A 54,328-nucleotide genomic window follows, 5' to 3' on the forward strand; every position below is an offset into this window, starting at 1 on the left:
GAGGTAATTTCTATTAATTATAATGGTTTAACTGGAGAAATACCAGCTTCTTTTGGGAACATTTCCTCCATCAGAAGTATCTCTTTGAGTTATAATGAACTGCAAGGGAGCATTCCAGAAACCTTGGGTCAGCTAACAAACTTATTCTTTCTAGCACTTGTTCTAAACAAGTTATCTGGTATGTTTCCTCTCTCACTATACAATCTCTCATCTCTTGAAAAAATTGGCCTTACACAAAACCAACTACATGGGAGCCTTCCACGAGACATAGGCCTCACTCTTCCAAATCTCATAGAACTAGATATTGGAGCGAACTTTTTCTCAGGGAGAATTCCAAATTCCATCTCCAATATTTCAACACTTGAAACAATTGATCTCGGTGAAAATAGTTTTGTTGGACCCGTCCCTAACAACTTAGCAAATCTTCAAAACCTTCAATGGTTCAGCATTGAAGAAAATCAATGTGGAACAGGGGAAGCTGATGATTTAGATTTTGTATATTCTTTGGTCAATTGTACAAATCTAATGATGTTACAATTAGACATCAATGGTTTTAAGGGTCCCCTTCCCAACTTTAAAGCCAATCTCTCAACACAACTCTCAATACTTTATTTGGGAAAGAATGAAATATCTGGAACCATTCCTGTTGGGATTGAGAATCTTGTCAACTTGACCTTTTTGGGTTTGGAGGGGAACTTTCTCGAAGGTAATATTCCGTCTGTCATAGGAATGCTTCCAAAACTTCAAAGATTATTCTTGGGTGGAAATAGACTTTCAGGACAGATACCTTCCTCTATAGGCAATCTCACTCTTTTGTATGAACTCCATTTAGAAGGAAACAACTTGAATGGAAGCATCCCTTCCAGCATTGGAAATTGTCACCAGTTACAGCATCTTACCATTGGTAATAATAGCCTCCAAGGCCCAATACCTAAACAACTCTTCCTTATTTCCTCCTTATCATTATCTCTCAACTTGTCTTATAATTCTCTGATCGGTTCCCTTCCAATTGAAATCGGTAACTTGAAAAGTCTTTCTACAATAGATATCTCTAAAAACAGATTGTCTGGAGAAATACCCTCCTCCATTGGTGATTGCAATAGTTTGGAATATCTTTATATGGGGGGTAATTTCTTTGAAGGAACCATTCCTCAATCTCTAACTCGTTTGAAGGGGCTTCAAGATTTAGATCTCTCACACAACAACGTTTCAGGGCAAATCCCGAAAGATCTAGAAAAGCTTTCAGCATTGCAGAGTTTGAATTTATCCTTCAATAATCTTGAAGGGGAGGTACCAACAAAAGGAATCTTCGGAAATGCAAGTGCAATTTTCGTGAATGGAAATGGTAAGCTTTGTGGCGGAATTGTGGAGTTACATCTGCCTGCATGTACAAACCATGGATCTACGAAACAAGAAAAGTCCAATGCTCTTAGAATAGTTTTGGCGATAATCGGTGTGGTTCTTGGTTTTATTTTGATATATTCCTTTCTTATTCTCTATTGGAGAAGAAGATCAAAAAGTAAACCTCCATCCACCCTATTAATCGATGAACGTTTCTTAAAACTCTCTTACAAAGATCTGTTCCAAGCTACTGGAGGATTTTCTTCAGCTAATTTCATAGGTTCCGGTAGTTTTGGCTCTGTATACAAAGGTATTATCGACCAAGATGAAACAATTGTTGCAGTCAAGGTATTCAACCTTCAAATTCCAAGAGTCTACAAGAGTTTTATGGCTGAATGTAGAGCATTAAGAAAAATTCGGCATCGAAATCTTGTCAAGATTTTAACTTCTTGTTCAAGTATTGATTCAAAAGGAAAAGATTTCAAAGCCCTTGTTTATGAGTTCATGCCCAATGGGAGTCTAGATGATTGGTTGCACTTGCCGATGGAGGCACATAATCATTCAAGAAATTTAAACTTTCTTCAAAGATTAAACATCGCAATTGATGTGGCTTCTGCTTTGGATTACCTTCATCATAATTGTCATGTGCCAATTGTTCATTGTGACTTGAAGCCAAGCAATGTTCTACTTGACATAGATATGATTGCACATGTCAGTGATTTTGGTTTGGCGAGGCTACTTTTGGAACCTGATGACAATTCATCCGAGACTCAAACTAGCACCATTGGGATAAAAGGATCTATTGGCTATGCTGCTCCAGGTAACAAATAAACAATACAATTTTATTTTAAGTTATCAATCAATACATTAAATTTGTATTCCATTTATTCTATCTATTCTAATCATAATCTTTATGTATGCTATTAAACATGACCCAAATAATGGTTTAGAAAAATGGTCTAGATCTAAAGATCATGTTTATTAGGTTAATACTTCAATCCAACTAGTATTGGATATTCATATCTTGTTCTTAATAGTTGATTGAGTAAATCAACACACTTTTCTATCTTAATTAGGATGGATCATGGTTTTCTTCATGTTATTTTATTATTATGGTTTTTTATTCATGTTCATTTCAATTAGGAATTCATTATAGTAAGAACAAATTGGATTCTGGTATCTAATTTGACCGAATTTAGATTGGATTCTTTTTAACATTATCAAAAGAATCATGGTTTTCAAATTGAAGAAATGACAATGTAACTTGCTAATTTTGAATAATATGTTCACAGTTTTCATATCTCAGACCGTAATTTCTATTGTATAAAAAAAAAATGCAAATCTCTTATTGATATACTAACGTGAAGTTTCTAAATTTCAGAATATGGAATATGTGGAAGTGCAACTATACAAGGGGACGTGTTTAGCTATGGGATCCTTTTATTGGAGATGTTCACAGGAAAAAGGCCAACAGATCAGATGTTTACGGATGACTTAAATCTCCATAATTTTGCAAAAACAGCTTTACCCGTACATGTGATGCAAATTTTAGATCCAACATTCCTACCCAGGGAAGAAAAAAGTGAAGAAATTGAAGAGATTGCTACCAATAAGATTAAAGGTCCTAGTCATAGGATAGATCAATTGCAAGATTGCATAACGTCAATAATTGAAATTGCAGTCCAGTGCTCCATGGAATCTCCAAGAGAACGTATGGGCATGAATGATGTCGTGAGGAGACTACATTTAATCAAAGGGAAATTTTCTTGAAGCAAGAATCTATCAATCAATCAGAGCAACTATGCCTAATTGGAAGGTGATTCTGAATTTATTATCTTTGTATTTATTGTATTGTCTTTGCTGCTTAATGCTCATGAAAAACTGGGGAAAAGAAAGTTCTTGATCATGCAGAAGAAGTAGGTTGATCTAGGGTTAATCACACTAGGGTTTTAAAAAAAAAAAAAAAAAAAACTGAATTGATACCGATATGGATACCGATCAGGGTCTGAATTTAGGAGGGGAAGGGTGTCGCGCCCATTCGATGTCCTGTGTTTCTCGATCCCTCCTTTGCCTTCTCTATCAATCTCTCTCTCTCTCTCTCTCTCTCTCTCTCTTTCATCATCCCCATCCATCCATTGTCTTTCTGCCCCCTTCCTCTTTCTGATTGATTTAACCCTTCATAGATTGAGATAATCAGAGACTTTTTAATGCAGCAGATCGAAGACAATACTCGGACATGAAGACTTGGTGTTCAACAATGTTCAAGCCTAGCTTGTTCTAAGGAATATTGAGCCCTAAAGAGCTAGGAGAGAACCAGTAATTAATGGTCCGGAGAAAGTAAGAATATTGGAATGAAATCCCCAAGCTTCAATTTGTGTACTCTCTGGCATGACAATTTGAAGTTCTTAATTGGACTCAGCATGGAAGACTTACTCCAGTTTTTTCTTTTCTATTTTGAGAAGAAGTGTACGTGTGGTTGAAGGATTATAGAAGAAATAAATAATATTTTAGCAAAAATTGCTTCATTAATTTTGGTAGGAACTTATCTTCTCACTCCCCTCCTCCCACAACCAAAGCTACCCAAGCATATGTGGGGAGAGGGCCGGAGCATCTATCAAATTGAGCTTCAATATAATGGAAATGTGGTTTGTAAACCAGTAGGGGATTCTTTAATTTGGTGTGTTTTTTGTGTTTTTTTTTAACAGATCATTCATATATGGGGTTAAATGGATGAGTTGTGGGAAATCTGGGTTTTGAGATCATCGATCTCTTCTGCATGCCAATTATGCTTCAAAAAGCGTTCATTATCATTATTGAGATACGGGCAAGATGGCTAAGATAATATTATCTGCTATGTATGTATCTATTTGGAATGAAGGCAGCCTGGAAAGGAGAAATAAAAAGAGGCAACCTAGAAGGCCTTTGAGGCAGTTTTAGTTAGTAACTTGGCAATGATCTTATAAATAACATTACACAGGTTTATAGCTAGGCCTAAAGTAAGATACTCAGGATGCCACATCTTTTTTAGGAATCAAGCAGATGAGAGTATGATTGCACGCAGGGGGAGGGAGAGAGAAGCAAAAAAGAAATCCTAAACACAAAATTACAGAAATCTGAGCCATAATGTCCTAGAACTTGTAGTAAAAGCAGGCCTGGAAACCATCAGGTCCTACGTACTCCAATAGAGAAATTTGCATGTTTAATTTCATCATAATTAGGTATAGATGAAATGGTTCAAAGCAATATTAGAGAAGGATCACTGAACCTATCAAAAAGACACTCAACAAAATTAGGGTCCAAAGGACAGGAAGATATGAAAATGTTGAAGGAAACACGCAATAAGGTACGTAATATATATCCTTTAAATAAGTTATAATTTTCTCTTAAAGACATTAACAGAGTAGCTAACTTAGTGCTCCACTCAATAGTCAATACGATATAGGAGTGGCGCACTAAGTTCCACAAAGATAGTCAGTCTCGTTTGAAATTATTCAAATCTTGAAACTAGAAAATTAAGGCCCAAAGATTTAAACAAACTTGATTGGTCAATGACTGAGGTGGAGAAGGCACTACCACGTACTGCTCCTTTACACTTACAAAATCCCCTGGGGTCTTCAATGGGAAGTTTGGAAGAGAAAAATTAAAGTTATGGTGAAGAAAACACGCAATCTCAAGGATTTAAAAATCAGTCTCTGGCTGATCTGATTCTGATCCAAATCTGCCGAGGCTGTTGCCGATTCTGATTGATTTTGATTGATTCTAATCGATTCAGCTCGATCGGGTCGAATCAATTTGAAAACTATATATATATATATATATATATATATATATATATATATATATATATATATATATATAAGGTTAAGATCAGGTTTATCCCAATTGTTTCGATTCTATTTTATCCTAATTAAACATCCTTGCCTTTCCATGGGGGTGGGATGGTCATTTCATATCTTGAATAATCTTTTAATTCTCTGACTGGTTCCCTACCAATTGAAATCAATAACTTGAAGAGTCTTTCTACAATAGGTATCTCCAAAAATAGATTGTCTGAAGAATTCCCTTACTCCATTAGTGATTGTAATAGTTTGAAATATCTTTATATGGGGGTAATTTTTTTTAAGGAACCATTCCTCAATCTCTAACTCGTTTGAAGGGGCTTCAAGATTTAGATCTCTCAATCAACAACTTATCAGGTCAAATCCCAAAAGATCTAGAAAAGCTTTCAGCATTGCAGAGTTTGAATTTGTCCTTCAATAATCTTGAAGGGGAGGTACAAACAAAAGGAATCTTTGCAAATGCAAGTGCAATTTTTATGAATGGAAATGATATGCTTTGTGGTGGAATTTCTGAGTTACATCTGCCTGCATGCATAAACCCTGTATCTATGAAACGAGAAAAGTCCAATGCTTTTAGGATAGTTTTAGCGATAATCGGTTTGGTGCTTGGTTTTCTTTTGATAGCTTCCTTTCTAATTCTTTATTGGAGAAGAAGATCAAAAAGTAAACCTCCATCCACACCATTAATAGGTGAACGGTTCTTAAGGCCTTCTTATAGAGATCTCTTCCAAGCTATTGGAGGATTTTCTTCAGCTAATTTCATAGGTTCTGGTAGTTTTGGCTCTGTATATATACAAAGGAATCATCGACCAAGATGAAACTATTGTTGCAATCAAGGTACTCAACCTTCAAAATCCAAGAGTCTAAAAGAGCTTTATGGCTGAATGCAAAGCATTAAGAAACATTCGGCATCGAAATCTTGTGAAGATTTTGACTTCATGTTCAAGTATTGATTCAAAAGGCAATGATTTCAAAGCCCTTGTTTATGAGTTCATGCCCAATGGGAGTCGAGATGATTGGTTGCATCTGCCGGTGGAGGAACATAATCATTTAAGAAATTTAACCTTCTTCAAAGATTAAACATCGCAATTGATGTGGCTTCTGCTTTGGATTACCTTCATTGTAAAAGTTTTGCGGCAATTGTTCATTGTGACTTGAAGCCAAGCAATGTTCTACTTGACAGAGATATGACTGTACATGTCAATGATTTTGGTTTGGCGAGGCTGCTTTTAGAACCTAATGACAATTCATCCCAGACTCAAACTAGTACTATTGGGATAAAAGGATCTATTGGCTATGCTGCTCCAGGTAACAAATAAACAATACAATTTTATTTTGAGTTATCAATCAATTCATTTAATTTGTATTCCATTGTTTCTATCTATTCTAATTAAAATCGTTTTGTAGGCTGTTAAACATGATCCAAATAATGATTTAGAAAAATGGTCCAAATCTAAAGATCATGTTTGTTAGGTTAATACTTCAATCCAACTAGTATTGGCTATTCAAATTTTGTTCTTAATAGTTGATTGAATATATAACACACTTTTCTATCTTAATTAGGGTGCATCATGATCTTATTCTAGTTTTTTTTTTTTTTTTTTTTTTAATTTATTATTATTATGGTTTTATTCATGTTCATTTCTATTTGGAATTCATTATACTACGAACACATTGGACCTTGGTATCTAATTAGATCGAATTTAGATTGGATACTTTTTAACATTATCAAAAGAATCATGGTTTCCAAATTGAAGAAACGACAATGTAACTTGCTACTTTGGAATAAAGTGTTCACAATTTTCATATCTCATACCATAATTTCTATTGTATAAAAAAAAATGCAAATATCTTATTATTGTACTAACAACGAGAGGTTCTAAATTTCAGAATATGGAATGGGTGGAAAGGCAACTATACAAGGGGATGTGTTTAGCTATGGGATCCTTATATTGGAGATGTTCACTAGAAAAATACCAACAGATTAGATGTTTACAGATAACTTAAATCTCCATAATTTTGCAAAAACAGCTTTACCCGTACACGTGATGCAAATTTTAGATCCAAGATTCCTACCCAAGGAAGAACAAAGTGAAGAAATTGAAGTGGTTGCTACCAATAAGATTGAAGGTCCTAGTCATAGGACAGATCAATTGCAAGATTGCATAACGTCAATAATTGAAATTGCAGTCCAATGCTCCATGGAATCACCAAGAGAATGTATGAACATGAATGATGTTGTGAGGGGACTACATTTAATCAAAGGGAAATTTTCTTGAAGCAAGAATCCATCAAATAGAGCAACTATGCCTAATTAGAATGTGATTTTGAATTTATTATGTTGTCCTGACCGTTTAATGCTCATGAAAAACTGGAGAAAAGAAAATTCTGGATTGTGCAGCGGTAGTAGGCTGATCTAGGAATAATCACACCATGGTTATAAAAAACGGTATCGATACCGATATGGATACGGATCAGGGTCGGGCAGGTCACGGCCAATACCGGGTATGGATCGGCTGATAGGCTTGATTTGATACCATTTTAAAACCACGATTCATATGTGTCAGTAATTAATTTGGCAATTGCTTAAGACTTAATTTCAGCCTTACTTGAGCCCAATCTCTATCAAGGTTGTATCACTTTTAGACAAGTAATTATATCCAATTCCAACTTTTTTTTATGGGGCTTGTGAAGGCAAAAATTCAAAATGGAGGCTTGGCCCTAAAATTAGGTTGGAGAATCCTCCACAAAGTGCCACTCTCTCTGGATCCAAAGGATCTTAAAGAAAAACACTTTCCAATTTCAATTTTTTTTCGCTAAAGGTCAGCAAAATTGTATTAATGAGAAACCGAAATATGTACAAAGAAAGGTTGAAAAGGAACTAAGAGAAGACAACAATCCAAAGGATCCTGGCAATCTTACAAGCTAGAAGATTATTTAAATCTATAATTTGGCTGCCCAAGAGCTTCCCAGTTAACAACATTTGTGATTAGACTAGGAGCAGTCATCCAAGAAGTTGTAGTTTTTCTCTTAGCTGCCAAGCTTGCAAGAGCATCAGCTAGAGAGTTAGCCTCTCTGTAGCAGTGTATGACTTGCCATTGAATGGATTCTAAGAAAGGCTTTACTGCCCACCATTCTTGCATAAGAAACCAGGGAAAATTGCCAGTGAGAATGGTCGCCACTGTAGCTTGAGAGTTTCAATCCATAGCTTTTCCGGCATTAAAGTGTTGGCGAGCCTTATGCATGTAAGGAGAGCGCCCAACTCAACCCTTTAGTTTGAGCCCATCCCAAGGTAGGCTGCGAAGCACTGCATGACAGCTCCATTATGGTCCCTAAAGATGCCACCTACTCCAATTGAGCCTGGGTTTCCTAAAGAGGACCCATCAATGTTCAGTTTCCACCAGCCTAAAGGGGGGGGGGGGTTTCCATCTAACTTCAACAATGGCCTTAGGCTGGGTCTTGGCAATCACAACATTCATAGCTCGTGCCAAGGTAAGGTCTTGGACAGAGCGAACAATGGCACCATTATTTTTTGTGCAATCTGACATCTCAGTGAAGCAAGCTTTGACTACTTGAGAGGGAGTTCTCTGTCGGTTCTCAAAACGCCTTCTGTTCCTCTCCCACCATATATGCTTGCAGCCAATAATGAGCAAGAGATGCCAAGCTTGCGGTAAAGGGACCACCTTTATTTTCCTTCGCCACCAAGAGAAGAACCTTTCAATGGAGGGAAAGCCGCCCCAAGTTTGGTTGAAACTGTACATAATCTCTCTCCACAAGTGAGAAGAAAATACACAATCCACGAAAATATGATGACTGGAATCACAGGCTGCATAACAGAGATCACAACGAGAGGCTAAGGGCACTGCTTTGCAACTCACTTTGTAGTCCATTGGGAGGGCATCATGCATTAAACGCCAACCAAAGATAGAGGTTTTAGGGAGGTGATCATGATCCCAAACTGTTAAAGCCCAGCCCGGCGCTACTGTTTTAACTCTAATGGCTTCCCAGGCAGATTTGACAGTGAAAATACTAGAGCTAGTATGAGACCAAAACAACTTGTCATCTCTGTTGGAAGTAGAGATGCCACTATCAAGAATCTTGCTATAAACCTATTGAAGGTGTGGATGCTGGTCCAAAGGAAAAGCCCACCTATCACCTTCAATGAAATCAGCCACCGTAGCACTGAGATTACTAGGGATATGATAAGAAAGGAAAAGATCCTTAACACTATCATTTCCAATCCATTTATCATACCAGAACTTAACTGTATTCTCATCTCCAACCACCCATCTCTCTGCTGATTGCACAAAATTCCATACTTTTCTAAGTCCAGGGAGGATGGTGGAAGACCCAATCGAATTTTTTAAATTCCCATCTTGCTTCATGAATCTGCATCTCAAAAAGGCAGCAAAGGGGGTGTCATCCGCCTTGATAGTCCAAGCTAGCTTAGAGATTAAAGCCAAATTTAGATCACGCAGCCTGCGAACACCGATTCCCCCCTCTGTTTTGGGCTTGCACAAAAGATCCCATTTGACTGTGATGGCTTTATGCATGTCAGCTTCCCCCGTCCAAATGAAATTACGGACCCACCTCTCCATAATTTTCATTGCAGCTACAGGCCAGAGATGAATGGAAAAATTGTGGACAGGAATGCTACTCATCACAGATCTAACCAGTTCGATACGGCCAGCCATAGAAAGGAGGTGACCCTTCCAAGAATTCAGCCTTTGCTTGAACTTGTCAATGAGAGGTTGAATAGCATCATTCTTGACTCTGCCCTTCATCAAAGCGACTCCCAAATATCTAGTGGGAAAATTACAAGCCGAGATATTAAGGGTGGCAACGATCCTTTGTCTTCTACTTACCGTGACATGACCCAAAAAAATCTTGCTTTTAGAGTAATTAATTCTCTGGCCTGAAGCAACTCCATAGGCTTCCAGAAACCTTTTAACTCGCTTGAGGTCACGTATCTCTGCTTTCATGAAGATGAACAGATCATCAGCATAAAGAAAGTGGGAAGGAGTGTTTACCAGCCGAGGACCATTGAGGGCTTTGATCCACCCCCTGTTACGCACATCACTAAGACCCCTGCATAGAACTTCTTCAGAGAGGATGAAGAGCAAGGGGGATAGGGGATCCCCTTGGCGAAGGCCCCTCTCCATCCCAAAGAAACCCACCGGTCCACCATTGACCATTATAGAGATCCGGGTCGATTCAAGAATTTGGTGAACCCAATGCACCCAAGTCTGTGAGAAACCAAAAGCAAGCATCACATCAAATAAAAATTCCCATTCAAGAGTATCAAAATCTTTTTGGATGTCTAGTTTTAAGACAATTCCTCAACCCCTGCATTTCACCTTCATCATGTTAGTCAATTTAGAGGCAACCCCTATATTTTCAAAAATAACCTTCCCTTTTTGAAAGGCACCCTACTCTGTAGAGATCACTTTGTGTAAGATGGAAGACATTCTGGTAGCCATAATATTGGGAATGATTTTGAAGAAAAAATTTCCCAAACAGAGGTGGCGGAACTGACCAACCTTGGTGGCATTTTCTACCTTGGAAATAATGCAAAGAAAATTGCAATTAACTCCCTTAGTCACAATGCCTTCTCTGAAAAAGCTTTGAATGCCACGACAGATATCTCTGCCAACAATATGCCAACAAACTCTGAAAAAGGTTCCTAGAAATGCGTCCGGGCCAGGGGCACTAGAGGGGTCCAGATCAAACACTGCAGACTTTATTTCCACTTGAGATGGGACTCTTGTGAGCATTGCATTATTTTCTTGAGAAATCGGGGCAGGGATAACAGACATTAAATCTCCATTTTTGGTATAGTCCCCTCTTTTGAAAAAAATTTCAAAGCGCATCACCAAGTGATCTCCAATTTGCTTTGTATCTGTGATGACAGTACCATCATCCCTGACAATCTCTCTAATGAGACTCCTAGCCTGCCGCATCTTAACTGATTGGTGGAAATACTTGGTGCATTTATCTCCATATTTAACCCATTTATCTCTAGCTTTTTCCTTCCATAGCTTTCCTTGCAGCTCAATGGCTTTCTCATAGTCTCCTCGAGCTTGCATCTCTCTATCAAATAGATCTTCAGAGAACCCTTCAGCCTCAATCAAGCTCTACACAAAATCCAAGCATTGCTTGGTGCGACTAACTTCAAAGTCTATATGGGGGAAAGCCTTTTTAGCCCAATCCCTAAGATGGCCTTTGAGCCTCTTAAGTTTGTAGTGTACCACAAAAATTGGAGAGCCCTAAATAGCTTCAGCCCATGATCGATCAACCACCTTACAGAAGTCTTCATGTTCTGTCCAGAACTGTTGCATGCGGTATGGAACATTGATGGGGCGAGGCACAATCTCGCAGAAAATAAGCAGGGGAGAGTGGTCCGAGGAGCCGTGAACTAGAACCTGCTGCACGCTCCCGCTAAAGATTTGATTCCAACTTTCATTACAGAAACTGCGATCCAAGGTGGCTTGGATGTTACCCAATCTGCAATGGTTGGACCAGGTGAACTTGGAGCCTATAGAGTGCAGCAGAATGAGCTTGGCAGTATCAATCATGGTGGCAAAATCCTCCGCAGACCCCACATTGAAGCGCCCCGGCCCGGACTTATCACTAGATTCTAAGGCTAGATTCTATTCTAATGCCTCTTGGCCGCTATAAAGGATTTGCTTCATGTGAAAGCGAGGTCATCTTTTATTTGGAACTTCATATTCCCCCTAAGATTTGGATATTTTGATAGGAATCTGTTAGAATTATTGTTATGATGTATCTTGACAGGCTTTCAAGTATGATGATAATGGCTAATCATGGTCTTGGCATTTGCTACTCTTGCTAGAAATTCCTATAGCATGTTGAGTGAACATAAAAATATGCTCTCTTACTCTTTCTTTGATTTCAAAAGTATTCTTTGTTACTCATATATCATCTCAACTCTATAAATTTAAAAAATCTAAGATTTGAAACATGCTTAGTTATGCTGCAATTAGATGTTATTAAGTATAGAGGGTTAGGAATAGTGTTTGTTGCTAGTGAAATATATTTTTCATCCTTAGAACATTATAAGCAACAGATCTTATAATATCAGCCCATGGGAGCCTCAAAACAGGCTGATTTAAGCTAAACTTCGAAGGGACTTTTGAAGTATTTTGACAAACTAAGGCTGTGTTTGAAATGCATTCTCGGAATAGATTCCGGGTCTAAAACACATTTTAAATATTCCGAGAATGTATACTAAACACAGCCTAAGGCATCATAAACTGAATCACAAGAATTTACTTGAGTTGCTTTGTGGTTGTGTAATATGTGTATTTTAATGTGCAGGTTCAAGATCAGTTGTAATAATGGGAATTAGGGCTCTTTAACAAGGATTGCAACAAGCCAAAAACATGAAAATTGAAGAGAAGCTGGGGGAGTGATACAAAAAAGACCGAGACCAATTTTGTTTGATGGAAAACAGTTATACAGACTAGCCATGCCTCTACTTCAACCTCGTCACTTAGATGTTATTGATCTTTTTATCGTCTTTTAGTTTTATTTTCGCATATAATATGGGTAACTCACTTGTAAGCTACCCTATTTTTTTTTTTTGTTGGTAAATACATGTTAGTTACCTTATGTAATAGGGATAGCATATCTCATGTTTCTTATATTGTGGATTTGTTTGTCAAGTTTTTTGGTGTGTTATTTCATAATATGAGTGCTTCCATATATGAGCTCTTGATTGTTGTTATCATAATGAAAATCATTATCTTTCACATGAATAGAAAGGGAGAAAATAGAGCTTGAATTTTCTCCAGGGTTAACTTCCACTTTTTTGGATCCAGGGTTAGAAATATCCAACTAAATTAATGCTAACCCTTGGAACCAGTTTCAACTAATAATTTAATGGTTTGATACCAATTCCTAATCGATCACAACTCTCATTCTGTGATTTGAGAGAGAGAGACAGAGAGACAGAGAGAGACAGAGAGAGAGAGCATTCTCTTCTTTTGTGAGTAATCTTTTCTGCTTCAGCGTACAACTCATGCAGGAGTGTTTGATAGATCCAAATTGAACTGTTGACAAGTTAAATTCTTTGAACCTACGATCCTTATATTGAATACACAATAATTTTTTCGATTTCCTTTTGTTGTCGTTTGTGCAACCACATTAAGTGAAAGGCGAATAAATTATTATGGTAGCTAGCAAAGGTCTGTTATTTTTCAAATATCACAAGGTATGTATTCTGTCACGTGGACAGATGATACATATGTCCAATTCGACCATTGGATAGGTCCTCTTTTTGTATTGGCACACATCCTGTGTATGTCCATGCATGTGTACTAGTACTCTAGACTTTATTGTGCATCCCCGAACTCTGAGTGAGAACAGACAGTTTAAATCCATTAAAAAGAATGTAAAGATGGATGGCTCGTTTTTATCTTGTGATTTTCGGAAACATCATCTTCCATTGTTATGGGAAACAGGCAGAGGAGTTGTTTTTGTAAATTTTATTGTCATCCTAGAGCAAATCGTAATAATGAAACTATATATGTTATGCATGTCCAGCACTCTTTCTAGAAATAGACTTGGCCAACCCAGATTTGGGGAAGAACTACAAATAAGAAAAGGGGCCTGCTTGTGCCCTTGTAGCCTTTCTCCCTATTCCTCCACCAACATCTATTGGTGAGGGATTACAGCAATACTTGGGGCAAGTGTGGATAAACTAGAGGATTTTGAATCTGTGAAGTCTCAAGAGGAAATTCTTCTATCTTTTTTCCTGTTGTTGTTCAAATCTACCAAAATGGGGTTCAAAATTGTAATCTCTCAAAGATAAAGTGTAGGAGGAGGAGAGAGACAGGAGGTTTTTACTAGCATACCCTATCCCCGTCCTCAGGTTCACTATTTATACAGTGGAAACCTTAATCTGCTAAAGGGGTCACATGCTAAGTGGTTAGATCCTATTGGGTAAAACAATTAAGGTTTCCTTATATGAGTCAGATTCAACATATATAAATAAAAATAAGGGAGAGGGTTGACCATGCCAGTACCTTTCAGTTAGCTAGAGGCATATACCAATCACAGGGCGGGGCATGAGAGGGCAAGGGGTCTTTTCCAAAGGGGAGGGGAGAGCTAAAGAAGACACATGTTGGACACCCTGGCGGCGTTCCCAACTTTTTCCCTAATAAAATTAATTACTTAAAAATTTCACTTTTAATTAGTTATAAAATTATTTATCAATAAATATACCCCTAAATGTTAATAACGAAAACCCTATTAAGTGACAAAAATAATTACGTCAAAGTCCTCCACTTGACATTATTGCATAATGAGCTTACGGGTTTGGAATATGAATTACAACTTTTGAAAACCACTTTGCTCAATTGAGTTTTGATTCACCATACTCCACTTTTACCATTGGCCATCTCCTATATGGTCATTGCTAAATTTTTCGATCAATTCAACACCCTGGGCATCTGGTTATTATTGATTGGGGCTAAAACACATTCAAGAATGAAGAACAGCTTGAGTCCCATCATGATGAATTCAACACCCCCATCTTAATTTGTTTGCCACCGAAAGCTGTGTCTTTGTTTTCCACATGAAGAACATTTTATTTAATGGTTTATTTCTTTTGCTCTTTTTTTCAAAAGATCATGATAAAATTGCTTTCATGATTATTTTGGACCAGTGGTGCACTACTTTGGCTATTCTATGTGGACCATGACTTCGTAGGCTGAGTGAAAACACATTTAGCTTTCTTTTGCCGATTAGTGTTCTTATAAGGACCGAGTTTCCCTTCAACCATGGTGAATGGGATTTCATTCACCATGGGTTAAAGGATAGGCGAGAGAAGGTGTCACAAGGGTATTTGTGAACTTATATTAAAACCCTATCTATAGGGGTTTGTGAACCCAAGAATGGGTTGGTGAACCTTCACCTTGCGGTGATGATGGAAAACTTTGTTCTTATTATTTACTTTACCTTTTTTATGTCACTATTTATTATTATTATTTTTTTTTTTGTAGACACTATTTACTTTTTGACATCTTAGTGAAATCAGTATTATTGATCTTAAATTTTGACTCTCATCTTGTTGATGACTGGAAAATTTGTGTTTTTCTTGAGTCTCTAGACTCTGGCCTGAATCCCCACCTAATATGCTAGAATGTCTTGGTTTTCTTTTTAATCCAAGTGAAGACAAGTTGTTTATTTTTTTTAAGATTAAAACATCTAAATTAGATAATGGAGCAATTACAATTATGTTTATAGTTGAAACATGTAAACTTAAGGTGTCAATGATCATAATTAAACATGTAGACTAATGGATCCTCCCTCTACTTGGACTAAGTTTTCCTCCACCACCCGGTGAATGGTCAAGCCACCATCCTAGGGTTTACAAACCCCTCTTAAGTTTTAGTATCTTCCCAAAATACTCTCTTGATGCTTATTCCCACTCTCTCCCACGCCGCATTGAATGGGAACCCATTCACCACGGCTGAAGAGAAAATCGGTCCAATTTTTTTTATTTTTGAAACAGTTTATTTTATGGGTGTTTATTCTCTTTTATGTTAGGGTAAAAAAACTGTCCTGGAGTTAGTTCAGATTAACAAAACAAAAAAACACAAAAAAACAAAAACAAAAAGGAATAATGCTTCAAAAAGGGAAGAGGAAAAACCATTCAACAACCTTAGAAATTAAAAGGAAAGAGAGAAGGAAGACAAACAAAATGAGTCCTTGTAGACAATATTAATAATTTCTACCGCAAATTGCACGGGTTCTATATTTCCAACCATTTTTAACTCAAAAGAGTGGCGATTTCCAACATCTTTCATCAACCACTAATTTTTCTTTTTAACATTTTAAAAGTAAAGTAATGTTTGGTAGATTTCCAAACCCACCATTGTCCATACTTTTGTTTTCTTTTTAATAATTAAAAAGACATATTAGTCCTACTACACCTTTCTTATTGGGTTCCACTGGTCCTGCCTTTCTTCAACGATCCAATCTAAGGGATCATTTGTGATAGAAATACTGTCTGCATCAAGAGTCAAAATAAATTATCGAAATAATAAATCACCTGGACATTAGGTTAGGTGGCTACAGATTGCATTCAATGCAATTTGAATGCAACTCTCTCTCTCTCCCTAGTCTTTTGCATCGGCAAATTGGAATTCAAAGAAATCGAGAAGAGTTGAGAAATAACAGAAACCAAGAACGGGATATCTCATTGGGTATAGTGAATTATATTACTCTCTTTAATTGTTTCTTTTGATGAGACTGTGAGGATGATACCAAGAGTGTGAGATTTCTTGTTGAGTGGGTCCTATATACAGTGTTGTGGGTTAGGGGTGTGTTGTAATTTTCCTTGTATTATTGAAGTGAGTTCCGTGTGATTAATCCGTGAACGTAGGTCACCGTGTCGAACTACGTAAATCTTGAGTCTTTGCATCCGTTACTTTTCCGTGTGTCTTATTTACACATTTCTATTTTTTACGTGTCGATTAGTGCGAGACAAATTTAAGCCACACCATTTTCCCCAAAAGAAGCAATAGACCACATCTGATCCTTTTCGTTGATTGAGTAAAGAAGAATCAGTCTGGCTGATCTGATTCAGATACAAATCTGTCGTGGCCGATACTGAGGCCGATGCCGATTCTGATTGATTCTAACCAATTCAGCTCGATCAGGCCGATTCTATTTGAAAACTATATAGGGTTAAGATCAGGTTTATCCGGATCGTTCCGATTCTAAGCTATCCTAATTAAACCGTAACTAACTAACTAATGGTCTAATAAGTAATAAGAGATGAAAGACTTGGTTTTAAGGTCAATTAAGCTTCTTTTGGTTCTTTAAATATATGATACTTCTCTCAGCAAAGACAATAACACATAGTAGCTATCTTAATTGCATAGTTTCTGCATTTGCATCCCAAAATTTGATTCTGATGATGATGGCTGCACTGTTTCAGCTTCTTCTAGTTTTCAATATTCTCCTCCTCTTTGGGAGCAGCTCTCTGATGATGATCGTAGTAGGCAACAATGAGACAGATCAATTTGCTTTGTTGGAGTTGAAGAAACAAATTTACGATGATCTGTATGGAGCACTAAGTTCTTGGAATGATTCCATCCATTTTTGCAACTAGTTTGGGATCACATGTGGTCATCGTCATCGACAACGGGTTATCAACTTGGATATACAAGGGAAGGGCTTGGGAGGTGTTGCGTGTGGAAATCTCCGACGCTTGGTTCGTTCACGGATGAGCCTGCAAGGACCAAGTGATGAGCACAAGAGAGCCGGTGTGGCTCCGGTCTAGGACTCTCCGATGCTCAAGTTAGATCACCAAAGCAACAGCGTAACTGCGTAATGAAAAGCAAGATGAGGAATGGTGCTCCATACCTGGGTATTTATAGAGTGAGGATGAGATGAGACGGTTGGGAGAGTCCTAGTATGGTAAGAGTCCTTCTTTCGGAAGGCTCTCTCGTGTAGAGCGGAGTGGAGAGCTATTTTCGGGGTCGGGCTCTTATTAAGGTAAGAGTCCATGTAGAGTGTGACTTCGTATTGCGCTGGGATCGTGACTCGATTCTTATCCCGTGATTCTCGGGATGCGCTGACGTGGCCCCGAGATCCCCGGTGGGGCGCTATGGTAGCTTCCGTGGAGGAGGGCTCGGCCTAGGAGGTCGGCTTAGGAGGTCGGCCTGGTCGGTCGGCCTTGGCAGTCACCTCGGCCTGGGAGGTCTGCCCGAGAGGTTGGTCTCGGCAGTCAGCTCGGCCAGGAGTTTATGGCTGACCCGTGTGAGCTTGGCTCAGAGCTCGGCCTCAGCCCCCGGTTAACTTGTGTGAGATCGGCTCTGTCAGGTGACCTATCGAAGATCGGGTCGGCCCTGTTTCCTGCTAAGCTCAGTTCGGTTCTCGGACTGAGGTCAGGTCGGCCACGTGGTAGCCTCTGATTGGTGGGGTGTTTTATGCCTCATCAGGAGGTAACATATCTCCTTCCATAGGCAATCTCACTTTTCTTCATTCCCTCGACGTGGGAAACAATAGCTTCCATGGAAAAATCCCCCAAGAGATCGGAAATCTGTTTCGACTACAGTTCATTGCTTTTGAAAACAACCCTCTTCAAGGAGAACTTCCTATCAGCTTGGCCAACTGCACTCGTCTAAGAAGAATTTACTTCGCCAATAACAATCTTGTCGGGAAGATTCCGGTTGAATTATTTGCATCTCTGTCAAAGCTAGAGGAAATTTCCATCCTTTCTAATGGTTTTACAGGAGAAATACCATCTTCATTTGGGAACATTTCTTCAATCTAATCTATCGTTTTACAAAAAAATGGACTGCAGGGGAGCATCCCAGAATCCTTTGGTCAGCTAACAAACTTACACAGTCTAGCACTTGGTCTAAACAAGTTATCGGGTATGGTCCCTCTCTCACTATACAATCTTTCATCTCTTCGAGTTATTATCCTTACAATAAACCAGCTGCATGGGATCCTTCCACGAGACATAGGCCTCACTCTTCCAAATCTCAAAGTACTACTAATTGGAGCAAACCTTTTCTCAGGGAGAATTCCAAATTCCATCTCCAATATTTCAACACTCGAAATGATTGATCTCAGTATAAACAATTTTGTTGGAACTGTCCCGAACAACTTAGGAAATCTTCAAAACCTTCAATCGTTTGGTAATAGTGGAAATCAATCTGGAACAGGGGAAGCTGATGATTTAGATTTTGTAAACTCTTTGGTGAATTGTACAAATCTAAAGATTTTGAAACTACGAACCAATGGTTTTAAGGGTCAACTTCCCAATTTTAAATCCAATCTCTCAACACAACTCTCAATTTTTCGTTTGGGAGAAAATCAAATATCTGGAACCATTCCTGATGGGATTGAAAATCTCTTCAACTTGACCGATTTGGGCTTGGAGGGAAACTTTTTCGAAGGTAATTTTCCGTCTATTGTAGGAAAGCTACAGAATCTTCATAGATTATTGTTAAATAAAAATAGACTTTCAGGACAGATACCTTCCTCCATAGGCAATCTAACTCTTTTGTATGAACTCCATTTAGAAGAAAACAGCTTGAATGGAAGTATTCCTTCCAGCATTAGAAATTGTCAATAGTTACAACACCTAACCATTGATAATAATAGCCTCCAAGGCCCAATACCTAAACAACTCTTCCTTATTTCCTCCTTATCAATATCTCTCAACTTATCTTTTAATTCTCTGGTCGGTTCTCTACCAATTGAAATCTGTAACTTGAAGAGTCTTTCTACAATAGATATCTCCAAAAACAGATTGTCTGGAGAAATCCCCTCTTCCATTGGTGATTGTAATAGTTTGGAACATCTTTATATGGGGGATAATTTCTTTGAAGGAATCATTCCTCAAACTCTAACCCTTTTGAAGGGGCTTCAAGATTTAGATCTCTCACACAACAACTTATCAGGGCACATCCTAAAAGATCTAGAAAAACTTTCAGCATTGCAGAGTTTGAATTTATCCTTCAATAATCTTGAAGGGGAGGTACCAACAAAAGGAATCTTTGGAAAGAATAGTGCAATTTTGCTCAATGGAAATGATAAGCTTTGTGGTGGCATTGTGGAGTTACATTTGCCTGCGTGCACAAACCATGGATCTACGAAACGAGAAAAGTCCAATGCTTTTAGAATGGGTTTGCTGATAATTGGTGTGGTTCTTGGTTTTATATTGATATCTTCCTTTCTTACTCTCTATTGGAGAAGAAGATCAAAAAGTAAACCGCCATCCACACCATTAATCGGTGAACGGTTCTTAAGGCTTTCTTACAGAGATCTCTTCCAAGCTACTGGAGGATTTTCTTCAGCTAATTCCATAGGTTCCGGTAGTTTTGGCTCTGTATACAAAGGGATCATCGACCAAGATGAAACTATTGTTGCAATCAAGGTACTCAACCTTCAAAATCCAAGAGTCTACAAGAGCTTTATGGCTGAATGCAAAGCATTAAGAAACATTTGGCATCGAAATCTTGTCAAGATTTTAACTTCATGTTCAAGTATTGATTCAAAAGGCAATGATTTCAAAGCCCCTGTTTATGAGTTCATGCCCAATGGGAGTCTAGATGATTGGTTGCATCTACCAGTGGAGGAACATAATCATTCAAGAATTTAAACCTTCTTCAAAGATTAAACATCGCAATTGATGTGGCTTCTGCTTTGGATTACCTTCATTGTAACAGTTTTATGGCAATTGTTCATTGTGACTTGAAGCCAATCAATTTTCTACTTAACAGAGATATGACTGCACATGTCAGTGATTTTGGTTTGGCGAGCTGCTTTTAGAACCTGATGACAATTCATCCCAAACTCAAACTAGTACCATTAGGATAAAAGGATCTATTGGCTATGCTGCTCCAGGTAACAAATAAACAATACAATTTTATTTTCACTTATCAATATCATTTAATTTGTATTCCATTGTTTCTATCTATTATAATTAAAATCGTTTTGTAGGCTGTTAAACATGACCCAAATAATGATTTAGAAAAATGGTCCAAATCTAAAGATCATGTTTGTTAGGTGAATAATTCAATCCAACTTGTATTGGATATTCAGATATTGTTCTTAATAGTTGATTGAATATATAAACACACTTTTCTATCTTAATTAGGGTGGATCATGATCTTATTCTAGTTTTTTTTTTTTTTAATTATTATTATGGTTTCATTCATGTTCATTTCTATTAGGAATTCATTATACTATAAACACATTGGACCTTGGTATCTAATTAGATCGAATTTAGATTGGATACTTTTTAACATTATCAAAAGAACCATGATTTCCAAATTGAAGAAATGACAATGTAACTTGCTACTTTTGAATAAAGTGTTCACAGTTTTCACATCTCATACCATAATTCTATTGTGTGAAAAAATATATATGCTAATCGTCTTATAATTATTGTACTAACAACTTCTAAATTTCAGAATATGCAATGGGTGGAAAGGCAACTATACAAGGGGATGTGTTTAGCTATGGGATCCTTTTATTGGAGATGTTCACTGGAAAAAGACCAACAGATCAGATGTTTACAGATAACTTAAATCTCCATAATTTTGCAAAAGCAGCTTTACCCGTACACGCGATGTAAGTTTTAGATCCAAAACTCTTACCCAAGGAAGAACAAAGTGAAGAAATTGAAGTGGTTGCTACCAATAGGATTGAAGGTCGTAGTCATAGGATAAATCAATTGCAAGATTGCATAACGTCAATAATTGAAATTGCAGTCCAATGCTCCATGGAATCGCCAAGAGAACGTATGAACATGAATGATGTTGTAAGGGGACTACATTTAATCAATGGGAAATTTTCTTGAAGCAAGAATCCATCAAATAGAGCAACTCTGCCTGATTAGAAGGTGATTTTGAGTTTATTATCTTTTTCTTATTTTATTATGTTGTCCTGACCGTTTAATGCTCATAAAAATCTGGAGAAAAGAAAATTCTAGATCATGCAGCGGAAGTGGGCTGATCTAGGGATAATCACACCATGGTTTTAAAAAACGATATCGATATCGATATGGATACCGATCAGGGTCTGGCAAGTCCACGACCAATACCGGTATGGATCGGCTAATAGGCTTGATTCGATACCATTTTAAAACCACGATTCACATATGATAGTAATTAATTTGGCAATTGTTTTTTTTTTTTTTTTTTTTTTTTTTGATGAAAGTGTAATCACACAAACCACACACCAATCCCAAAAGGTTAACCGACTTTTAGGACCGTGGAATGGCAGATATACACAACACACACACACACTCACACACCCGATGTGGGTCTAAACAATTTGGCAATTGTTTAAGACTCAATTTCAACCTTACTTGAGCCCAATTTTTATCAAGGTTGAATCACTTTTAGACAAGTAATTATATCCAATTCCAACTTTTTTTTATGGGGCTTATGAAGGCAAAACTTCAAAATGGAGGCATGGCCCTAAAATTAGGTTGGAGACTCCTCCACAAAGTGCCACTCTCTCTGGATCCAAAGGATCTTAAAGAAAAACACTTTCCAATTTGAAATCTCTAAGGCTAGATTCTCTTCTAATGCCTCTTGGCCACTATAAAGGATTTGCTTCAAGTGAAAGCGAGGTCATCTCTTATTTGGAACTACATTTTCCTCCTAAGATGTAGATATTTTGATAGGAATCTATTAGAATTATTGTTATCATGTATCTTGACAGGCTTTCAAGTATTGATGATAATGGCTAATAATGGTCTTGGCATTTGCTACTCTTGCGAGAAACTCCTATAGCATGTTGAGTGAATATAAAATATGCGCACTTACTCTTTCTCTGATTTCAAAACTATTCTTTGTTACTCATATATTATCATCAACTCTATAAATTTGAAAAACCTATGATTTGAAACTTGCTTAGTTATGCTGCAATTAGAAGTTATTAAATATGAAGGGTTAGGAATAGTGTTGGTTGCTAGAGAAACATATTTTCATCCTTAGAGCAGTATAAGCGACAAGTCTTATAATATCAGCCCATGGGAGCCTCAAAACAGGCTGATTTAAGCAAAATTTCAAAGGGACTTTTGAAGTATTTTGACAAACTAAGGCTGTGTTTGATATGCATTCTCGGAATAGATTCCAGGTCTAAAACACATTTTAAATATTCTGAGAATGCATACCAAACACAGCCTACGGCATCATAAACTGAATCACAAGAATTTACTTAAGTTGCTTTGTGGTTGTGTCATATGTGGATTTTAATGTGCAGATTCAAGATCAGTTGTAATAATGGGAATTAGGACTCTCTTTTTATCGTCTTTTAGTTTTATTTTCGCATATAACATGGGTAACTCACTTGTAAGCTACCCTTTTTTTTTTTTTGGGTGGTAAATACATGTTAGTTACCTTATGTAATAGGGATAGCATATCTCATGTTTCTTATATTGTGGATTTGTTTGCCAAGTTTTTTGGTGTTATTTCATAATATGAGTGCTTCCATATAAAGTGAGAAAATAGAGTTTGAATTTTCTCCAGGATTAACTTCCACTTTTTTGGATCCAGGGTTAGAAATGTCCAACTTAATTAATGGTAACCCTTGGAACCAGTATCAACTAATAATTTAATGGTTTGATACCAATTCCTAATCGAACACAGCTCTTAATTTGTTCCAAGACCAAATCTTGCTATTCATCTTCCATTGTTATGGGAAACAGGCAGAGGAGTTTTTTTTGTAAATTTTATTGTCGTCCTAGAGCAAATCGTAATAATGAAACTATGGTATGCATGTCTAGCACTCTTTCTGAAAATAGACTAAATCGTTATCCTCTCCTGTAACTGCACGGTACTTGCAGTACTACATCGTGCAGCGCAACAGAAGCCATGTGGCATAGCGGGCCTCACATGATGCACATGGCCTCTATAGCCGCCTCACGATGCAGTACTGCACCGTGCAGTAACTGCATAGAATAAAAATTCAAATAGACTTGGCCAACCCAGATTTGGAGAAGAACTACAAATAAGAAAAGAGGCCTGCCTGTGCCCTTGTAGCCTTTCTCCCTATTCCTCCATCAACATCTATTGGTGAGGGGTTACAGCAGTACTTGGTGCAAGTGTGGATAAACTAGAGGATTTTGCATCTGTGAAATCTCAAGAGGTAATTCTTCTATCCTTTTTCCTATATATTGTTGTTCAAATCCACCAAAATGGGGTTCAGAATTGTAATATCTCAAAGGTTAAAAGTGTAGAAGGAGGAGAGAGAAAGGAGGCTTTTACTAACATACCCTATCCCGCTCCCCAAGTTTACTATTTGTAAAGTGGGAACCATAATCTACCAAAGGAACCACATGCCAAGTGGTTGGATCCTATTGGGTGAAACAATTAAGGTCTCTTTATATGAGTCAGATTCAACATATGTAAATAAAAATAAGGGAGAGGATTGACCATGCCAGTACCTTTCAGATAACTAGAGACATACACCAATCACAGGGTAGGGCATGGGAAGGCAAGGGATCTTTTCCAAAGATTCTTCAATTCATTCCATTATATACTTCATCGGTTCATGGCTTGTCAAGCTTCTCTTAGAGAAAGGTTATACTGTTAGAGGAACGGTGAGAAGCCCAGGTGAGAGTCGTTCTCACTTCCCTCTTTCTCTTTCTACTATTCCTACTTTGTCCCCTCTTTACTCACTCCATATTTATTTTCCTCTTGCAGAAGACCCTAAGAATTCTTATTTAAAGGAGCTCATGAGTGGGGCTAAAGAACGACTAATTCTCTTCAAGGCAGATGTTCTTGATTATGAGACCCTTCCCAATGTCATGAAGGCATCGGATGTCATGGTGTATTCCACAGTACTGCTTGTCCTCTAACTAACAACCTAGTATGTTGCCGTACACAAACCTCTCTCTCTCTCTCTCTCTCTCTCTCTCGGTTTGACAAGGTTATATATATATATATATCACCCCCTGGTTCTACCATAATCTTGTCTCTCATACCACTTGTTGGGGATTTGGGTAAAATTCATAATTAAAAGTCAGTCCTTAAGAATAGGGTGCCCAAGTACCCATAAGTCTCCATGTCGGACGTGATGTGAGATTTGAATTCCTGACAAAATGAACATCCTTCAAACGCTTCATGAGGATTAAGTTGCTTACTTTTAGGTTAATACATCCATGTTTTGACAGGATTAATGTTGTGTGTGTTTGTGTTTCATTTAAAATTCAAGGAACAAGTGTTTGATCGATCCAGCAGTGACTGGAACAATAAATGTAGTGAATGCTGCAGTAGAAGCCAAGGTTGGCCGCTTGGTTTTGACATCTTCAATTGGAGCAGTTCACATGAACCCCAACCCCAACAGGGACTTTGAAGTTGTGGATGAGACATGCTGGAGTGACCTTGAGTTTTGCAAGAACACTCAGGTTGGTTGGTTATCATATTTGGATCATTAGCCTCGTATGTCATATCTATTCTATGTTACAATAATTGAAAATAGGGGTGCAAGTTTGGCCCTATTGACCAAAACCCGCCCTGAGCTCGAGCAGAGCCTGGGCTAAGATACCCTAACCCTAAGGGCGGGTCATGGCTGCAAATTTCTCGGCCTGAGTCTGGGCTGGGCCAGACCAGGGTTGAGGTCATAGACTGATCTCGATCCGTCTTGGCCCTATGTTCTTCTTCTTCCTCTTCCAGTTATTTCTTCTTCTTCTTCTCCCCGGCTTGGCCTGGCCTGGCCTGGCCCATCCCCTTCACCTCCATTCCTCTCCCTCATGATTAGGGTCAATCAGCGTCAGTCTTGGCAGGCCTTGAAGGCAGGTTAGGATTGAAATTTTAAACCCCTGAGTCAGGGCCGGGACGGGCCTGGCCCAACTAAGGGGACTCAAGGTTGGGCTAAGGTCTTAAAAGGCCTGGTCCAACCTGACTCTATTGCAGCCCTAACTGAAAATAACCTTAGATACTGAGAAAGACCCGCTGGGTTCTAAAATGATGAAATTTAAATACACTTGTGTGTGCAGAACTGGTACTGTTACGCAAAGACAGTAGGAGAGAAGGCTGCATGGAAAGAGGCAACAGATAAGGGTCTGGACCTGGTGGTTGTGATTCCGTCAGTGGTTTTAGGTCCATCACTTCAGCCCACTCTCAATGCTAGTGCTATTCACATACTCAAAATGGTTAATGGGACTCATAGAACCTACCTCAACACAGTACAAGGCTAAGTGTATGGAACTCTAAGTGGCTAACCCAACACTTCCTGGAAAATAATCCTCTCCAATTCCTACTATGTAGAGATGTCGACACCTAGTAGTTCGGACATCCAATGGTTCAAGCTCATTGACGTTCACCGATGGATGTCCGAGCTGCAAGGTGTCAACATCTCCATCTAGTACTACCGCATTTCACATTTTTTAGGAATTGGAGATGATTAAAATCCCCTTTGTATTGCGTGCTTGTCTTTCATATGATTAAATTAGGAGAATTTATCAAATGATTTTTTTTTCTTTTCTATATATAGAAAAGTAAGGTTGCAAATTTTTTACGTAAGAGCAAAAAATAGAAATTTCACACTACTTACCTCGGAGAGGGTTAGCACGGTGGTTCTACCCTCTCGTATATATTAATATGGGAAAAAGTTATTTACTTGGTCTTTCTAAAAGTTAGAAATATCATTTAATATAGTTTATATGTGAAATGAAAGAATTCATTCTTGCCTTAAATAACTTTTGGAATAAGATGAGGCCAAAAAGATTAAGGTAATTAACTTCTTAGTTCACCTTCTTGGTGAAATTAAGCAAATAAATGACATGTTTGATTGTTTTAGAGCCTTCACCCTCTAACCCAAACTCATGTCCTATTCAATGGAAAAATATCACTTCAATTTGCCTGCCCGTCAATTTTTTCAATTCCCTCTAATAGAGGGAGGTGGACCCCACTCCGGGCAGTGTGTTTGGGCAGGGGATAGGGTGGTTATTTCCACCCCCTATTAGATGGAATTGAGAAAATTGAGGAGCAGGAAAATTGAGGGGATAAAGATCCCTATTCAATGCCTAAAGCAAAAGGGACTATTTTTATTATTTTGTTTTTTATAATTGTCTAATTGGGAATAATACGATATGATGTATTATACATATTGGTAAATATTTATAAAACTGGAAATTCTTACTTACCTTAGAGGGCAATGGTTTTATTTTGACTAGAAGGCAAAGGCAAGGCCATTACTTGACCTTATTGTACCTACCAGTTTATAGTTAAAAAGACGATCAGCAATTGATTAGCAATTATGCTAATGAATACGAAATTAATCGAAAGAAGAGGATTCTCTGAGCAAGCGCCATAGGAGGGCACACCAATGCAGAGTAACAAAAACAATTCCCTACATATGGAGGTAGAGTGTTCATCTCATGTGACGAGGAAAGAGAGAGAGAGAGAGAGACAAAGAGACAGAGACAGAGAGGGGGGTGCCAGAGTGTACCCTTTTTGTGATCAGTTTAGAGAACCTTTTCCGTAAATTATTTAGAAAACAGAAATTGACATACTTGTTTTTATTTTATTTTATTTTTATAAGAAAAAAGACATATTCCACGTGGACCCTTTAACTATTAGGTCATGATCACCGTTAAATTGGCATAATAGTTGACTAGGGTTGGGTCAAATGAGAAAATATTGCATAAGTATAGATTTTAATTTTACCAAAAAAAAAAATATCAAAATTTTAATAACAAATCCATTCTTATAACCACCAGTCCAGCAAACCATACAATTAATTATATATATAGATTTAATTAAGCATTAATATGATAAAACCTACCTTCTCCTTGAAAGGATAAGAGCATGAAGTGGATTCTTCATATTAACCGTTAAGCTTATCTTCTCTGATAAATCAATATCATCATCATCATCTCCATCTCTAGCCTTCCATTCAAATTCCCTAACCAAATTAGCCAGAAAATACTCCATATGAAGCATTCCTAAACCAAAACCAGGGCAAATCCTTCTCCCTGCACCAAATGGTATCATTTTAATCTCTTTCTTCCCTGTTATTATATCAATCACTTCTTCTTCCCCTGCTTCATCAACACCATCACTGATCATCAAAAACCTCTCTGGCCTGAACTCCATTGGATCCTCCCAAGCATATGGATCCCTACCAATCTCTGCTGCTGAAAAATTCACAGTTGTAGCATTCTTGGGTATGAGATAACCACTCAATGTTGTATCCTCCGTGACTGCATGTCTTAACAAGAAATGCGCCGGCGAGTGTCGCCGCAGACCCTCGAGCACCACCGCCTTTAGATACGGCATCTTCTGCAAATCCTCCTCATTGATTTCCTCTCTTTCCCCCCCACTACTCCCTCAATTTCTTTAACCAGCTTTGACTGTATATGTTGGTGCTTCACTAAATTGGCCAATAACCACTGCAATGCAGTGGCTGTTGTGTCTGTGCCTGCAGTAACAAACTCTGAACATAAACTCACCATTTCAGTTTCACTCAGCTTTCTTCCATCATCTGGGAGCTTCAGATCCAGCAATGTATCAACGTAGGAGTTGATCACAAAATCTTCTTCCTCTTCCTCTTCCTCTTCTAGGTTTGAATTTGAATTTGGGTTGTTTCGTCTTTCTTCACGAGCTCTGATGAGAGGGATGAAAAGATTTTGTTGTTTAAGTAGGATCTCTTGGAGTTCATTCCACAGATTCCGGAACAAAATCCTTGACAACCAAGGAAAGAAGAAATTGAGAACATTGAATCTAACTGGATTTCCAAATAGGGTGTTTTGGACGGCTTTCATCTCTCTAACTTCCTTCTCTTCAAGTTTTTTACCAAAGCACATGAACACTAGTAGGTAGAACATTGCATAATGGATGTGTTTCATCACAGGAACAGCCTCTCCGATTCTGATTCGGCTTTGAGCTTTTTGGTTAGTACCTGTTATGTCATAAGGGTACATGTCAATTTAGTATCAAAACCAAAAATCGAAATTGAAATCGAACCAAAACAAATTGGTTCAGTTTGGTGCGTTATGGTCCAAACCAATTAGGTTTATTTTTTTTATAAAGATCTAAAAGTTTACCCAAACACAAAAAATAGGGTTCAAAGCGGGTCAAAACTGAATAATGAACCATATAAGGGATGGTGAATAACAGTTCTGTCACCCACCAGACTTCTTTTTTTTGGTTTTGGAATTGAGAGCTTTATATATATTATGTATAGAGGGGGGAGATCGAACCGGGGAGGGGATAAGATACCAGCCAAGAGACTCGAAATCGAGACCTCCTGGTGAGCATGGGCATGAAGCGCACCACGGCTCACCAACTGAGCTAGGCAGTTGTTGGTCACCCACCTGACTTCTATTTCTTTTATGGAAGAGTGTTTGCTGTGGGGGAGTGTGGCCCTAGCGTGATCGGCCCAAGATCATTATCGGCTCCATTTCTCTGGCAGCTCCATTTCCCCAAGTTCCTCAAATAGGAGAGGGGGTGGAAATGACAACCCTACCCCTCCCCAACCACACTACCTGTGTGGGGTTCACCCCCCCCCCCACTATTAGAGGCACTTGAGGAAATGGAGCAGATAATTTTCCCTCGGCCCAATGGGAGCATACACAAGCTGTCATTTCTGTCGTTCATGGACAATAGGGCAGTCATTTTGCCCCCTGTGAAGGATCCGGATCCTCTACTTCCGCCTGCCCGGTATTGCCGTGTGCCCCCCACACACAGCAGGGTTGAAAATACCGCCTTACCCTCGCTTGGGCAAGGCACTCGGGCAGGGGTAAGGTGGTATTTTTTGTCACCCTGCTGTGTTTGGGGCGCACATGATAGTACGGGCAGACGAAAGTAGACGATCTCGATTTCCCTGTGTATGGGTATGGGTGGCATGGTTTGAGGTATCGGTATCGTATCGCCCGTATCGAGTGATACGTTTCGATTTTCCTAGTCACAAATCACAACCGTATTGGTAACATAGTTGACAGTATGGCCAAGGGGTAAAATAGTAAAAAATCCTATTTCTTTAAGGAAAATCAGGGGCAAGTCTTTCCGATACAATTAAACCATTTCGATACCGTATCTGTACAATTTAAATCCTCTACGGCGCGCTGCCCCAATGGCCCCGTGTTGCTCAAACACAAGGCTATGTGTAATGACCGCAATACCCCCACCCGAGCAAGGCACTCGGGCAGGGGTAAGGCAGTCATTACTCTTGGCCCTGTGTCTACGCAGCACAATCGTTGGAGCAGCCCGCGTCGTAGAAGATCTGCATCCGTATCTATTTCATATCGATTTTACAAGTGACCGATACCCGATCCGATACCATGCACTAAAACCAAGGTGGGTGGTGCAGTCCCCCCGCGGGAAACATTTTTCCTTAGTTCAGGAAGACACTCTCATCAACTAGCACTATTATGATGTGAATCCTTAAGAGATATTCATCAAATTGATTAGATATAAAATAAGGAGAAAAGTTCATTGGGAGGGAATGTATCCTCCACGCCAACACATTGACGGGATGAAATGACCATCCCACCCCCATGATATACACCAATACGTATGCTCTCAACGCTGACCCATAAAATAAATAACAAAAGTCTCTTTGAAAAGTACAAAAATCAACAATACCTGCATAACCCATTTTCGGGCATGAGAATAAGACTTCAAACGAGAAGGGTGGAACATCTCCGTTGTAAGGTTGCGGCGGAGAAGCCTCCATAATGGGCCATATGTGGATGAGTTGTTGTTGAATCGATGTATAAGGCGATCTACATCGTTGACTGGAGGTCGAGCAGCAAAGATAGCTCCATTCTTGACGAGGGCTTCATGGGCAAGAGCATATGTTCTTATGAAGATGAGTCTTTGGGAACCAATATGAAGACTAACAATTGGGCCGTATTTAGCATGGAATTCTCTTAGGATTGACTCAAGATCAGAGAAGGATTTACGCAACCAAAACAAGTTTCCTATTATGGGAAAGGTAGAGGGTCCAGGTGGGAGTGGGAGTTTGTGTTCTCCTCTTTTGTTGTATGTCTTTTGTAGAATGAGATTGAGAAGCAACTTGAGCACAAAGCAGATGCAGAGGGAGAGAAATATGAACCAGAACTCCATTAGCTAGAGAGCTACCAGATAATAGATAGATAGACAGATAAAACTTAGGAGATATATATATATATATATATATATATATATATATACTAGTAAAAACGCACGTGCAAATGCACATGTAAGCATTTGTTACGTGTTTGGCGATCAAATTATTTTGGTCCAAAAAAAATAATTTAAAACTTAACTCTCTAATGAATAATTAACAACCCAAAATAACTCTTTCTCTCTCTTGATATTCCTCCCCCTATATATATCTCACCGTCTCTCTCCCTCTTCCACTCTCTCATGATGTCTCTCTCTCCGTCTCTCCTAGTCTTTCGTGTCTTCTTATCTCTCTTGGTTTTAATTTAAAAAGACTTAAAAAGAAATTAAAAAGACTTGTATAGCAGATATATATGACAATAAAACTAAATTACTTTTTAAATGTCCACGTAACTACCATCTAAACTAATTCTCGAACGGATACTAGCAACTGAAAAAAGTCAAGCCTTCTCTTCAAACAGTGACGTCTCTTCTTCCTATTTTCTATTTTCCTCACGTAACTATTATTTAAACTTTTGGGAAAGTACAACTCAAAAAAAAAATATATATATATATATTTTAAACTTACTCTCCAACAATTAATTAGCAACCGAAAATAACTCTTTCTCTCTCTCTCTCTCTATACCTCTCCCTATATAGTAGATATATATGACAATAAAACTAAATTATTTTTTAAATGTCCACGTAACTACCATATAAAATAATTTTGCAACGGATAATGATAAAATCACACATTCTACTATTATTTCTTAGTAAACAAATTCAATTAATAAAAACTATTCCATGATAATTTACACTAATATCTGTTAATACTGGTAATAATAAAATAACTTTTCCCAAAAAAAGAAGGTGATAATAAAATAATCATAACTGCTTTAGTTGAAATATGTTGGTTTTTTTTGGTAATAGTTCAAACTGAAATTTGTTGGTTATAACCTGTGGAAAAAAATTAAGATATACAAAAATTTTAAAAACAATTATATTACGTTTTATTTATTATCATTCTGAGTTTTACCAGTCACAACAAGATTTCATAGTATAACTCCCAAAAAAAAAAATTTGAAATATTCAGAAAATTTTAAAACAATGTTGCAATTCGAATGGATATTAGATTTTATATTAATTTATTTGAACTATCAGTATATAGTGTTTCAAATATCTTCTTTTTTGATATCTTTCTTTTGTCCTTATCTCTCTTGGTAACTCTCTCTCTGTTTGTCTCACACAATATTCCTCACCCTCTTTTTCTCTAGATATACATCTCACCGTCTCTATCTCTCTCTGTCCCCCTCTCACGATCTCTCTCTCTCTTTCCCTCTCTCCTACTCTTTTGTGTCTCCCTGTCTCTCTTGGTTTTAATTTTTTTTAACACTAATTTATCCAGTCAAGATTTCTGATCACAACTAAGATTTCATAGTATAACTCAAAAAAAAAAAAAAAGAATTAAAATATACAGAAATTTTTAAGACAATGTTGCAATTCGAATGGATATTAGATTTTATATTAAATTCACAACTTACATAAAAAAGGGAATAAAAATTTCAAAAAGGATGAAAGGCTACGAACTCTAAAATTAGTTTCCATATTTCTATTTTTTGGGTAAGAAACACATGAAATTAAATAAGTTGCAAAGAAAAGTACCAAGTCGTATGACAGGACTTCAATTTGGAGGATACCTTGCACTTTTAGTAACTGAATTTGAAAGCCCAAAAAATTGGAATGCAAGAAAGTACCAAGGAGTATGACAGGACTTCAATTTGGAGGATACCTTGCACTTTTAGTAACTGAATTTGAAAGCCCAAAAAATTGGAATGCAAGAATTTTGAAGAAGCAATAACCAAATATAAAACTCCAAAAGGAAGATGTTTCTATATAACTCGTTGCTATTTTTATTATTTTTTGAAGAATGGAAAAGTCTACTGAAGGCTATTTTTTTGGGAGAGAATGAGGGAGTGGATAACAGAGTCGTTTGTATGTTTTATTTTAAGAATGGAAAAGTCTTAGGAAAATAAGATTGGTACAGAGCATGGCAATGTATATACACGGGTTTCTATGTTTTTTTTTTTGGAAGAATAAAAAAGTCTTTTTTTTTTTTAACTTATTAAATAATTTAATTATACTTACCTAAAAACAAGGGAAAAGTCTTTTATTTTCTCAATTTATGAATCCTATATTTTTGGGAGAGCGAGATGTACAGGCAATGTACATAGACTTGTTTCTTTTTTTTCTTTTTTTTGAAGAATGAAAAAATCTTAGGAAATGAACATAAGATTGCTACAAAGCATGGCAATTTAAATACACACGTTTCTATTTTTTTTATAATTTAAATATACTTACCTAAAAACAAGGAAAAAATCTTTTATTTTCTCAATTTATGAACCCTATTTTTTTGGAAAGTGAGATGTACAGCATGGCAATGTACATAGACTCCTTTCTTCCTTTTTTTTTTTTTTTTTGTGAAGAATGGAAAAATCTTAGGAAATGAAGATAAGATTGGTATAAAGCATGGCAATTTACATAGAAGCGAGTTTCTAATTTATTTTTTTTTTAAACAATGGGAAAGTTTTTTTTTTTTTTTTTTTTTAATAATGGAAAAGTCTTAGGAAATGAAGATTGGTACAAAGCATGGTAATGTACATACACGAGTTTCTATGTTTTTTTTTTTTTGGAAGAATGGGAAAGCTTTTTTTTTAACTTCTTAAATAATTTAAATATACTTACCTAAAAACAAGGGAAATTTCAATATAAACTACTCAAGATTAATGAATGCTATTTTTTAGGAGAGAATGAAGGACAATTTTTTCAAGTTTATTGATATTGTTGAAAGGCATTTTTGGTATGAAAAGATTTGCCATGACTTTTGAGTTCCTACTTTTATAATATAATAATAATAATATGATATGATATATATGAAGGGTTTTCTTTTTCTTTTTTCTATTAATAGATAATAACTTTGGTAGAGATCTCCATGAAATGATTTTTTTTCTTACCAAAAAAAGAAGTGAAATGATTAGAGCGCTCACTGCTCTGATGATGAGACTGACTTTTTTTTTTTTTTTGGTTGAATTGATGAGACTGACTTACTTCTGTGGTGGACTTGATAACTCATCCATTTCCTTCTCCCTCTCCATCGCCTGTTATGCGTGGAGGCCCAGAAGCTCTCTCTTCCTGAGCATAACCTGATTTTAGGCAGAGAGTAAAGCCGTGAAGGAAACTCTTTAGCATCAATTTGCAAACACCGACACCAGTTTGCTGTCTACTGTCTTGAAAAAACTTGTCTTTAACTCTTCAAGACTTGAAATTGCGTAGCTAGGTTGAGTGTGACTGTGTGATATATTCACAAACCCTAATGAGCGGAGCTTACTATGGCCGGAGGGTTTTCCCTCTCTTTTAGCCGAAATCTCGGTTCCATCGCCTAAATCTATGGTCTCCGTCTTGGTATCTCTTCCTTGTTTCCTCTGAATCATTACTGATGCTTTCGTCTACTGGTTTTCTTCTCTTCTAATCAATTATATTTGCTACAAGCTGACCAAGAGCATGGTGCATCTGAGGTTTGCCTTTTATTTAACCTATCAACGGTGAGCTTGATGACTTCATTACGGTTGTGATTTCTTACCGTTGCTCGTTCTTATCTTCGTTGGCCTTCCTTCTGTGATTGATTTACTGCATGATGGTTTTGCAACTTGCTCTTCTCTCTGATTTATGCTGCCTTAGCCTATTGTTGTGTATCGGTTTCTGTTTTTATCATGATTTACTCTTAGCATCTATATGTTATGATTATGGCTATGGCTCTCTGCTTAACTTGTTGAGTGGGAGTAATTGGTACTCTTTCGACGACGAGATCTGGTATTTAAAGGGTGCTGGTGAAGGTTGGATTGAATCCTCGATTATAGAGGGGAGAGGGAAGACACATGTTGGGCATCCTGATGGCGTTCCTAACCTTTTCCCTAATAAAATTAAGGAAGAAAGTTCTCTGTCCGGGAGTGTTGGCCTAAGCCAGCACTCCCATGAGTCTATCTCTCTCCTCCCCAAATGAAAAGACACCTTTGGCCCCTTGTTTTGAGGAGGAGAGAGATAGACTCATGAGAATGTTGGCATAGGCCACACTCTCGGACAGAAAACTACTTCCCTAAAATTAATTACTTAAAATTAGTTATAAAATTATTTATCAATAAATATACCCTTAAATGTTAATAACCAAAACCCTATTAAGTGACAAAAAACGTCAAAGTCCTCCACTTGACATTATTGCATAATGAGCTTACGAGTTTGGAATATGAACAACTTTTGAAAACCACTTTGCGCAATTGAGTTTGATTCACCCTCCAAATTCCCTCAAAAGGGAAGAGGGGAGAGAAGGTGGAGGGGGGGGAGGGTTGACCTATCTAAGGGTGCACCCAATGCACAAGGCTCCCATCATTGCGGGGCCTGGGGAGGACCATAATGTGTGTAGCCTTACCCCTGTTTTCACAGAGAGGCTGTTTCCAGACTCGCACCCGTGACAATTTGGTCACAATGGAGCAACCTTTACCGTTGACCTATCTCTATTGTGTTATAAACGAAGTTCATCCTTGATAACTCAGATGTCTGTTACTCATATTCCACGTTTACCATTGGCCATCTCCTATATGGTCATTGCTAAATTGTTTGATCAATTCAACACCCTGACCATCTGGCTATTATTGATTGGGGATAAAACACATTCGAGAATGAAGATCAGCTTGAGTCCCATCTTGACGAAGTCAACACCCCCATCTTAATTTGCTTGGCACCGAAAGCCATGTCTTTGTTTTCCACATGAAGAACACTTTATTTAATGGTTTATTTCTTTTGCTCTTTTTTCAAAAGGTCATGATAAAATTGCTTTCATGATTATTTTGGACCAGTATGTGGACCATGACTTAGTAGGCTGAGTGAAAGCACATTTAGCTTTCTTTTGCCAATTAGTGTTCCTATTAGGACTGAGTTTCCCTTCAACCACGGTGAATAGGATTTCATTCCCTGTGGGTTGAGCGAGGGTATTTGTAAACTTATATTAAAACTCTATTGTGGTTTGTGAACCCAAGGATGGGTTGGTGAACCTTCACCTTGTGGTGATGATGGAAAACTTTGTTCTTATTATATACTTTACCTTTTTTATGTCACTATTTATTATTTTTTTTTGTTGTAGACACTATTTACTTTTTTTTTAAAGAAAATTTATTACGTAAAAAAGAGTATCCACAAGTGCACACATATCATTCCGTAAAGTTAGTGGAGAAGAACATTTGAGCCAATGATGCAGAGGGGGATGGGGACGCGGTAATATAGACAGTCCAGTAGTATGATCCACTATTGACAAAAAAAGATCCAGGACTTCCAAAGGCCAGTGAGATCGGGATGGAGTTGGAAGAAGTCCAATTATCATCGGATCCAAACACCAAACTTCTTTCAGCTTCACTCCTCTCTTTGTGGCAAGATCCAAACCATAGAGGATGCTCAATAATTTTGGTTCCAAGGGATGCCTAGACTCAAACGTCCCTACAGCCAACCAAAAAGGTTTGCCATGTTGCAAAATACAAAAAGCCCAGCCAGAGTACTCTAGATCTCCTATGTCTCTGGGATCAAACCCTGTGCATAACAAAACAGGAAAATCTAAAGTAGGTAAATAATATTCAGGGATAGATGGAGAGGAAGCAGCAAATATTACAAAATTCAAGTTCAAATGAGGGGGAGACATACGAAGCTCCAACAACCAAAGTTCAATTTTCCTCACCGTGGCAAGGGGATCAGGCATAACATTGTTAAAAATAAAATTGTTTCAAACAGACCAGACAACATAACAAGTTATAATGAAAACAGAAAAAAAAAACCAAACACGGGAATTCTTATCCAGCCGGCGACTAAGAAAAGTCGCAACGCAGAAATGACCAATAGAGGGGGAGAAATAGATTCCGTCCTCAAGCCAAGTGGCCCAGCTGCCCAGATGTTAACCCAATCACATGAGAGGAAGGTGTGCCAGATGGTCTCATTACAAGTGCCACAGAAAGCACAAGTGGGATCAACCTGTTTCCATTTCGACACAAAATCCTTAACCGGAATCCCTGCATGTAATACACGCCAGAAAAAAACTTTAAATTTAGGATGAATATTAAGCTTCCAAAAGAATTTCCACCATAAGGAACAAGAAAAATCAAAGAAAGAAGAGCAAGAGAGATAATGTGCCACTTTTTTAGTGCTAAACCGACCGTCCTTAGATAAGGTACACCACCATCGGTCAGCAGAAGTAGAATCGGGGATGCAGCAAATATTAGTGACAAAGGTGGGTACAGTGTCTTGCAACAACCCCAGGTTCCATGTGGAGTTATTAAGGAACAGTTTAACCTTTTCAGGCTACATCCATTGTGAACTAGAAGGTTTAAGAGAGAAATGTGGGATTGAGGGGATCCAGCGGTTTGTCCAAAAATAGGTATCAGCCCCATTCCCAATAATCTGCAGAGAGAAAGATTTAGTTGTTTAAGAATTTTAGTAAGGCTATTCTAGACCCAGGACCCATGCTTGGCAGCAGTGGCCGGGTCAAAAAGAGACGTGGAGGGGAAGTACTTCGCCTTTAAGACCCTAGCCCAGACCGAATGCGGCTCCGTAATAAGGCGCCATCCAAGATGGAGAAGCCTCTAAACCCAAGACCCCCCGAAAATTTAGGAGAGCACATCTTTTTCCAAGACACCAGTGCAGTCTTAGTCACATCCTGCGAACCTCTGCACCAAAACTTATAACTAATAGAATCAATTTTTTTACAAATAAGGTTAGGAAAGTAAAAGCAACTCATTTGATAAGCGGGCAATGAACTTAGCACTTATTTGATCAAAACACTGCGCCCTGCAAAGGACAAACTGTTAGAAACCCAAGATGAAAGACGACTGTTAATCCAAGTAACTAATGGCATAAGATGTTTAGTCTTAGCACGCAGGGGAATCAGGGAGGTACCATGGTACACCGAGGAGGGATTCATTGGAGGGATACCTAAAATGGCACCAAGTCTTCGCTGCTCAAATGCTACAACATTCCGACTAAAAAATATTCCACTCTTCTCTAAATTAATTTCTTGCCCCGATAGGTCAGAGAAAAGATCTAACACAGCCTTAATAGTAAGCAAATCCTCATCCAGAGCACGACAAAAGATAAATATATCATCAGCAAAGAACAAATGGGTAATTTCAGGGGCACCCCTTGCCACCCTGACCCCATGAAACATATCAAGATCATGATAAGCAGTTGACATCTTAGTGAAATCAGTATTATTGATCTTTTGACATTGATACACCCAAGATTCACTGAACCAATCAGCAGCTGCCACGTGTCACAAAGCGACCCACTCCAGAACCAAGGAGAACCAACCGAGGGCCCCACCTGGGCGTGGCCAGCACCCAGGCGAGGCCTGCACCCAGGCGCGGCCTCACCCAAGCCCGGCCACACCCAGGCGCGGCATCGTGAACGCAGATGTGATGTACACGGACACCGGGGCCGCTCGTCTATGACCCAATCGTGTCACTACAGACTCATGCCACCACCAGGACTCTAGGCCACCGCTTAGAAGTCACGTCACCCAGACGGATTCAAGCACCCATGACGTTATCACCACACGCGAGTATCTATCCGCCAAGGATCTGGATACCACCAGGACACTCCCTCCCGCGGGGAGATGGCCAATCAGGATAGAGCCCTGCTACCCAGGGCCTCTATCCACTCAACGGCACACTCGCCATCAAACTGGGACTCTCCACACCGCCATACACTACTATAAAAGGCAAGGTACACAACCCCATCAAGGGACATCTAAACTCATATTGAATAATTACTATTCATCTGTTTGCTCAGGAGATCTAACTTTGGCATCGGAGAGCCCTAGGCTGGAACCACACCGGTTCTCTCTGTTGACCCCTTGGTCCATTTGCAGGTGACGGCCCTCGCAGGACCGCTCAATGATTTCTTGACGCAACAAACACTCATCTTGTTGATGACTGGAAAATTTATGTTTTTCTTGAGTCTCTAGACTCTGGCTTGAATCCCCACCTAATATGCTAGCAGAATGTCTTGGTGTTCTTTTTAATCCAAGTGAAGACAAGTTGTTTATTTTTTTTAAGATTAAAACATCTAAATTAGATAATGGAGCAATTACATGTATGTTTATAGTTGAAACATGTAAACTTTAGGTTTCAATGATCATAATTAAACATGTAGACTAATGGGTCCTCTACTTGGACCAAGTTTCCCTCCACCACCCGGTGAATGGTCAAGCCACCATCCTAGAGTTCGCAAACCCCTCTTAGGTTTTAGTATCTTCCCAAAATACTCTCCTGATACCCATTCCTACCCTCTCCCACACCGCGGTGAATGGGATCCCATCACCATGGCTGAAGGGAAAGTCAGTCCAATTTTTATTTTTTTTTTAATGAAACAGTTTATTTTATGGTGTTCATTCTCTTTTATGTTAAGGGGAAAAAAAAACCATCCTAGAGTTAGTTGAGATTAAAAATAATAATAATAATATTTCAAAAAGAGAAGAGGAAAAACCCTTCAACAACCTTAGAAATTAAAAGTAAAGAGCGAAGGAAGATAAACAAAATGAATCCTTATATAAAAATAGGGAAACAGTTTTCTATACGGGAGTGTGGCCTACGCCAGCACTCCCATGTGTCTATCTATCTCCTCCTTGAAACAAGGGGACAGAGGTGTCTTTTCACATGAAGAGGAGAGAGGTAGACTCATGGGACTGCTGGCGTAGGCCACACTCCCGGACAGAGAACTTTTTCCTAGAAAAATATTAATAATTTCTACCGCAAATTGCACGGGTTACACATTTCCAACCATTTTTACTCAAAAGAGTGGCAATTTCTACCATCATTCATCTACCACTAATTTTTCTTTTTAACATTTAAAAGTAAAGTAATGTTTGGTAGATTTCCAAATCCAACATAGTCCATACATTTGTTTTCTTATTAATTATTAAGAACACATTAGTCCAACTACACCTTTCTTATTGGGTTCCACTAGTCCCTGCCTTTCTTAATTCAATGTAACTTCCTACTTTTAAATAAAGTGTTCATAATTTTCATATCTCATACCATAATTTCTATTTTATAAAAAATAATATGCAAATCTCTTATTATTGTACTAACAACGAGAGGTATCTAAATTTCAGAATATGGAATGGGTGGAAGGGCAACTATAGAAGGGGACGTGTTTAGCTATGGGATCATTTTATTGGAGATGTTCACAGGAAAAAGGCCAATGGATCTGATGTTTACTAATGACTTAAATCTTCGTAATTTTGCAAAAGCAGCTTTACCCGTACATGTGATGTAAATTTTAGTTCCAACATTCCTACCCAAGGAAGAACAAAGTGAGGAAATTAAAGAGGTTGCTACCAATAGAATTGAAGGTCTTAGTCATAGGGCTGATCAATTGCATGATTGCATCACGTCAATAATTGAAATTGCAGTTGAGTGCTCCATGGAATCACCAAGAGAACGTATGAACATGAATGAAGTTGTGAGGGGACTACATTTAATCAAAGGGAAATTTTCTTGAAGCAAGAATCTATCAAACAGAGCAATTATGCATGATTAGAAGGTGATTCTTAATTTATTATCTTTGTATTTATTGTGTTGTCCTAGCTGCTTAATGCTCTTGAAAATTGGGGAAAAGAAAATTCTAGATCATGCAGCGGAAGTAGGCTGATCTAGGGTTAATCACACCATGGTTTTAAAAAATGGTATCGATGTCGATATGGATACCGATCAGCGTCGGGCAAATCACGGCCAATACCAGTATGGATTGGCTGATAGGCCTGAATTGATATCATTTTGAAAGCATGATTCACATATGATACTAATTAATTTGGCAATTGGAAGAGTTTAAAACACAATTTCAACCTTACTTGAGCCCAATCTGTATCAAGGTTGTATCAGTTTTGGACAAGTAATTATAGCCAATTCCAAACTTTTTTTAGGGGACTTATGAAGGTGAAAATTCAAAATGAAGGTATGGCCCTAAAATTAGGTTGGAGACTCCTTCACAAAGTGCCACTCTCTCTGGATTCGTAGGATCTAAAAAAAAAACACTTTCCAATTTCAATCCTCTAAGGCTAGATTCTCTTCCAATGCCTCTTGGCCACTGTAAAGGATCTGCTTCAAGTGAAAGCGAGGTCATCTCTTGTTTGGAACTTCATATTCCCCTTAAGATTCAGATATATTTTTATAGGAATTTGTTAGAAATGTTGTTATCATGTATCTTAGCAGGCTTTCAAGTATTGATAATAATGGCTAACTATGGTCTTTGCATATGCAACTCTAGTAAGAAATTCCTATAGCATATTCATTGAATATAAAAAATGTGCACTCTTCTTACTCTTTCATTCTTTGATTTCAAAACTATTCCTTGTTACTAATATATCACCATCAACTCTCTAAATTTGGAAAACCTGCAATTTGAAACATGCTTAGTTAAATAGGATTACATTTAGGTAGAACTTGTGAACTTTACGTACAAATAAGATTAAATTTTTACTATACTCAATCGACCAAAATACGTAATAGATCCAAGACTTAAATTAAAGACTTTTTTGCTTACCAAAAAGAAGTAGTTCTGCAAGAGCAATAGAATTCCAAGCAATTTTGATGAGGAATTAAGTCCAAGTGATGCTTGATTTAGAATCTAAATTGACTCCTTAAAAACGCCCAAACCAGCTGCAATGCATACCATATTCAATCAACTGAAGTACATAATAGATCCAAGATTTAAATTAAGGACTTCTTTGTTTTAAAAAAAATATATTCTTAATCCTTGCAATATAAATTCACTAGAATTCGCAACAATTCTGATATGAGGAGGTCTAAATGATGTAGGCATCATAATCTAATTCCACCCCATGAAGCTGTAAAGCATTTGAGATTTCTGGAATATGTTTCCTCTACTTTGATGTATGAAAGTCCAGTCCTGTAGGTCCCCTGTAGTATGTATTCTAGAAATGTAAACAGATCGAAATCAGTCGGATAGTGGCATTATCATATTCCTTTCCGTCTATAGTCGGACGGATTCGGATAATATCTCATCGGTTTACGGACGGATTTGGATAGTTTCTGGATAGTGATTTTTTTAATACGGATTCTCCTAATTGAATATGAACGCGGATTGAATACGAATTTTCGACTATCCGTTGACATCTTTACCGTTTTTATGATGAGGGTTAGAGTTGAGACTTGAGAGTTCAACAACTACCCTTTCTTCTACTCTTCTTAGTCTTTGATTTTCTCACATAGATATGTGATTCTATGTATCACATTGCATAAACAATATATATAAACCAATAGAAAATATAGAAAAAGAATCTCAGTATCTTAACTTATAAAATTATAAAAATAAGATAACATAATCCAATAAGGTAACTTAAAAGGATAGACGGAAACAGAGATATATTTCAGATATTTTATTACCGTTAGATTACTAAACGAATCGGATAATAATCGATCAGATAGGGGGATTATCATATTCGTATCCGATTATTTTCGGACGAATTCAGATTCTCCTAAACGAATACGAACACGGATCGAATTAATACAGATTTTCAAATATCCGTTTGCATCTCTAATGTATTCCAAGTTTTGAAAGGTTAAATTTATTGTTATCAAAGTCAGCCAACCTAATTAGTTGACTCAATAAATCCAGTAACACAAATTAAAAAAAAAAAAAAAAAAAAAAAGGGAGAGAAAGAGAGAAGAGGAAAAACTTCTTGTTAGAGGAACTGGGGAATTGGGCCGGACAGAGAACTGGAGGAGATAATTTTTCCAACGTCCTGTGGGTCTCATTCCTACAAAAATTCCACCCCAAAGTCCCGCTAAACGAGCCTAAATGTTTCACTTTTGAGTAGCTACGAAATTATTTATCAATAAATATTCCCCTAATTTTTTTTTTTAATCAAATATACCCCTAAATGTTAATAACCAAAACCCTATTAAGAGACAAAAATAATTATGTCAAAGTCCTCCACTTGACATTATTACATATGGAGCTTATGGGTTTGGTATATGAACACCAAGACCCTAGCCTTGTTAAATGATTATATCAGGGAATCTTGCCAACTAATCAAACTTAAAACTTTTGAAAACCACTTTGTTCAATTGAGTTTGATTCACCCTCCAAATTCCCACAAAAGGGAAGGGGGGGGGGGTTTGACTGATCTCTCTATTCTTTGTTATTAACGAAGTTTTCTTTGATAGTGCGCTGCTTTGGGTAGTTATTATATGTGACTCGTGATTCATCATTCTCACTTAAAGTTTTCTTTGATGGTGCGCTGCTTTGGGTAGCTATTTAGGATAGGTTGGCGAACCTTCACCTTGCGGTGATGGAAAACTTTTTTCTTATTATTTATTTTACCTTTTTTATGTCACTATTTAACTGTTTTTTTTATGTTTTTTATCTTTTTTTGATAGACACTGTCTACTTTTTGACATCTTAGTGAAATCAGTATTATTGATCTTTTGACTCTTGTCTTGTTGATGACTGAAAAATCTGTGTTTTTCTTGATTCTCTAGACTCTGGCCTGAATTCCCACCTAATCCCCAGTGAAGACAAGTTGTGTTTTTTCTTTTAAAGATTAAAACATCTAAATTACATAATGGAGTAATTAGAATTATGTTTATAGTTGAAACATGTAAACTTAAAAGTGTCAATGATCATAATTAAATAAAAATGTAAACTAATGGGTCATCTACTTGACCAAGTTTCCCTCCACCACCTGGTGAATGGTCAAGCCACTATCCTAGGGTTCAAAAACCCCTCTTAAGTTTTAGTACCTTCCCAAAATACTCTCCTGGTACCCTTTTCTATCATCTCCCGTGCTGCAGTGAATGGGTCACCGTGGCTTAAGGGAAAGAGTGTCCAATTTTTTTTATGAAACAGTTTATTTTATGGGTGTTTATTCTCTTTTGTGTTAGGGTAAAAAAACTGTTCTGGAGTTAGTTCAGGTTAGCGGAAAATATAAAACAAAAACAAAGGAATAATGCTTCAAAAAGAGAAGAAGAAAAACCATTCAACAACTTTAGAAAATATTAATAACTTCTACCGCAAATTACACGGGTTCCACATTTCCAACCATTTTTTACTCAAATGAGTGGCAATTTCCACCATCATTCATCTATCATTAATTATTTTTTTTAACATTTTAAAAGTAAAGTAATGTTTGGTAGATTTCCAAATCCACCATAGTCCATACTTTTGTTTTCTTTATCCCCTGAGGTTCGCTGATCGATATGATTGCACAATTCCTCTCATAGGGGGGAGGGACTAAAATGACCATTCCACCTCCTGACCAAACACACTGCTTGGGTGAGGTCCACCCCCTTTTATTAGAGGCACTAGAGAACCGTACCAGACAAGAGAACCGCAGATGATAAAAATTCTTAGTCCTACTAAACCTTTCTTATTGGGTTCCACTAGTCCCTGCCTTTCTTCAACGATCCAATCTAAGGGACCATTTGTGATAGAAATGCTGGCTGCATCATGAGTCAAAATAAATAGTAGAAACAACAAATGGATGAAGACTTACCTCACCATCACCTAGACATTAGGTTTGGTGGCTATAGATTGTATTGAAGCTACCAAGAACGGGATATCTCATTGGAGTATAGTGGATTATATTATTCTCTTTAATTGTTTCTTTTGGTGAGATTGTGAAGGTGATACTATGAGTGTGAGATTTCTTGTTGAGTGGGTCCTACATACAGTGTTGTGGATTAGGAGTGTGTTGTAATTTTCCTTGTATTACTGAAGTGAGCTCCGTGTGATTAATCCATGAACGTAGGCCATCGTGCCAAACCACGTAAATCTTGTGTCTTTATATCCTTTACTTTTTCGTGTCTTATTTACACGTTTCGATTTTTTATGTGCCGATTAGTGCGAGACAATTTTGACCACACCATTTTCCCCAAAAGAAGCAAATAGACCATCAGATCCTTTTCATTGACTGACTAAAGAGGAATCTGTCTGGCTGACCTGATTCAGATACAAATCTGCCGAGGCCGATGCCGATTCTGATTGATTCTAACCGATTCAGCTCGATCAGGCCGATTCTATTTGAAAACTATATGGGGTTTTAAGATCAGGTTTATTCCGATTCTGGGCTATCCTAATTAAAGGGTCTCATGGACTGACTTGAGACTCACCGTGACTAATGGTCTAATAAGTAATAAATATAAGAGATGAAAGATTTACTTTTAAGGTCAAGCTTTTATTTTTTTGTTTCTTTCTTAGCACTAATCCTTTAAATACTCGGATACTTCAAGTTACTATCTTACTTGCATATACGGTTTCTGCATTTACGTCTCAAAATTTGATTTTGATGATGGCTACACTTCTTCAGCTTTTTCTAGTTTTCAATATTCTCCTCCTCTTTGAGAGCAGCTCTTTGATGATGAGGCCAATGGAATCAGTCACAGATGGTACAAGGATGATCAAGGTAGGGAGGAATGAGACAGATCGATTTGCTTTGCTGGATTTCAAGAAACAAATTTATTATGATCCGTATGGAGCACTAAGTTCTTGGAACAATTCCATCCATTTCTGCAACTGGTTTGGGATCACTTGTGGCCACCGTCATCGACAACGGGTTATCAGCTTGGATTTACGGGGGAAGGGCTTGAGAGGTAACATATCTCCTTCCATTGGGAATCTCACTTTTCTTCATTCCCTTATCCTTGTAAACAATAGCTTCCATGGCAAAATCCCCCAACAGATCGGTTATCTGAATCGACTACAATTAATTGCTTTTGAAAACAATACTCTCCAAGGAGAAATTCCTATCAGCTTGGCCAATTGCACTCGTCTGAGAAGAATTTGGTGCTCCAATAACTATCTCGTTGGAAAGATTCCAATCGAACTATTTACGTCTTTGTCAAAGCTGGAGGTAATTGATATTGATGATAATGGTTTAACAGGAGAAATACCATCTTCTCTTGGGAACATTTCCTCCGTCCAAATTATCGGTTTCAGTGGGAATGAACTGCATGGGAGCATTCCAGAATCCTTTGGTCAGCTAACAAACTTATACTTTCTATCACTTGGTCAAAACAACCTATCTGGAATGTTCCCTCTATCACTATACAATCTCTCATCTCTTGAAATTATTTCTCTTACAAACAACCAACTGCATGGGAGCCTTCCACGAGACATCGGGCTCACTCTTCCAATTCTCAAAAGCCTACTAATTGGAGAAAACCTTTTCTCAGGGAGAATTCCAAATTCCATCTCCAACATCTCAACACTTGAAAAGATTGCTCTCAGTGTAAACAATTTTCTTGGACCCGTCCCTAACAACTTCGGAAATCTTCAAAAACTTCAATGGTTCCTTATTCATAAAAATCAATGTGGAACAGGGGAAGCTGATGAATTAGATTTTGTAAATTCTTTGGTCAATTGTACAAATCTAAAGTTTTTGGCAATAAGAGAAAATGGTTTTAAGGGTCCCCTTCCCAACTTTAAAGCCAATCTCTCAACACAGCTCTCAATACTTCTTTTGGGAGCGAATCAAATATCTGGAACCATTCCTACTGGGATTGAGAATCTTGTCAATTTGACCAATTTGGGAATGGAGTATAACTCTCTGGAAGGTAATATTCCATCTGTCATAGGGAAGCTTCCAAAGCTTCAAAGATTATTCTTGAATAAAAATAGACTTTCAGGACAGATACCTTCCTCCACAGGCAATCTCACTCTTTTGTATGAACTCCATTTAGAAGAAAACAACTTAAATGGAAGCATTCCTTCAAGCATTGGAAATTGTCAACATTTACAGTACCTAACCCTTTCTAATAATAGCCTCCAAGGCCCTATACCTAAACAACTCTTCCTTATTTCCTCCCTATCAATATCACTCGATTTGTCTTCTAATTCTCTGGTCGGTTCCCTACCAATTGAAATCGGTAACTTGAAGAGTCTTTCTACAATAGATATCTCCAAAAACAGATTGTCTAGAGAAATCCCCTCCTCCATTGGTGATTGTAATAGTTTGGAACATCTTTATATGGGGGATAATTTCTTTGAAGGAATTATTCCCCAATCTTTAATTCTTTTGAAGGGGCTTCAAGATTTAGATCTCTCACTCAACAACTTATCAGGGCAAATCCCGGAAGATCTAGAAAAGCTTTTAGCATTGCAGAGTTTGAATTTGTCCTTCAATAATCTTGAAGGGGAGGTACCAACAAAAGGAATCTTTGGAAATGCAAGTGCAATTTTTATGAATGGAAATGATAAGCTTTGTGGTGGAATTGCAGAGTTACATCTGCCTGCATGCCCAAACCCTGTACCTATGAAACGAGAAAAGTCCAATACCTTTAGAATAGTTTTAGAGATAATCAGTTTGGTGTTTGGTTTTCTTTTGATATCTTCCTTTCTTACTCTCTATTGGAGAAGAAGATCAAAAAGTAAACCTCCATCCACACCATTAATCGGTGAACGATTCTTAAGGCTTTCTTACAGAGATCTCTTCCAAGCTACTGGAGGATTTTCTTCGGCTAATTTCATAGGTTCCGGTAGTTTTGGCTCTGTTTACAAAGGGATCATCGACCAAGATGAAACTATTGTTGCAATCAAGGTGTTCAACCTTCAAAATCCAAGAGTCTACAAGAGCTTTATGGCTGAATGCAAAGCATTAATAAACATTCGGCATCGAAATCTTGTCAAGATTTTAACTTCATGTTCAAGTATTGATTCAAAAGGCAATGATTTCAAAGCCCTCGTTTATGAGTTCATGCCCAATGGGAGTCTAGATGATTGGTTGCATCTGCCGGTGGAGGAACATAATCATTCAAGAAATTTAAACTTTCTTCACAGATTAAACACCGCAATTGATGTAGCTTCTGCTTTGGATTATCTTCATTGTAACAGTTTTACGGCAATTGTTCATTGTGACTTGAAGCCAAGCAATGTTCTACTTGACAAAGATATGACTGCACATGTTAGTGATTTTGGTTTGGCGAGGCTGTTTTTAGAACCTGATGACAATTCATCCCAAACTCAAACTAGTACCATTGGGATAAAAGGATCTATTGGCTATGCTGCTCCAGGTAACAAATAAACAATACAATTTTATTTTCAGTTATCAATCAATTCATTTAATTTGTATTCCATTGTTTCTATCTATTCTAATTAAAATCGTTTTGTAGGCTATTAAACATGATCCAAATAATGATTTAGAAAAATGGTCCAAATCTAAAGATCATGTTTGTTAGGTGAATACTTCAATCCAACTAGTGTTGGATATTCAGATATTATTCTTAATAGTTGATTGAATATATAAACACACTTTTCTATCTTAATTAGGGTGGATCATGATCTTATTCTAGTTTTTTTTTATTATGGTTTTATTCATGTTCATTTCTATTAGGAATTCATTATACTACGAACACATTGGACCTTAGTATCTAATTAGATCGAATTTAGATTGGATACTTTTTAACATTATCAAAAGAACCATGGTTTCCAATTGAAGAAATGACAATGTAACTTGGTACTTTTGAACAAAGTGTTCACAGATTTCATATCTCATACCATAATTTCTATTGTATAAAAAAAATATATGCAAATCTCTTATTATTGTACTAACAACAAGAGGTTCTAACTTTCAGAATATGGAATTGGTGGAAAGGCAACTATACAAGGGGATGTGTATAGCTATGGGATCCTTTTATTGGAGATGTTCACCGGAAAAAGACCAACAGATCAGATGTTTACAGATAACTTAAATCTCCATAATTTTGCAAAAGCAGCTTTACCCGTACACGTGATGCAAATTTTAGATCCAACACTCTTACCCAAGGAAGAACAAAGTGAAGAAATTGAAGTGGTTGCTACCAATAGGATTGAAGGTCCTAGTCATAGGACAGATCAATTGCAAGATTGGATAACGTCAATAATTGAAATTGCAATCCAGTGCTCCATGGAATCACCAAGAGAACGTATGAACATGAATGATGTTGTGAGGGGACTACATTTAATCAAAGGAAAATTTTATTGAAGCTAGAATCCATCAAATAGAGCAACTCTGCCTGATTAGAAGGTGATTTTGAATTTATAATCTTTTTATCTGTTATGTTGTCTTAACCGTTTAATGCTCATGAAAAACTGGAGAAAAGAAAATTCTAGATCATGCAGCAGAAGTAGGCTGATCTAGGGATAATCACACCATGGTTTTAAAAACCGGTATCGATATCGATATGGATACCGATCAGGGTCGGCCAGGTCACTGCCAATACCGGTATGGATCGGTTGATAGGCTTGATTCGACACCATTTTAAAACCACGATTCACATATGATAGTAATTAATTTGGCAATTGTTTAAGACTCAATTTCAACCTTACTTGAGCCCGATCTGTATCAAGGTTTTATCACTTTTAGACAAGTAATTATATCCAATTCCAAACTTTTTTTATGGGGCTTATTAAGGCAAAAATTCAAAATGGAGGCATGGCCCTAAAATTAGGTTGGAGACTCCTTCACAAAGTGCCACTCTCTCTGGATCCAAAGGATCTTAAAGAAAAACACTTTCAAATTTCAATTCTTTAAGGCTAGATTCTCTTCTAATGCCTCTTGGCCACTATAAAGGATTTGCTTTAGTTATGCTGCAATTAGATGTTATTAAATATGGAGGGTTAGGAATAGTGTTAGTTGTTAGAGAAACATATTTTCATCCTTTGAGCATTATAAGCAACAAGTCTTATAATATCAGCCCATGGGAGCCTCAAAACAGGCTGATTTAAGCAAAGCTTCGAAGGGACTTTTGAAGGATTTTGACAAACTAAGGCTGTGTTTGATATGCATTCTCAGAATAGATTCCGGGTCTAAAACACATTTTATTTTCCAAGAATGCATACCAAACACAACCTAAGACATCATAAACAGAATCACAAGAATTTACTTGAGTTGCTTTGTGGTTGTGTAATATATGGATTTTAATGTGCAGGTTCAAGATCAGTTGTAATAATGGGAATTAGGGCTCTTTAATAAGGATTGCAACAAGCCAAAAACATGAAAATTGAAGAGCAGTTGGGGGAGTGATACAAAAAAGACAGAGACCTTCTTTTCTTTTTTCTTTTTTTTGTGGGTAAATACAGGTTAGCTACCTTATGTAATAGGGATAACTTATCTCATGTCTCTTATGGTCTGGATTTGTTTGCCAAAATTTTTGGTGTGTTATTTCATAATATGAGTGTTTCCATAAATAAGCTCCTAATTGTTGTTGTAATAATGAAAATCATTATCTTCACATGAATAGTAAGAGGGAAAATAGAAATATGGAGAGGGACATAATTGCTGCAATTGCTAATTTCTATGGGCCGTGTACCAATGCTTTGGCTGAACTCTGGGCCCTAAGGGATGGCTTAATGCTGTGTGCGAGATTGGGCTTTATGGACTTTCAAATGAAATCAGATTCTGTAACTACGGTGCTATGCACGACTAGAAGGAAGAGCAGTTTTTGGGACGGTTGGTGCTAGTTCCAAGAGGTTTTAAACCTGATGGATTCACTTAGACCAATGATCTCTTTCACATATCGTGAAGGTAATAGAACCGCAGATTTCTTGGCGAATTTAGCTTGTGCCTCAACATCGAACTTGGAGTATCATGGTGAAGTGGACATCCCTCAGGGATTGCGTAGGATTGTAAGGGAGGACGCTCTAGGTGTTCCAGTGCTGCGAACTTAGGGTCTTCTGTTTGTTGGGGGTCTTGTAGGGGGGTGAGCTCTTGAATCGAGTGTTTGAGCAGTCTTTTTGTCTCAGTTTAGGGTAAGGCAGGAATGTCCCCCCCTTATATTCTTTATTCTTGATATTGGTTTCTAATAAAATCCTTGGGGCTGGTCCGGGTCCCAGATAAGTTCGGGCTTAAAAAAAAAAGTAAGGGGGAAAATAGAATTTGAATTTTTATTTTGGGATTTTGTCTCTCCAATCCTAATCGATCACAGCTCTTAATTTGTTCCAAGACCAAATCTCTTACCATTAGAGCCCAAAGAAAATAGGTTTTAGCATATTGGGCTGGTATACAATTTATAATAAAATGGGAAAATTACATTTCCTTCTCCTGTACTTTGCCTTAATTACATGTTCCTCCCCTTGATTTTTCCATCTTACATACGATTCCCCTGTAGTTTTTAAAAAATTACTAAAACCTCCCCTACCGTTAGCATCTGTCTGTTAAATGCTGACGTGGTATAATTAGTTTTTCTATAATGCCCAAACTAACCCTGGGTTAATGTGGGATGACCCATTTACCCTTTTGATTTAATCCCAAACTAACCCTTGGTCCATGTGAAGAGACCATTTTACCCTCTCTTCTTTTCTTCATCTTCTTCTGCAACTCCTTCCCTGCAAATGGAACTCACCAAATCCACTTCAATGGATTCAGATTCATGAAGTTAATGGTAAGATCCACTTTGGAGTGCAGGGTGAAGATCTCACGGACTCTGGAGATCTTATATCTGATCTCTCTCTCTCTCATTATCTGAAATTGAAGAATTGTGAAGAGATGGAGGAGTAATTTCTAATGGCGAGATGGGCCTCCATGGATCTCTTCTCCTTCAGATACAGAAATACTAGTCCATAGCCGATGTTGCCTTGGAACTTAGGAAGGTTGCGGCGAAAAAAATGAAGATGAGAGAGTAAAGAGAAAAGAAGAAGATTGGGGGAACTAGGGTTTTTTTCCATCAAGAGGAGGACACTTGCAAAGCGCAAACACTGTTCAGGTTGCGAATGGAGCATGGACAACTTGTAGTGAATCCTTCACAGAGTCATTTTCGAAAGCACCAGGCTCTGAATTATGAGAACCACTAATGGATGTTTCTTGAGTTCCAAGCTGAAATGAGAAAAAGCAGGGGGAAAAACCGAAAAAAGAAAAATGAAAAGATTTGAGTCCCAACCGAGAAAATAAAATGTAGGCAAAAAAGTTGAATCTGAAACTTATGCAATCAGATTATGAACATGAATTACAACTAATTATTTTGCTCATTCCTGTAGTAAGAATTTAAGAATTAAATGAGACTTTTTCCATTTTTTTTATTTTTTTTCTAGTTTAAAGTAGAATTTCACGGAAAAACTTGAATTCATTTTGCATTTCAAAATCTCGAAATTAGAGATCATCAACCCGTCGGAAGTCGGAACGATCGGCGTCTTTTACGACTGATTCTGTTTCCTTCTTTGACGGTGGAGGAGGAGGAGGAGGAGGCGGCAGTGGTGGCTGTGGAGAAGGAAAATAATGGGTGTTTTAAGGTTGAAGATGATGAAAAGGGTATCATTGTAATTTTGCTTGTGGTGTTTTAGAACAAGGGTAATATTGTCTTTTCAAATCATTAACTAACAGTACCCTACCACCGTCAGCCATAAGGGATTAAAATGTAAAGTGGAAAAACCAAGGGGAGGAACGTGTAATTAGGGCAAAGTACAGGGGAGAGATATGTAATTTTCCCTAATAAAATTGATAAAATCTATGAAATACAAATCTTGTGGACTCAATGGCCCATGAATGCCCATTTTAATTCGAATATGCTTGGCTCAAGAGAGTGAATAGTTATTAAAAAACCTAAACACCCATATATGAACACCCTTTATCAGTATATAATCGGTTATAACCAGTTAATCGATTCGGTTCGGTTCTAATTTTAAAATATAAATCACTCTAATCTCATTAATAATAGGTTCCAATCAATTTTAGTTTTTAATTAATTGGTCGGTTCTTGCGTGGTTCCAATTCCCACCCCAGATTGACACCCCTAGTTTAGGTAGAACTTGTGAACTTTATGTTCGCACGTACAATTAAGATTAAAATGTATGTTCGAACTTTATGGGACTCGGATTTGGTGCAGCATTTTGCTCGGGCTGCACGTGCAGCACCAGACTCAAGGCGGTGCGCTTTGATCGTCTTACCCCTGCACGTGCAGCGTCAGACTCAAGGTGGGCCACGCTCCCCCACAGAGAAAATCTAAAGAATCAAGATCTATGTTTACAATTGAAATTTCTGACATCATCCATGACACAATATCTGCCACGTGGAATATATTTGATGAGTATTGTTGAAGCTAGCACAAGTCATGCATATGCTTCCTCGCTGTTGAAACTAGCACAAAGCATGCATGCATGTGCTTCCTCCAATCGAAAGGTAGTAAAATGCATCTCAATTAAATCTTTTATAAAGGCCTGAAATATTAAAATTACTAAGACATACACTAACACCCTCTGTATTTACAGAAATACCCTTTTGACAAAACAAGCTGTGTTGATCATATATAAAGAAAACACTGAAGCTAATAGCATAAACCACTCCATTCTCCATGGAAGAAGAAGCATCAAACACACCCAAGCTTCCTCTTCATGGAAGGGTGGCAATTGTAACAGGCGCCTCTCGCGGCATCGGCCGGGAAATCGCTCTCCACCTCGCTTCCCTCGGAGCTAATCTTGTCCTCAATTACAATTCCTCTTCCACCCAAGCTGACCTCCTTGCCAATGAGATCATCAACTCATCCTCTGATTCTCAAGCAATCACAGTTCAGGCTGATGTATCTGATCCATTGCAAGTAAAGAAACTCTTTGATGAGGCAGAGAAGGCTTTCAACACAAATCCCCACATCTTAGTCACCTCAGCTGGGGTATTAAACCCCCAATTTCCAACTATAGCCAATACTACAGTAGAAGATTGGGACACAATATTTAATATCAATACAAGAGGTACCTTCTTATGTTGTCAAGAAGCGGCTAATCGATTGACACGCGGCGGAGGCGGACGGATTATAACGGTATCATCATCGGTGGTTGGTCGGAATCCGCCGGGATTTGCTGCTTATGCTGCTTCAAAGGCTGCGGTGGACACTATGACTAGGATTTTGGCTAAGGAATTAAAGGGTACAACAATAACTGCTAATTCTGTGGCACCGGGGCCTACAGCTACAGATATGTTTTTGGTTGGAAGAAGTGAGGAGGAAGTTAAAGGGGCAGTTGAGGGAACCCCATTGGGAAGAATTGGGGAGACCAAGGATATAGCCCCTTTGGTTGGTTTCTTGGCTTCTGATGCTGGTGAGTGGATCAATGGTCAAGTCATTCGGATCAATGGTGGATTTGTTGTTTGACTCTCTCTCTCTCTCTCTCTCTCTCACTCACTTTTTGGTATGTGGTACTTGTTGAACCAAGACATCACTTGATGGATTAGAAGGAAGATTATTGGATGGATTCTATGTGGTCCACCCTTGCACTCGTGCAAATAATTAAGACCACAAATACTCATGTCAAAATTGTATGATGAAATTTATTTTTTTTTTAAGTATGGCTTGATGGTGTGGATAATTCTGAGTCTCTGACTGTTGGATAAACGAGTCAAGATTTGAATTAGTCAATTGTGAAATTTCATTCTCTATTTGTATTCAATACAGAAAAAAGGGTCTTCTGAGCCTAAGGCGTACACTAAGGCTATGTATGGCAACATTCTGAAAAAACGATTATAATATTTTTCCATTTTTTTTTTTA

The 54,328-nt window shown here is 37.8% G+C and overlaps 4 protein-coding genes and 2 pseudogenes across 4 annotated transcripts in view; 5 read left to right on the forward strand and 1 right to left on the reverse strand.

The window, feature by feature from the left end:
* Positions 1-7,508, forward strand: part of LOC122645154 (probable LRR receptor-like serine/threonine-protein kinase At3g47570) — an 8,036-nt gene extending 528 nt beyond the window's left edge. Inside the window, exons 1-2 of the mRNA XM_043838491.1 lie at positions 1-2,161; positions 7,071-7,508. The exon at positions 1-2,161 is cut by the window's left edge and continues 528 nt beyond it. Coding sequence (XP_043694426.1) covers positions 1-2,161; positions 7,071-7,168 — 2,259 coding nt within the window. The 3' untranslated portion in view covers positions 7,169-7,508. The remainder of the gene's footprint in view (positions 2,162-7,070) is intronic.
* An 11,272-nt stretch (positions 7,509-18,780) lies between these two features.
* On the forward strand, positions 18,781-21,313 carry LOC122645155 (annotated as a pseudogene).
* A 3,433-nt stretch (positions 21,314-24,746) lies between these two features.
* LOC122645156 (cinnamoyl-CoA reductase 1-like) lies at positions 24,747-25,881 on the forward strand. The gene is made up of 3 exons (XM_043838492.1): positions 24,747-24,760; positions 24,897-25,089; positions 25,681-25,881. Exons 1-3 carry the CDS (start codon positions 24,747-24,749, stop codon positions 25,879-25,881), a joined length of 408 nt encoding a protein of 135 aa, XP_043694427.1.
* A 1,513-nt stretch (positions 25,882-27,394) lies between these two features.
* LOC122645928 lies at positions 27,395-30,776 on the reverse strand (annotated as a pseudogene).
* Positions 30,777-45,173: 14,397 nt separating this feature from the next.
* On the forward strand, positions 45,174-48,844 carry LOC122645157 (probable LRR receptor-like serine/threonine-protein kinase At3g47570). Its single transcript, XM_043838493.1, has 2 exons — positions 45,174-47,892; positions 48,454-48,844. The coding sequence occupies exons 1-2, from the start codon at positions 45,174-45,176 to the stop codon at positions 48,840-48,842; spliced, it is 3,108 nt and encodes a 1,035-aa protein (XP_043694428.1). The 3' UTR covers positions 48,843-48,844.
* A 4,295-nt stretch (positions 48,845-53,139) lies between these two features.
* Positions 53,140-53,953, forward strand: LOC122645927 (NADPH-dependent aldehyde reductase-like protein, chloroplastic). The gene has a single exon (XM_043839340.1). The coding sequence runs from the start codon at positions 53,143-53,145 to the stop codon at positions 53,932-53,934; it is 792 nt and encodes a 263-aa protein (XP_043695275.1). The 5' UTR covers positions 53,140-53,142; the 3' UTR covers positions 53,935-53,953.
* Positions 53,954-54,328: the final 375 nt, after the last annotated feature.

Source organism: Telopea speciosissima, chromosome 11 (genome assembly GCF_018873765.1).
Source record: "Telopea speciosissima isolate NSW1024214 ecotype Mountain lineage chromosome 11, Tspe_v1, whole genome shotgun sequence".
Classification (NCBI taxonomy): domain Eukaryota; kingdom Viridiplantae; phylum Streptophyta; class Magnoliopsida; order Proteales; family Proteaceae; genus Telopea; species Telopea speciosissima.

Excerpts from the sequence above, each read along its gene's own strand:
- LOC122645156 (XM_043838492.1), top strand. Across the intron at positions 25,090-25,680 it reads AGTTTTGCAAGAACACTCAG|AACTGGTACTGTTACGCAAA; the intron begins GTTGGTTGGTTA and ends TTGTGTGTGCAG.
- LOC122645157 (XM_043838493.1), top strand. The coding sequence starts at position 45,174 with ATGGCTACACTTCTTCAGCTTTTTCTAGTTTTCAATATTCTCCTCCTC. Across the intron at positions 47,893-48,453 it reads TATTGGCTATGCTGCTCCAG|AATATGGAATTGGTGGAAAG; the intron begins GTAACAAATAAA and ends TCTAACTTTCAG.
- LOC122645927 (XM_043839340.1), top strand. The coding sequence starts at position 53,143 with ATGGAAGAAGAAGCATCAAACACACCCAAGCTTCCTCTTCATGGAAGG.